The sequence below is a fragment of the Gadus morhua genome, chromosome 16 (genome assembly GCF_902167405.1).
Source record: "Gadus morhua chromosome 16, gadMor3.0, whole genome shotgun sequence".
In the NCBI taxonomy this organism is placed as follows: domain Eukaryota; kingdom Metazoa; phylum Chordata; class Actinopteri; order Gadiformes; family Gadidae; genus Gadus; species Gadus morhua.
The window spans coordinates 29,166,172-29,238,260 of record NC_044063.1 but is presented as its reverse complement, the minus strand read 5'-3'; the positions used below and the strand labels follow the sequence as shown (position 1 = coordinate 29,238,260).

Genomic DNA, 72,089 nt, shown 5'->3' with positions numbered 1-72,089 from the left:
TGGACCTTGCAACACTTTCTTTGCGCTCTCTAGCTCTGGAAACTGCCCCTTCTTAAATTCATCTTCAGATAACACTGTCACATCAGCCCCCGTATCTATCTTGAATAGTGCTGTGTGCTCATTCACATTAAGGTTTATCAGCCAGGGTTCACCCTCTGAGCTGACTGTGCCCAGGAAAGCGATTCCCTCCTCATCTGACTCAGCTGTGTTAACTTTGTTGAGAACCCCTGATCTGCACACCTTTGCATAGTGACCCTTTTTCTGGCACTGGTTACATGCTACATCTCTAGCTGGGCAATGGTTTTTGCTGTGTGCTGGCGTTCTACCACACCACATGCACCGTGTCTGGTTACCTGGCTGTGTGTGATAACTGCTTTTGTCATTTGTTCTAACCTGCATTTTCTGCTGTCTCCCTCTGCCTATGTTGAACTTGTGTTTCGTTTGAACACTGTCCACGTCTGTGGTCTCCGCCTTGAAGTTACTCTTCAACTGGTCCTGTTGCTTTTTCACACTGTCGCTCTGACGCGGGCACGTCACCACTCTCTCCAGCGTCAACTCCGAGACCAAATGAAGTTTTTCCGACTGATTTTTATCGTGCAAGCCTACAACCAGTCTGTCCCGAATAATTTCATCATGCAGCTGCCCATAGCCGCAGTGCTCTGACAAGCAGTGGAGTGAAGTGATAAAACTGTCCACCGTCTCCCCTTGTTCCTGCTGTCTCTGGTTGACTTTGGCACGCTCAAAAATAACATTTCTCCTCACCACGAAATGTCCCTCTAGCTTCTGCTTCACAGTGATGTACTCGCTTGCTACTTTCCCCGTCATACGAAGTGAAGTGACAATGTCTTCCGCGTCATCCCCCATAGTATAGATTAAAGTGTTCACCTGGTTCTCCTCCGACTGAAGCTCCAGACCCGATGCAATCCGAAATCTCTCAAACCTCCGAATCCATTTGGGCCACTCTTCTGGCTTCGTGAAGTCAAACTTGGGTGGCGGAACAATCTGGAATCGCTCCATTTTAGTTTCCAAACTGCTGTTAGTTTCCACATCCTGTGTCCTATGAATCCATTAACACTACATAAACATTGTTTCGGCATTAAAATGTATCTTTTCTAGTTACAAATGTACCTTTTATTTTCTTAAGCTATTGTCTTGTCTTAGGCTTTTCATGCTTATTTGGGGGTATTTGGGGGTATTTAGGGACTATAATAAGGGAAGGCTCTATTTTGTCCAAGAAATAACCAAAATCACATATTTTATGACACAACATGCCTCATTTTTGTTCTGAATCCCCTGCGTCCCAGTTATTGTTTACACCAATCTGAGCTTGTTTACGACCTATGTTCATTTTCTATAACATGCATGCATATATGCTGAATTTAATATGTGAAAATGATTATTTTTTGTGTTATATGAACACAATATTCTAAACAACCCCCAAACATATTGGGATAGGAGCGGGTTGCTGTGATGAGGAACATTAATGTACACAATGTAAGCACAGTACATGTTGCCAATGAGTTTGAGTTCCATGTAAAGTGTAATTTACACAAACCTTAATGAAGATCTCATCTCATCTCCACTTCAAAACCGCTTATCCGGGTTCGCGTCCCGGGGGCAGCAGCTCTAGCAGGGAGCCCCAGACTTCCCTTTCCCGGGCCACATTGACCAGCTCTGATGGGTGAGTATAGGTCAGTGTTAGTACATAATCTCCACCTAGTCCTGGGTCTTCCCCGAGGTCTCCTTCCCATTGGACCTGCCTCAAACACCTCCTTAGGGAGACGCTCAGTGGACATCCTAACCAGATGCCCAAACCACCTCAACTGACTCCCTTCTAAGCAGAGGAGCAGCGGATCTAATCTGAGTTCTACATGGATGGCTGAGCTTTTCACCCTATCCCTAAGGGAGACGCCAGCCACCCTCCTATGCCAGCCACCCAACCTATCTCGGCTGCTTGTTTCCGCAATCTCGTCCTTTCGGTTATCACCCATCCTTCATGACCATAGGTGAGGGTAGGAACGAAGATCGAACGGTAGATCGAGAGCTTTGAGATTGGATGGCCCTGAGGAGTGACCCGCTAACCCCATACTCCCGCAGCACCTCCCACAGTATCTCCCGGGGGACCCGGTCCTAAGCCTCCAGATCCACGAACCCCCATCAGCCTCCAACTTTGCCTCTAACATAGAGGGCATGTTAGTCAGATTCAGGAGTTCCTCAAAGCGTTCCTTCCAGCGTCTGACTACCACCTCAGTTGAGGTCAACAGAGTCCCATCCTTACTGTACACAGCTTGGATGGTTGACGGATGGTTTTCCAGAAACACTTTGGTGCCGGCTGCAGCCCTTCAAGCCTGCAACTGCCTCAGGTCTCCTCCAGGATAACAAACCCCGGATGGCCTCCTTCTTCTGTTGGAAGTCTTCCCTTACCACGGTTTTCGAGGGTTACCGCCCCTTGAGGAACCTAAGACCTTGAGGACACAGCTCACCGCCGCAGCTTCAGCAACGGAGGTTTTGAACACTGACCACTCTGGCTTAATACCCCCAACCTCCACAGAGATGTCTGAAAAGCTCAGCCGTAGGTGTGAGTTGAAAATCCCTAGGACGGGGGCCTCCTCTAGATGTTCCCAATTTACCCCTATCCAGGAGTACTGTACCAGAGCGGAGTCTGTGCGTAGAGGTGAGCCCCACCAGATCTAATTGGTAGCGCTAAACCTCCCTCAAAAGCTCTGGTTCCACTTCACTGCGAAAAACCACTCGGGTATTTTCAACTCTTCACTCATGTGGCAGCGCACTGGACCCCAGCGGGTCTTCCTGCAGGTGGTGGACCCACAGGACGGACAGTGGGTTGGTGCCACGTTGCTTCTTTGGGCTGTGCCCGGCCGGGCTCCGTGGCAAACCCGGCCCCAGGCGCCCCCCGACAAGCCCTCGGTCTGCGCCTTGCTCCACATGGGGCCCCTGGGCTTCCTCCGGGCAGGGTCTCTCCTCCTCTCGCTCGTATATTCATTGGGTTTTGGTGAACCATTCTCAGTCTGGCCCCTCACCTGAGACCACTCTGCCATGGGAGACCCTACCAGGAGCAGACGGTCCCAGACAACATAGCCCTCAGGTTCACAGGGACACGCAAAACTCTCCAACACGATAAGGTGACGGTTCCAGGAATAGGCTAGATGAAGATGTATCACCTTAATAATGTTTTGTTGTAATTAATAAGTTAGTTTTGTAATCAACATACCGCTTTTTTTTATTATTTTTTAAGTCATTCTAGGCTCTCATTGAGGTGTGGGCTTTGTATGACCTGTCAGGGAGGGATTAAATCACTTCTGGTTAGGCTACAACCACCACAATTCTTAAGCTCATTCCCAAGTGTTCTAGACCAGATCACCCACCAATTTCATCACTTCACACACACACGCACACACAATTACAGAGTATACTAGACTCTTCCGTCTTCTCACACACTCAATAATGTGGTTGATAATTTAGATAAATCAGGTAGATTCCATTTTCCATCTTTAGAAATTCAGGAACTATTAATCTTTTTCTCTATCCTTATTCCTATAAATATGAAGCTTGCTAGGATCATTGCACTCAACAACAGAAATTGTCAATAAACACAGCATGAATAATAACCTCTCACACATGAGGGGGTCATTACCTTGACCGCACTTGGGGAGGCGCTGTTCTGTCTGGCGCACCTCAGAATATCTATTTCCTAGCCAGCGGAACCTAGTTTGCGACAAAAAACTGAGAATTTACGGTAGCTCAGCTGCCACACTTAAGAGTCGTTCTCTCTTATATTTAAATTAGTAAATGACTGAAGTGTACTACTACAATCATAAAACCTCATTTGAGTATTGGGAGATTGGGAGAGCCCACTGGGATAGGTGAGAAATCAATACAACCATGATCAATCAAACTCCACAGAACAATGGGCCAAACACTATATATTCATTAAACGATGCATACAAATATTTATACACACAACACAGTCTTTGATAAATAAATCACACCAACCATAAAAACACTCAGAAGCACAAACGCTACCTCACCACCCCCGCCATTAGCAAGCCAAATGAACCGTCCCGGAACAGAAAATAAAGCCCTGGTTCCCATGCGGTACGTGTTCCCCATGGACCAGTTTGCCAAACGGAAAGGAAGAAGGGTAGTTGACCTGTGAGCATTGTGTTGGGACAGACAAATTAATGCATGGTTAACTGCAGGCGCGGACTAGCCATCGGGAGGTTCGGGAGAGTTCCCGAATGGCCGAACGATTTCAGGCCGAGCCGGCCGGCCGTAATTCTTTTAGATTTTTTTTTGTATTATTATTTTTTTTATTATATATTTATATATATTTTTTGTTGTAAAAGATGTAAAAAAAAATTAAAACGTTAAGTAAGCCATGATTTGGGGTGGCCTGCTGCCGGATATTTGCTTATGCCGCGTTTCCACTGCAGGGTGCGGAACGGATCGGATCGCAAAGGTGCGGTAGGGAGGGGGCAGTATAGCCCAGCTCAGTTCCGAGGTCGCGTTTCCACTGCCGACAGTACCCTTTGTGGTAGGCCGGATGTCGATCGCCGCGGCAGCTATGTAAACAACGTCTTCCTCCCCAAGAATGCAGACGAACGTCTCCACCTCCTTGTTCGCCCAAGCAAGCGTTTTACGCGACATGTTAATTCTAAAGAACAATACCTCGAGGCTACTGTTTGTTTGTTTTTATCCCCGCACCACCCGGAAGTGATGATTCTGTCGACCAATCAACGGAGGGGGTGTGTAGCTAGAATTTCCCGGGACCCTTTCAGGCGTCTCGTCTCGTTTTCGGTACCCCAACGGAGGAGTCCCGAGAAAGGGGCCGGAACGGGTACGGCAAAGTCCGGGTCACGCCCACTTTTGGCGGTGGAAACGCGACCCGACCCGCACCTTTGTGATCCGATCCGTTCCGCACCCTGCAGTGGAAACGCGCCATTACAGCGCGAAACGGAGCTCTTGCCTGACGGTGAAACGGGGCCGATGTATTGCTGTCAATTTAGAGGGGGGAGCACCCCCACAGTGTATGGGGGCAAAGCGAGCGGCCAAAGCGAGCGACCGAACGGCCCCTCCCAACTTGGACTGCTCCGCGGTCTGTCATTTCTGATTAGCTCAGCCTGACACACGGCCGGGTCACTTACTTCTCGTTGATCTCACTGAAGTTACACAGAAATACGAAAATGTCAAAAAGGAAAAAAGGTGGTGGAGAGGAAGAAGAATTGGGTGGCGCTCAGAAGTTGAGGTTGAAAAGGAAAAAAAATTTGAGCAAGACACAGCCAAATGTGCTAAATTAACCAACCTTTTCCGTGGAGAAGCCAAGGTTGACGGCGACGCCCCTGTCAGCGAGACCAATGGTGAAGCGGGAACAGGACACAGCGGCATAGCTATGACAGGTGCACTAGCGAGCATGTTTGGCAATATATGTTGACTGAAACTAATTATGGAAGTACCAGAGACGTCGGAGAACTATTCATAATATTGTAATGACCACGGAAGAGGCAGTGAATGAAGTATTGATTAGAGAGCGATTTATTAGATACCACCGCTAATAAACCATTGGAACACTTCAACACCGGTAACCACAGCAACGCACAACAAACCCCGGCCCGCCCCCATCTCCCAAACCCTGTGTATGTGTATGACCATTTTTTTCCACTAAAATAATTGTATCTTGCACTATTTAGATCATTTTCAGCCTTGATTTACCTTTCTAGGCACATGCAATTTCTTATATTTTGTACATGGACAAGATTGCTTAGAAAATATTTCCCAGTGATCTTCACAATATTCTAAACACATGCACATCCCAACATTGAGATGCAGTTGCAATGCACATATCCATGGATAAGGACTAGTTTTTATTATTTTACACCGTGGCAAAATTCTACGCACGCTATTCCCGCGGTCTCATAAAAGGCCTCTCCATCCCAAAGTCCCGGGCCAAATTTTTGTCCCAGTCTATCCCTGGTTAACTGTGTGAATTATGTATCATGTAAATAAAGGAAGTGGATTACATTTCAACGTGTGGTTGTTTTTTGTAGTGTGTGCTATGTATGTTAGGTAAACGGGGCTAAATGGTAGGATCTGGGGAAATGTGACCAACGCTTTTCACAATTGTGTTCACAGAAGACGTTCATGTAATAAATACAGGATGTATGCGTGCATGTTACAGAAAATTAAATAATGGCCATAGGTCGTAAAAAACATCAGATGGATATAAACGATAACCAAATAATACTTTTGGTTATTTCTTAAACTGAATATTGCCTACCCTGATTATAGACCATCAAAACCCACAAATAAGCATGAAAAATGCCACAATGGCATTTACTGACTACCTTATGACAATGAAAGGCACATTTCTAATTAGAACGGTTATCATGTGCATTCAAATCTCAAAACAATTGTAATATTGTATTGTCCAAGGTTTAAATGAATGTCACCCATGTTTGGTTTTCAGCGATAGCAGCGTCCATAGCAACCACCATAGCAACCACCATAGCAACGAAATAAAACATTGGGCTACTTAACCTAATCCCTGGTTCTTTGATAACAGAGGGAGGTGTTTCACTGGGGAATCGCCTAGGCGTGACCTACTACGGAAGCTCCAATTGCCTCACGTCTGTCCCTGACAGGTCGGACTGTGCCACAGGGCTTCGGACTGTGCCACCTACCCTCCTGCAATCATTCTATACCAGTTTCTTTCTGTGTAAATGCAAGGTGGGACGGGTTGGTGAAACACCTCACTCTGTTATCAAAGAACCAGGGATTATGTTAAGTAACCCAAAATTATTTTTTCTAACTTCGCTAGGTGTTTCACTATGGCAGATATAGACCACTCCCATATTGCATGTCTCCCGAAGCCATGCAAATTCAGCCAGGCAGCAAATATCACTCTGAGTCTGGTGAGATCGTCTCAAGCATGGCTTGAGAAACAGAAGGCCCTGAGACGTCCAGCCTATAAAACCTAACAAAGGTGTGAGGCGTAGCCCATCTCACCGCAACCCAAATGTCACACACTGACACTCCTCTGAATAAGGCCCATGAAGTAGCCATACCCCTTGTGGAGTGGGCCCTCAAGCCATGGGGGGGCTCCAAGCCCGTACACCCATAATCAAGAGATATAGCCTCTACAATCCAGTGGGACAGCCTCTGGCCGGACAAAGGCTTGCCCCTATGGGGATTGGCCCAAGACACGAACAGTTGATCCCCTTCCTAAAAGCAGCTGACCGACTCACATACACATGCAGAGCCCGCACTGGACATAATGTATTGAGTCTCTGCTCCTCCGCAGAGGAGAACGAAGGCAGGTGAAATGCCGACAGTTCCACCGTGAGACACCTATTAGCCGACTCAAACACCAAAAGGCACAAAAGCCGGATTGGGCTGAGCGTTTTCCCGCGAGGCGAAGAGATCTACGGCTGCCAAGACGTACCTCTGCCATATTTGTCCCACAACATGTGGATGAAGAGTCCACTCCCCGTACAAGGGGTTCCCTCTGGACACAAGATCTGCTCCTCTGTTCAGGACGCCTGGTACATGTGTTGCCCGAAGGGACAGGAGCCTGGTGCTATTCCACAAGATAATTTCTCAAGCTAACTTGTGTAGTTTCAATGAGGAGTGCCGCCCTGCCGGTTGATGTATGCCACTACAGTGGAATTGTCTGTCTTTACCGAGACAAGGCGGCCCCGGATAAATTGTAGGAAGTGTTTTAGAGCATGGAACACCCAAAGTTCCAGGAGGTTTATGTGAGCCTGAGCTAGATTGTGGCTCCAGGTGCCTTTCACTGATCTGCCCATCATTGTCGTACTCTACCCTGACGAGGACGTGTCCGTTGTCATGGTTACCCTGGACGACACCGCCCCCAGTGGGTAATCCGCTGTCAGAACCGTGCGCAATGACCACGGGCGGAGAGCAGTAACACAGGCTGGTGTTACTTTCACCTTGCAATTCAGATGGCGACGGGGGCACAGACGCAGTGCTGAAAATCTCTCATCATCAGAAGCCCCAAATGTACTACTGATATCACCGAAGCCATAAGATCAAGGAGGCGTAGGCATAATCTGAACGATACGGCCTCTCTCTGCCTGAAGAGGGAGAGACACTGCGTGATCAGTCACACTATCAGTCTCCTCTCTGATAGTGTGATGCGATAAGAGAGAGTCTATGTGGAGAAACAATTATTCTGCACATTGCGCGGGGTCCACACGGCACTTTTCCCAATGTATGCTGAATCCCAGAGTCCTGAGATGGTATACCACCGTAGCAGAATCTCTGAGTGTCTGTTCGCGTGAATTGGAACATCAGATAATCGTCCAGATAAGAGAATATTCTGATGCAGCTGTTTCTTAGCGGTGACAGTGCTGCCTCCACACACCTGCTGAACACTCTCGGGGCCAACGATAGCCTGAATGGGACAACTTGGTATTCGTAAGCCCTGTTCGGAAACGTGAACCGGAGAAATTTCCGGTGCGCGGGATAGATGGCGATGTGAAAATATGCGTCTGAGAGATCGATCGTTAGAAACCAATCCCCTGGACGGATTGAACGACAGAGCACCATGTGTGTTAACATCCTGAACGTGTATTTGCGCAGGTGTCTGTTTAAGAGATCTAATATGGGGCGGAGGGACGAGCTCCCTCTCTTTGGAAGGAGAAAATAACGGGAGTAAAAACCCTGTTGGGCTTGCTCGTTCGGGAGAGCCCTGGGACAGCCCCTGCTGCTTGTTTACGCAGCAGGGACGATATTTCGAGCGGGGCCATGAGATTGCGCTTCAACAACGTCACCCTTTGGAACCGAGGGGAAGAGGTCTGCTCTCACAAGAGTAGCGTGAGCTCTCCCTATGAGAATGAAGGGAAAAGATTTTGGTTTACTTTGTTTTGTTTTGTGCATTTCACCCTTGGCTCTGGGCCCGATTGTGAAAATGCTGGGTTTTTTGTTTCCACGTTAAAAAAGAGAGAAAGTGCTTGGTGACACTTTGAAAAAGCTTGGTGGCAATGTTTCAACTGTTGCCCCTGTCTCAGTTCGCTCTGAATGTGAGGCCAGACCAGAGGTGACACTGAAAATGCTTGGTGGCACTGTTTCAACTGTTGCCCCTGTCTCAGTTCGCTCTGAACGTGAGGCGAGAGAGACTGAGAAAGAGCCCCTGGAGAACTTGAACCTATCCAGGTCCCTGAACCATGAAACTTGGGGCTTTGCTCTACCCTCCAAAGCTTTCTTTTCTTCATGGGAGGGGGAGAGAGAGAAGCTGGGAGTGCTAGGGTGCACGCTTCTTTTTCTCCATCCCTGGGGTGGGGAGAGCGGTTCCTGGCTGCCGCAGCAGCGAAAGAGTGTTTGGCCCATGGCCTTGGGTTCTCTGACCTAGGGTGTTGGTTGGCCTGTGGGCCAGCTGTGTGGGCTGGTCTGTAGGCTCTCTGAGGCCTGCTTCCCCCTTGTTTTCCCCTTGCTGCCGCTGCGGCGGCCGCAAAGCTTGACCTCGCTGGTATGGGTGGGCAGGGAGCCTGTTTTCAGGGAAGGCAGAGATCGAAAGCTTCTCCTTCCTGTTTCCTGAGAGTGCTGGTCTCTCTCATTTTCTCCAGTGCTGGATCAAACAGAGCCTTGGTAGAGGGCAGGGTTGGGTGACCCAGTCTAGCTGACGACCCATTTCCTCTAGGATTTCAGCTTGATATGAAGACAGCAGTGTCATGGCATTGAGTGAGGATACCGATTGTGCCGCATATTTATACATCCGCTGGTAAGTGAAAGCGGTGAGGCATCCATCTTACCAGGCAGAGAGATGCTCGAAGAAGCGGAGAGAGAGCGACGGTTTGGGTGGAGGTGGTAAACCACTGAAGGCTTAGCTGGGGGCTCGGCCAGCCCCAGCTCTCCCATCCCGTGGATCTCAAGCTTCGAGCAGCCCTTGGTTGGAAGCTTGGTTGGACCAGTAGCGGCTCATTTCCTTCATGCAGATGGGAACTGCTGGCAGTACTTGCTTAGAGGGCGGTTGGGCTGGTGGGAGCCTCTTGTCGTCGTACAGGTCTCTCTCTGCCCCTTCAGCATCCGGGGCTGCAGGCCAGTGAATGCCCAATTTAGCAGCAGCCCGTTTGCACACCTCATGCAGGTTACTGTCTACTGGATCCTGGTTGGTAGCCACGTCACTCTAAGTCTCCTTTCAAGAATTTTCTCCTGCATCGATGCACAGTGAGCGCATGAATGAGGGTCCGCTAGCGATGTTTGAGCGTGTCTAATGCTCATACACGCTATGCACATGAGGTGGGGGTCCCGGCCTGATATGGAGGCTCCACATGACGCGGGGCACAGGCGGGATACAGCCTCCTTAGCCTTCGGCTCTCTCAACCCTTTGGTGGGGGTGGCGGACGACGACATAGCGCAGATGGCACTCGCCGTGATGCGTTGGACTGGGTGTTTTGGCTCAGCCAACAAGCTAATGTTAACTGTGCCGTGGTAAGCTCGCCTTGACGCATTAGCTGATATGCTATACCGTAACCAGTGACACCTGTAAGCAAATATAGTGGAAACGGAGAAGCAGCTCGCCTTTAGGCGGACACTGCCTGGAGAACGCTTTCTCACGGGAAGAAAGCGAGAATGATTTGGGAGGGTGAGTCTACTGTAAAAGTGCAAGGGGCGGGGCCCTGTGGCACAGTCCGACCTGTATGTCAAGGACAGACGTTGTGCAATTGGAGCTTCCGTAGTAGGTCATGCCTAGGCGATTCCCCATAGTGAAACACCAGGCGAAGTTAGAAAAAGAACGTTGTATTCTATCAATTTCAGCTGAGACCTGAAAGAACTTTCATGATAACTAATAAACTATACATCATATACATACATAGATACATATCAAGTGAACGAATGTTATGAAAATAAAATACAAATTTCTCGCTAGAAATGTTATCAAAAACCATTTAAGGCGCTAAATGTATACCAGAAAATTGCATTTTTCCCTGAGAATATTCAGCCATTATGTTTATTTTTGCAGACAGAATCTTGACAGTCACGTAATGTGCACGCAGGCCTATAGAAAAGAAGAGGCCAAAAAAACATAGGCATCGCACATGTTTGAGCTGTTATTGTAAAACCACTACGTTTCCACCATGGACCAACTTTTTCGTGTGAGCCTGGGTTTCACACACACACACACACACACACGCACACACACACACACACACACACACACACACACACACACACACACACACACACACACACACACACACACACACACACACACACACACACACACACACACACACATTCACAAACAGACCATACACACAAAGACCACATATACACACACAGACCACACACACTCACACAGACTACACATACACAGACATACAGGGGAAGAGGAAGAGTGGCAAAATACAAGCTCCTGTCTATCTTCATTGCATTTGATTTCATTTTATTTGAAGACTGGCTAACGTGCAGACAAGAATATTCAAAGGACAATACTCACTTTTTGAGAAGACTATTGAAAGAAACCTTCCTCCTCTGGCCAGCCGTCTTATACAGACAGATCATTTCTTCAAATTATACAAATCATAATTTGATTATCAGTGGAAGTATATTTGATTTATGGGTGTCGGAGGAGGGATTCTACCAGTTTTTTCTTATTATTCTGATTATATTATCATATCTGAATCCCACCTTCTCTGATCCAGCCCAGCCTACCAGGAACCCCTCCTTAGCGGGGTCACCCCAGCAGAGGCACCAGGGGTGAAGTTTCTCTCCTGGTGAGGGACTCAGCGACCTGGGGTGTAGCATCTCTCCACAGGCTGTGTAGGAGCGGTCAGTAAATCAACGCGCATTCATCCTTTCGTAGTGTCACAATGCAATCTTTATTGCGTAGCCGTAACAACAATATCAATTAAACTCAACTTAAACAGAAAACTCGCATCATCTCGTAATCCGGTTGAAAATCATTTGCACTTCCGCTCTCTAGCCAAAAACACCCCTGACATCATCATTGCATCATCATCATCATCATCATCATAATCATTTCACGTCAACATGATCAATAGTATTTCATAATAAGTTACTCATAAGAATATGATAAATATGACATGGGTAAAACACAAATCAGTGTAATGGCTTCAACAGGCTGTGAGGGGGCTCAGAGACCAGGGGTGTAGCGTCTCTCCTGGTGATGGGCTCAGAGACCAGGAGTGTAGCGTCTCTCCTGGTGATGGGCTCAGAGACAAGGGGTGTAGCGTCTCTCCACAGCCTGTGAGGGGGCTCAGAGACAAGGGGGGTAGCGTCTCCCCATAGGCTGTGAGGGGAGAACAGTGCTGCTAATGTAGAGCCTTTTATCCTTCATAAAGTGCCCCAAAGTTGACCAGAGGACCGTCAAATAAATCATAGACACGGCGTCACACCTTCACACACGTGCACAAAGACAAAAACACACACACACATGCACACACACACACACACCCCCCCCCCCACACACACACACACACACACACACACACACACACACACACACACACACACACACTGACACACACAAGCTTCACACCCAGATACAAGCACATGCATGCGCACACATGCAAACACGCACACACAAATAAATGGAAGCCCTGCAGGGGGCAAATCATTCACACAGCTGAGGTAGGGCACAGGTGGTGATTGCTGTGTGTGTGTGTGTGTGTGTGTGTGTGTGAGAGAGAGAGGGAGAGGGAGAGGGAGAGAGAGAGAGAGAGAGAGAGAGAGAGAGAGAGAGAGAGAGAGAGAGAGAGTATATGTGTGAGTGTGTGTGGGTCTGTGTGTGTGAGACAGTTCATTGTGTGTGTGTGTGTGTGTGTGTGTGTGTGTGTGTGTGTGTGAGTGAGTGTGTGTTTTAGTGGGCCGATCATCTGCCTGATAGGCAGGAGGTGGCGGGGGGGAAGCAGTGGGGTACAGGGGACACACACACACACACACACACACACACACACACACACACACACACACACACACACACACACACACACACACACACACACACACACACACACACACACACAAATGCACAGTGTCCAGCCCTTCTCCTACTCTATCATATCTAAGAAGAGGCGTCTGTGTCTGGGGGGGTCTCAGAATTACATCGGACCATAGCTCATAGCTCAGCCCCCCATCGATGGGGGGGGGGGACTGTGAGCGTGTTTGTGTGTATGAGAGTTGATGTGGAGTAGTCAGCTTCATTGCATCGACAGCATGGAGAGAGCGAGGGAGAAAGACAAAGAGAGAGAGAGAGAGAGAGTGTCATGGTCCGCCCCTGGATTTCCCATTCACCTGCCTGCCCCCCTGATCTCCCCTAATTAACCCAACCACCTTCACCTGTGATCCCTCTATATAAATCCTCTCTCTCCACTCAGTCTCTGCCAGATCGTCTCTCATACTCACAGACCTTTCCCGCAACTCCTGAACTGTTTCTACAACACTGATCCTACCTGTTTCCGAACCCTCGCCTGTCTGACTACCCGTCTGTTGTCGAGTCCCTGCTGGCCTGTCTGCTTCCCTGTTTCCTGCTCCTCGCCTACCTGTCTGCCCTCCCGTTGCCGACCCCTCGCCTGCTGACCCACCGACGATTCCCTGCCCACCTGTCGGTGACTTTACTGTTTGCTCTCTGCCTGCCCGATCCTGTACCGAATTAAATCCTTGAAACTGTCCTCAACTGTCGTCTGTCCGTGCACTTGGGTTCTGCCTAACCCCCCCAGAGAGAGAGAGAGAGAGATATATCTCATTTGAAGAGATATAATCATCTGGTTTCCTTGATAATGGGGACCCAGAGGGACCTTAACGATGTAAAGTGAACCAGGACAAAATATGGTATTTTTAGAGGCTCTGAAAATTAGACATGAGCCGCACATCCGATGAACTTCATTCATTGTATCGTAGCCCAGTAAAAACTGGAGGAAGTTAATACAGGGCGTGCGGTCTGCTGCCCTGCTGTCTGTGTGAAAGGTGGCGGCCCTGTTGGGTTGGACAAGGTAAAACAACAGAACTGAAAGCAAGCCAGTAAACAGGACCCAGAGCTTCACCCTTCAGGTTGGCATGCAGCTCCGGACCCGGCCTGTGGTTCTACACAACCCTGTTGGCCGGCCCCCCACAGGTAAGGTTCTACACCACACTGTTGGCCGGCCCCCCTGAGGGAGGGTTCTACACCAGACTGTTGTCAGGCCCCCAACAGGGAGAACCCCCCTCGCAGCCTGAGGCGAGGGGTCAACGGCGGAGCTAGGAAGAGACCAGGAAGAGGCAGGCCTCCCCTCACATCCTGGCTGAACCATGTGGAGGCTGAATGCGGAGGCCATGGAGAAGCCAGGGCGAGACAGGCCTCATCCCAGCTTATAAAATGTCAACAAACCCATTGACATCATACAGTATTAGCATGTGTGAGAGCAGAAGAAGAAAAGCTCCACCCAACATGTCCGTCCCTCCTCTCCTAGCCTCCCAGCCTCCATCACCTCAGTGCTGACTTCCTCATGAACAATGGGCTCATTTCAATGGATTGTAAAGATACTCAACTGATTTGCATAATGTTATTAGACGACCATTTGATTTAGCGTGGCTTTTCCCCTTATTTTTATGATTCTGGTTCCCTGAACAGATTAATGTTTTCATAGGGATAATTTAGGGACTATTTAGATTTGAAGATGTATGAAAATAGCCCTTTTGATTTGGCAATTTCACACAGTGCAGCGGCCAAATATAATCAATCAAAGAAATAGGGCGCACTTATTGGAGAATAAGTTTTTGCTTTCTCTGCGTCCCTCGCATCACACACACACACTTATGTTTCTCTCTCTCTCTCTCTCTCTCTCTCTCTCTCTCTCTCTCTCTCTCTCTCTCTCTCTCTCTCTCTCTCTCTCTCTCTCTCTCTCTCTCTCTCTCTCTCTCTCTCTCTCTCTCTCTCTCTCTCTCTCTCTCTCTCTCTCTCTCTCTCTCTCTCTCTCTCTCTCTCTCTCTCTCTCTCTCTCTCTCTCTCTCTCTCTCTCTCTCTCTCCATCCCTCCCTCCCTCCCTCCCTCCCTCCCTCTCCCTCCATCCCTCCCTCTCCCTCCCTCTCCGTCTGTCCCCTCCCCTCCATTAGGCTCGCTCTAGCTCCAGCACCGTGTTGGGCGCCACATTCGGTGTCAGCTGCAGCAGCGGCAGAAGGTGGCACAGCTCACCGTCTGCAGCCGAGCGACCAGCTGCCGTCCGGTTCCCCCGCGGGCTTCGGTTATCCAGACGACTCACCCCAATGCCTAACGCGCATTGTTCTGCCAGATATCCAACCGTCCCTCCCCAGCTGGACCACAGATAGACGGACGGGTGAGGAGTGACCAAGTTTGGAGCTACTGTGGAGACGCGGTCCTCCAGCAACGCGTCGAGACGAATCGAAGGGCAGAACTTCTTCCATGTGAGTTATATCCTCAAACAAACTCATTGATAATGATTCATGTCTGTGATGGACTGAGATTCATGGCCGTGGCATGGGACCGTTACAGAAACGGAAAGAATTTTTAACACATTCATATAGGGAAACGACGTAGTTAAAGCGTCCTTTGGCTGAATTGTTCTTCTCGTTAATTTAGGTGTTACCTGAACGACTGGTTGATCTCATGATCTAATTGATCCGGAGATCACGGGTTGCACCCTGAGACCAATCTTAAATATCATACTAAATGTCTAATGAACTGAACAAAAGTACTGTGTGGGTTTGGATCTCGACTGCTCAAAGAGAAGTAGCTAACGCAGCTGATGGTTTTAAACGAGCGAGTCACTGCAACAATGAGTGACACCACGACTCTAGACCAGGCGACATATCCGAGGAGAAAGAAAGGATCACTGACCATTTGATTTGTAAGTGCATATTCACAATGCAAGAGGCAAGTTTGGAGTTGGCGCAGAAATACAGGCTACTTATACCGTGTCCAACTCTGCGTCCCTGACGCATGTGCGTCTGGCCACGGGCGATAAGGAGGAGGAGGAGGAGCGGCTCTGGACCTCACGGTCAGCCTCCCCGGCCCCCCTGGTCAGAGCGCACCATCATTGGCTGGGCTGGTGTCGTTCCCCGCGCTTCATCATCCACACAGCGACAAAGTGAATTGGATTGTAAATCTGAACCCGACCCTCGGGTGCCTCCTTGTATCGATCCATTGACCCTCCCGGAGATTAATTAAGGCTGGTTATTGGGCGCAGTGTGGGGAGGGTGTGATCTGCTCTGTGCGTAAAAGTGTTGTCTGTGTATTATGGGTCTTGTTGGTGTAACTTTTATCTCTGGTCGATATAGTTATTGGTTCGAAACGAGTGCGAAACGAATAAAAACCCTTGACACCCTGTATGAACAAGGGTTTATTTTAGTTTCTGAAAACGTTCTCATGTTGGTGCGTTCGTCCGGGAATAAAAGAGAACCATACTTTTGTTTATTTATTTGGTATCGTGTCATTAGACGTGCTTTACAACATTTATCCTCATTTCTGGACGTGTGTGTGTGTGTGTGTGTGTGTGTGTGTGTGTGTGTGTGTGTGTGTGTGTGTGTGTGTGTGTGTGTGTGTGTGTGTGTGTGTGTGTGTGTGTGTGTGTGTGTGTGTGTGTGTCACACACGCACGCACGCATGCACACACATACGCGCATGCACACACATACATACACACACGTGTGTGAGTGTGCACACGGCCGTGTCCTCCACGTAGTAAGTGGGCTCCTTTTGCTGTCTGTCCTTCTCTCAATGGAGGCTGAAAATCCCAAACCCATAAATCCTCACCTCGTCATCACTCTATATCATCCTTAATCCATCGCTCCTCTCAAATCCTCATCGCCGTTCACAATAAACCATGAATCAATACAAATAAAGCATGGTTCACATCTTACCCTCTCCCTCCTTTTTATTGCCAGGTGACCGGTGAGAGAGAGACCAAATGGAGGGAGAGGAAGGGAGACATAGAGAGTGGAAGAGAGCAGCACCCCAGTTATCAAACGCCCGCACCCATCCATAGACACTCTTTCGACAGGACCTGAGAAAAGCAAGGGAAGGAGCATTCAAAAGAACACGGCAAGAGGCATCAGACATCCAGTTCAGGCCCCCCCCCCCCCGGCACTGATGCACTCATGGCTCCCCTTTGAGAACACATCTCCTGCACCTTGACAACAGTACCTAGCCCCTCCCCTCATCCGTCGGTTGCCATGGAGAAGACCTACTCCCTGACCGCTCACTACGATGAGTTCCAGGAGATCAAGTATGGCGGGCGCTACAGCAGCGACGTCCTCAGCAACGGCATGACCCTCCACCTGGGGGGCAGCCTGGACCGCCACGTGGCGCGGGGTCGTGGGGGCAGCGGCAGCAGCGGCGCCGGGCGCAACCGAGACCCCTGCAGCGCCCACGGGGGCGGGGGCTCGGGGGCGGGCGGCCTGCCACGCTGGAGCCGGCGGGAGATCTGCCTGCTGTCGGCGCTGGTGTTCGCGGCGGGCATGTGTGTGATCCTGGGCAGCATGCTGGCGCTCAAGTACCTCTCCCTGGAGGCGCAGACCGACCCACTGTGCCGGGTCGACTGCCAGCGGCGGCGCACGCTGCTGCGGGCCGCGCGCTTCGTGCAGGCCAACATCGACCCCACCATCCAGCCCTGCCAGGACTTCTACTCCTTTGCATGCGGCGGCTGGCTGCGGCGGCACGGCATCCCCGAGGACAAGCTGAGCTACGGCATCATCACGGCCATCGGCGAGCACAACGAGGAGAAGCTGCGGCGCCTCCTGCTGGAGCCCGTGAGGCGGCGCGGGGCCGACTCCGCCGAGCGCAAGGTTAAGGACTTCTACCGCTCCTGCATGGACATCCGGGAGATTGACGCCCTGGGCTCTCTGCCCATGAGCCAGGTGATTGACAGCTGCGGGGGATGGGACCTGGTGGCGGCGGCGGCGCCCGGGGGTGCGGGCTGGGAGGACGAGGGCGCCCCCCAGCGGCCCGACTTCAACGAGATGCTGTACCGGACGCAGGGCGTGTTCAGCACCGCAGTGTTCTTCTCCCTCACAGTCAACGTGGACGACAAGAACTCGTCCAGGAACGCCATCCGGGTGAGTAGCAGATCCCCCGATGTTATCCTGTGTTCAGGCCCTTCTGTCCCCCTTTGGAGAGGGACACACAAGATGTTATCCCGTGTTCAAGCCCTCTGTCCCCCTTTGGAGAGGGACACAATACCATCTGTTATCCTGTGTTCAAGCCCTCTGTCCCCCTTTGGAGAGGGACACAATACCATATGTTATCCTGTGTTCAAGCCCTCTGTTCCCCTTTGGAGAGGGACACAATACTCCATTGTTATTTCCTGAACTATCTTTACAATTACAGTTAACACAAGAATTAGGTTTTTCTCTTACGTACTTCAGTCCACTGAACAACCCCCACCTTCATTATGTCCTAACTACAACATGCCATATTTTAAATTTTCTGTGCTTATGTGTGTGTTTGTGTCCGCGTAGATTGATCAAGAGGGACTCACATTACCAGAGAGGAGTCTTTACTTGGGTCAAGATGAGGACAGTGTCAAGGTACTCTCCTCTCTCTTGTTCTCTCTCTCTTCGTCTCTGTTTAACTCTCTATCTCCCTCTCCCTCCTCGGCCCATCTGTCCATGTATCGACCCTCTCATCAGATTAAACCAGAGGCTTCGCTCTGTCATCTCCTGTCTTTGTTGCCCTGTCCTGTTGGCCATATGTCACCCCCCCCACCACCAGCCCCCTCTTACGCCTGTTCTCTGTGATGGAGGCGACTCGGCCATTAAAGTCTGTTAACATCGCTGGATTTACGACTGTTTTCACACACCTGTAGTCGGTTTCCTTGGGGATAACAAAAGTTACATGAAAGTGTTATTTATTGCAGCGATGCAGCCGACAGTGAGTTCCTCTCATTGGTTGTCTTTGCTGGCAGCTTATCCTGGCCATGAATGTGAATGATTGTAAAGTGCTGCCAAACTAATTGCTTGACTTCCTTCACAATTCATTTACAAGCGTGCCACTGGTTAGCGGCATCGCAACACAAACACAAACAAACCAGGCCTCTTGTAATGGAAATCGAGTCCAAGCGCACACTCCAGCTCCTCTGGACATGCTTATTTGGTCGTCACAACACTGGATGCCTTGATTGTTTACACCAACACAACAAGCAGTCAAACCGCAGTGAAGAACGGAGGAAGAATGAGCTGAACAGACCTGGTACCACTGACCACTGAGGCTTGTCTGCCTGCTCTCACTCTCTGCTCTCTCTCTGCTCTCAACCTATGCTCTCACTCGCTGCTCTCACTCTCTGCTCTCTCTCTCTGCTCTCAGATCCTCGCAGCTTACAAGGCCCTGATGGAAAGGCTGCTCAGCATGCTGGGAGCACACAACGCAACGCTTAAGTCCAAGGAAATACTCCAGCTGGAAACACGCCTTGCCAATGTAGGTGGAGTGCGTGTGCGTGTGCGTGTGCGTGTGTGTGTGTGTGTGTGTGTGTGTGTGTTGGGGCTGGGTCAGAAGGAGGGTGGAGAAATTTAAAGTGAATTCTGTGTGTTTTATGCATGTATATGTGTGTGTGTAATCCAGATCACCGTCTCAGAATACGACGACCAGAGGAAAGACATCAGCAACATGTACAACCGAATCACTCTGAGACAACTGCAGCGCAGCGCTCCTGGTGTGAGTACATACACACATGCACACGCATTTACACACATACCCGCATATACACACACACACTTACGTACGTACATACATATATGCATACGCACGCAGACGCACGCACACACGTATACGCATATCCATACACTCGTATACAAACACACAAACACACATAAGCACGTATACACACACACACATACACATATACATACACATATGCATACAGACACGCACATGCACACACATACGCACGTACATACACATATGCATACACACATGCACATACATATGCACGTACATACATACACATACATAAACACACACACACACACACACGCACACGCACACAGTACATACACATACGCACACACACATACACACATACGCATGGACATACACACACACACACACACATAAGTACACACAAACGCGTGTGCGCCGAGCAGCAGTGTGTCTATTGTCTCGTACTGTATTTGTGCGTTTGCCTGAGAGAATGTAAATGCCCCTTTTTTCTGCATGGATTAAGATGTGAACGAAGGCTAGTGAAGCGTTTTAACACAGCGCCACAAGTGACTGTGTGGATCCACAGGGCTAGAAATTCAATGTGCACTGAAGCGACACACACACACACACACACACACACACACACACACACACACACACACACACACACACACACACACACTTCATCTCTATCATTCCAGCTAATACTGGCACACACTGTGTTGGGGAGAGGCAGTCTGGCCCTGTAGGACATGGAGGGAGATAGAGAGAGAGGGATTATGGAGGAGGAGATGAAGAGGGGGTGGGGGGGGGCAGAGGTATGGGGAAAGGACACAGTATGAGTGTGTGTCTGGGCAGGGGGGGGGGACACATTAAAGGCTGGGACCGCAGGTGGTGGAAGGGAGACAATGAGAAGGAACAAAGAAAGACAGAAACAGGGGGGAGGAGGGGGGAAGGAACCGAGAGGAGGAGGAAGGGGAGTTGAGGTGGACTACACTGTAGTCACACCAACGCACACAACCCCGGACCTACACTGTAGTCACACCAACGCACACCCCTGGACCTACACTGTAGTCACGCCAACGCACACCACATGTCCTACCCTGTAGTCACACCTACAAATCACACACCCCTGCATCGCACTTTGTGCAACATAGCATAAATAACACTTTTAAACATCCTGAAATTGGCAAGGCTCAATATACTTTAGCATTTCATATGGTGTGTTGAAAGGAGAGACCGATCTGAACTTCAGTAGGGGATAGAGTTTCTGTATTAAATGTGACATCAAGTCCATGATATTGGACTTCACAAATGATATAAAATATGAATCTAACATTTCCTATAAGTAGCACCAACTCCCATTAAGTCAAGCCCACCGCTGTTTTCTATCTGAATTCTCTCTCTCTCTCTCTCTCTCTCTCTCTCTCTCTCTCTCTCTCTCTCTCAGTTCCATTGGAAGCGTCTGTTGGACCGCATCTTCCGCGACAACTTCTCAGAGGAGGAGGAGATTGTGGTCCTGGCCACTGACTACATGCAGAAGGTCTCTGATATCATCAAGACCACCTCCAAGAGGTAGGCTCAGCACCCAGGGGAGGGGGGTGTGCCGGGGGTAGACAGAAAGAGAGGCGTTAGATGAAAATGTCAGAGGGGTGTGCAGAAAATCCATAAAATAAGACTCATGCATTTTTGAGTTTCTACTTTTTCAAGCATGTGTAAGCGCTTTTGTTTTGAGGTCTTTATTGTATATGTGTGTGTGTTTGTGTGTGCGTGCGTGCGTGTGCATGAGCATCTCGGTGAAGAAGCATGTGTGCGTGAAGGCGTGTGTGGGCTGAATCACTGGCTCAACGTCCAGCTCAACAGCCACTGATTATCATTGATCCCTGTACCTTCTACACTCCTCACACGTAAATGAACACCAACGAACACACACACACACACACACACACACACACACACACACACACAGTACTCACACATGAGCGCACACACACAAAGACACAAACCAACTGGCAAGACATTCTCACTTTCTCGACAGACTCCAAAGTAAGCTGGAGGAGCAGCCACATATCACAGAGTTTGTTGCAGGCACTGACAGCTCTCCAATAGTTGCCTGGCTGTGTGCTAGAGTTTAGATTCTCTGCCCGAGCCCGAGCCCGACCCGACCCAACCCGCGGGCCAGGACGGGCCGATATTTCCCACAACTATCCTCGGGCCGAGTCAGGCCGGGCCTTGTTTTTTTAAATCATTGCTTGATTGGCCTAATCTGAGGAGAAATATATGCCATAAACAGAAATATTATAGGCCTATATATATTAAGCAGAGTAGGCCTTAGTAACAAATGTGTACATAGTTACACAAAGTAAAAAAACACTACACATGTTGCAGCTCACGTGCCTCCTCCACTCGCACGCATCCCATGTATTTAAAAAAATGTAGGGTTGAAATCGGGCTCGGGCTCATAATTACAGTTAATGTGTCGGGTCGGGCTTGATTTTCTGGGCCCGATCGAAGCTCTGCTTTGTGCTGACACACACACACACACACACACACACACACACACACACACACACACACACACACACACACACACACACACACACACACACACACACACACACACACACACACACACTGCCACCAGCCGCACGCTTTGTCTTAACACACCTACTTCACGGCTGGCTGGGTGCCAGAGTGGCTGGTTATTAAACTGAGTGACTGGCTCACTGAACACCTGGCCAACCAGAGGAGCCCTCCCGTCTCCTCATCTACTGCTCTGTGCATTCAGCCCGTTAGCCCGTTTGGAAGAACCCCTCGTCTCACGCTGCTGTGGGTCTCTTGGAACCATGGGTCTCGGGCCCAGGCGTGCCTGTTTTCCCTGACTGCGGCCGGCCCTGTTCCTCTCTGCCTGTGGGCTGGCTCCCGCTCCGTTCCATTTACACCCATGTGCTTCTTAAACGGCTTCTCGGCTCGCTTTATAGGGGGGCTCATCTCCACCAGCAGTCTTCGCCTACTGTTTACCCAGTGAACCCTGCTACCTATTGATTCCTCTGTTACCCAGTCTCCTGTGGGTAACTAGTCTCTGCGCTATACACTGCTCTTCTTTTATTGAGAACTAACATCGTCCAGGCAGGCTGCTGAGGATTAGTCAGCCTCAGCCAACCTCCACTTTCAGATCACAATTTATGGCCGACTTTCATTTGTTTTGGGAAATTGTAGTCTGTATAATTTGCTTTTTAATGTTTTCGCTTTAAATGTTTGTTTCCCACTCTCGACCTCAAGCTCGATCTCTGTTCCTCCCCTCGTTTTTCCCCATCACTGACCATGATTCTCTGTCTGGCTCTGTATTGCTCTCTCTTGCTCTCTCGCTCTCTCTCTATTGTACGTGTATGATTGATCAGAAAGATATGGTACTGTACTGGAGCCGATCATAATGCCAAGAAGATTCCAATGGGATATCTGGTTCCATCATGACTCCAACCGTCTGTATGTGGGGCTGCTGTCGCTATTTGTCTTCCAGACACCAGACAACCAATATTGTGTACAGAATGCCTTCATCCATCACTGGCTTGTTGCATTTTCTTTTATATACCCTATAACTTGCTCCACTGGTCTAACCCATAAATTATCTTCTCTCTCTCTCACTCTCACTCTCACTCTCTTTCATTCTGTCTGTCTGTCTCTCACCCTCTGTGTGTCTGTCTGTCTCTCACCCTCTGTCTGTCTGTCTGTCTGTCTGTCTGTCTGTCTGTCTGTCTGTACGTCTTACCTTCTGTCTGTCTATCTTTATCTCTATCTCTCTTTTTGAGCGAGGCTGTCTAAAGCAAATCCTCACATGAGAATGCTAATGGCAATGCATGGCCATACACATCTCTCTCGCAGTTCGTTTCAGTTTTTGACGAGGTCTGCTTAAATAATCGGAAACTAGACGGTGCACTCTACTGTCTGCACAAACCATTTTGAATCTCTCTCTCTCTCTCTCTCTCTCTCTCTCTCTCTCTCTCTCTCTCTCTCTCTCTCTCTCTCTCTCTCTCTCTCTCTCTCTCTCTCTCTCTCTCTCTCTCTCTCTCTCTCTCTCTCTCTCTCTCTCTCTCTCTCTCTCTCTCTCTGATCGCCCTCTTCATGTTCAAGAGACAGTCTCCTCTGTCTCTCTCCTGGGCCTTGCTGGGATAGTATGAATATACTTGAATTCATTACAGGTGTGTGTGTGTGCTGTATGTGGCGGTTGACAGCTGAGCCTAAGGCCCATTACCTGTAGAAACGCATGGATGCGGGGGACTGTCCCGGGCAGTGTGTTCTCCCTGGCCATTAGCCTCTACTGTGGTAATTAGCCCCACCCCCCACCGAGACACACCTGTCGTCTAATTGTTAGCAGACGAGCACCAGAAGGGGGCGCATCCTGCTGTGCCCATGCCCCCCCCCAAGCCCATCCTAGAACACAGGGAAACAGGGGGGCAAATCTGTCCCGTGAAATTCACCGCTCATGTGGGTAGCGTCATGTGGGTAGCGTCATGTGGGTAGAGTCATGTCGGTAGAGTCTGGTTAAAGTCATTTGGGTAGAGTCATGTGGGAAGTGTCATGTGGGTAGATTCATGTCTGCAGTCATGTGGGTTAAAGTCATGTGGGTAGAGTCATGTGGGTAGCGTCATGTGGGTAGAGTCATGTGGGGGACAGGGATAAGGACCATTATAAACACTCAATGAGGGACAGGCTATAGACCATTATAAACACTCAATGAGGGACAGGGCTATGGATCTTTATAAACAATCAATGAGGGCCTGGGGTTTCAGTGCTGAATGATCTGTGATTATGTTGAGTCGTATCTGCCATAGAACGAGTGCTGGATTTTGAAACTGATCTCCGCAGAACTTTCTTTGAAAAGGAAATGTCATCCCTGTATTATATTTGATGTTTTATCACCCCCAAACATGATATTATAGAGTGAGTTACAACCGTGCTTATTAACTGCTTAAGTTATGATCTTGGCCTCGTTTATCTCTCTGATTACTCCCAAACACACATACACACAAATACACTCACACAGTGACGCATGCATTCACCCAGAAACAAACCACACCCACTCTATTATTTCAGTCTTGTTTTTTTTCTTTTTTGGATTGGAATAGATTAGTGGGCTGGCATGGGGCTGCAGCAGAGCGAGGAGACCCAGGTCCTCTGCTGTTATCCAGAATATGAGCAGGCGACCACGTTGTGGACAGTGACGTTGTCATTTGAGGGGGGAAATTGAAAATATGAAATGAAAATTAAAAGAAAATGCCTGTCCAGTGTGTGTGTGTGTGTGTGTGTTTTTGTTTGTATGCATGTTTGCGCGTGTTCGTGTGAGCGAGTATGTACGTGTGTGTGCGTGAACATGTGTATGGGTGTGTCGGTTTGTGTGTGTTTGTGTGGGTGCCTGTGTATATATGTAAGCGGCAGAGTGTGTGTTTGTGCAAGTGTGTGTGTGTGTGTGTGAGTGTGTGTGTGTGTGTGTGTGTGTCTGGGTGTTGGTGTGCCAGTGTTTGCAAGTGGCAGAGTGTGTGTGTGGTGAGTGTGTGGTGATCCCAGTGTTGATCACCTGATTCAGCCTCATCAGTTAACACAGAGCCTCTGCGCAGTAGCCTGAGCAGACAGTAGCAGCATCTGGTGGATGTTGGTGGGCGCACAGCATGAGGAGCAACAGCCAAGCAAACAGCTTCTGTCACTAGACAGCTCTTGTTAACAATGTACAGGTGTGTGTCTGTGTGTGTGTGTGTGTGTGTGTGTGTGTGTGTGTGTGTGTGTGGGTGTGTGTGTGTGTGTGTGTGCAACCCGGTATCACACGATTTCGTGCTCATGCGCACAAACTTTAATCTATTGAATCGTGTCCCAGACCACGATTGTCCTACTTTTTTCATTCTACACAAAACAAAATGTAAACCAATGCATTTTGAATGGGAGTGTTTTTCAGACGAGAGATATAGAGAGAGTGTGCGCAGACAGTCTAGTGCACCTTCTAGTTATATATATGTCAATATTTCAAATATTGCTTATTTTTTTTAAGCAGAAAACTGAAACGAACATGCTCCACAGAACGCGCGTTTCTCAGACAATTAACGTGCTCCACGAAATAAAGAGAGAGAAGGAAAGAGTGAGAGGGAGGGAGAGAGATAGACCTCAGAATGGTTTGCACAGACAGTACAATTACAATTAGGACATTTAGCAGACGCTTTTATCCAAAGCGACTTACATCTGTTAATACACACATTGACACACAGACGGCAGAGTCAACCATGCAAGGCGACAGCCAGCTTGTCGGGAGCAGTTAGGGTTAAGTGTCTTGCTCAGGGACACATCAACACTCAGGTAGGAGTAGCTGGGGGAACTAGCAAACTTTAGGTTACTAGACAACTGCTCTACCTCTTGAGCTAAGCCGACCACAGTACAGTGAACCCTCTAATTATATATATGTCAATATCTCAGATTTTTTTAAGCAGACCTCCTCAAAAACTGAAACGAACGTGCTCCAAATCACGCACGTTTCTCAGACAAGTAACATGCTCGAGAGAGAGAGAGAGAGAGAGAGAGAGAGAGAGAGAGAGAGAGAGAGAGAGAGAGAGAGAGAGAGAGAGAGAGAGAGAGAGAGAGAGAGAGAGAGAGAGAGAGAGAGAGAGAGAGAGAGAGAGAGAGAGAGAGAGAGAGAGAGAGAGAGATTCAAAATGGTTTGTGCAGACAGTAGAGTGCACCGTCTAGTTTCCGATTATTTAAGCAGACCTCGTCAAAAACTGAAACGAACTGCTCCACAGAACGCGCGTTTCTCAGACATTTAACCTGCTCCACAAGAGAGAGCGAGAAAGAGAGAGAGAGGGAGGGAGAGAGAGAGAGGCTTCAGAATGGTTTGCGCAGACAGTAAAGTGCAGCCTCTAGTTATATATATATCAATATTTCCAATTGTTTTAAGCAGACCTCCTCAAAAACTGAAACGAACATGCTCCACAGAATGCTAATTTCTCAGAACAATTAATGTGCTCCACAAAAACTGAAAAGAACGCGCTCTACAGAACGCGCGTTTCACAGAACAATTAATGTGCTCCACAAAACGAAACGAGAGAGAGCGAGAGAGAAAGAGAGGGAGGGAGGGAGAGAGAGACAGAGAGGGAGGCTTCAGAATGGTTTGCGCAGACAGTACAGTGCACCCTCTAGTTATATACACGTCAATATTTCAGATTTTTTACGCAGACCTCCTCAAAAGCTGAAACGAACGTGCTCCACAGAACGCGCGTTTCTCAGACAATTAACGTGCTCAACGAAACGAGAGAGAGAGAGAGAGAGGGGGAGGGAGAGAGAGAGGAGCTTCAGAATGGTTTGCGCATACAGTACAGTGCACCCTTTAGTTATATATAGGTCTATATTTCTGATTTTTTTTTAAGCAGGCCTTGTCAAAAACTGAAACGAACGTGCGCCACAGAAAGCGCGTTTCACAGAACAATTATCGTGCTCCACAAAACGAAATGAGAGAGAGAGAAAGAGAGGGAGGGAGAGAGAGAGAGAGAGAGGGAGGTTTCAGAATGGTTTGCGCAGATAGTACAGCGCACCCTCTAGTTATACATGTCAATACTTCCAATTTTTTTAAGCAGACCTCCTCAAGAACTGAAACGAACGTGCTCCACACAACAATAAATGCATGAAAGGGTAAACGAGAAAGGATAATGTTAACGGCAAGAAAATAAAGGCGCAATGGTCATAATAATGTAGATATAATTATATTAACATATTTAACCGAATTCGGCCCATAACCTACATGGTCTACTTATAATATTATAACTAGAGCTGTCAAGCGATTAAAATATTTAATCGTGATTAATCGCATTCATGTCATAGTTAACTCTAATTAATCGCGATTAATCGCAAATTATTTTTCTATGCTAAATATCCCTTGATTTTTTTGTCCCATAATTCTTCTCATTTTAATTCTCTTATCAACATGTTGAAGTGCATCGGCTTGCCTTGTGCAAATGATTTTTTATTGATAACAACATTGGTATATACACTAATCAAAACAGGATGATACAAAAAAAGAGCCTATAGTGCAATTAAACGACTGTTTTGAACAAATGTCATTTGAACATAGCAGTCAGGCTACTGCTTCTTTGTTTTGAGCCAAAGAAAAAAAAAAAAAAAAAAGTTTTTTTTTTTTTTTTTAATAAAATAATTGCGTTAATCGCGCGATAAAAAAATTAACGCCGTTAAATTTGGTTTGCGTTAACGCCGTTAATAACGCGTTTAACTGACAGCTCTAATTATAACTAAATCGTTTTATATTTATATATAATATATATTTTAATTAGTGCTGTCAAGCGATTTAAGTATTTAATCGCGATTAATCGCATAAATGTCATCGCTTACTCAAGATTAATCACACATTTTTTTCTCTTCGAAATATCCCTTGAACTCTTGAACAAAACTCTTGCTCAGCAAAGATGGGAAATACTATAACAAGCGTCTTTTAGTATTTAGAAAAGCGCTAAAAAAAACACAGATCAATTATTATCATTATTATTTAAACCAATATGAATATTCCTACCCTATGTAGGCCTATACACATTACCAGGCTATCGAATAAAGCCCACACACACACACACACACACACACACACACACACACACACACACACACACACACACACACACACACACACACACACACACACACACACACACACACACACACACACACACACACGGTGGCGGAGTGGGAGTCGGGGGAATTCCCGTTGGGCCGTTAACGTTTCGGAGCTGTCGGGCTGATTACTGCGGGATAACAATATTGCGTTTATAAAAGTTCCTTGCAGCGCTGTCCGGCCGCCTGAGCTGTGCGCCCGCAACCTCTCACTCTCTCAAAAAACTGTCAACGTCGCAACCAAGTCGATTTTGTCTAGAGGGGAGTAACTGAGCGGCCCCTCCCGAAGTGGTACGCCCAGGTGGGCCTTGAACTGCGATTGGTCAGAAAGACGTAACAGCTAATGACAACATTGAACTCTCGTGCAGCAGGCTCGAACAGAGTGACAAACACACAGACTTTTAAGGAGTTTTTCACCCGCTCCTTTCTTGCCCCAACAAGTGTGTGCAGCGTGCTTGTTGTTTTGTTTCCGGTGTAGCTAGATCCGGTTTGGTGTTGTAGTTTTTCTAACGTGACTAGTTGTTGCTTGACAGCGGACAGCAGGTAAAATAACTACGACGTTTGCCAAGCCAAAAGTGCGTTAATCGCGCGATAAAGAAATTAACGCCATTAAAATTGGTTTGCGTTAATGCCATTTAAGAGATGAGCCCTGTGAAAGGAATATTCATTTAAACAGTAATATATGTAGGCCTATTTGTAATAGTTAATGCCACTTTATTTGTCTGTCGGCATATACAGTCATAATCCTAAAGCTGGTAGTGTCTGATGTTAACCGGGGTATGAATTAGTTACCTTAATTCTAATTTAAGTCTACAGAATACACATTCTGAGACCACAGACGAGGAACCATGGGAGGGCGTTTCCTCTTATCATGACGTGAGCCAGCCGTCTTTGAGGGGCCACTTGTGCGTAAATGAGGAACACATGTAAATGTCCCTGAGAACGCAAGTACTTGTTGACCAAGGAAAGCCAGGTAATATCAAGTGTTTAACATTTGGCTCCATTGTAAATATATTTACCTTATATTCTTGTATAATTCATACTTTAAGGCCCCGTCCATACAAAGCCGATTTTTTGGTGAAACCGCATAAGTCTTGTGCGTTTCGACCGACCGGTCCAGACGAAGCCGGCGAATCCGGTGCCCGAAAGCGCACATTTCTCAAATCTATCCAGACCTATGCCGTTTCGTGTTAGGATTTGTGTGACGACTGAAACGCAAACGATGACGTCATTAGCCCCCCACCAGCTGGGGGACGTCAGAGTTGCGTTGAATTTTCTATTTATTATTTTATTTGTATACTTTTTGTAGCTTTAAATAAAGCCCCTTGATAAATGTAATTACTAACTGTACATTAAAAAGTATTTCTGCTCAATTTAAAAGGTGGAATCTCCTCGTGACTGAATGTTTAATTGTATACAGCGCGCAGGCTTGATGCGCTCCACTTTTTTCTCTGGAGAACCAGCGCCTTGAATATTTACTACAGCGTTTCTACAGCTCGATGCGGTTTTGCAATGACTGTCTTAACGGAGATATTCCTGAACCGAATAAAACGAAACCGGATCGTTTTCGACAGTTACGGCCTGAGTTAACCTTACTTATTATCTAAATGAACTGAGAAATAGACTGATGTCATCGACTACAGAGGGATGTCTTATCTGAGTCTTATCTGTTTGCCGGTCAACTCCGGATCATCTGAGGTGTTGAATAACAGTAGAACATGGTCTAGAGCCTGCCGCTCTTCGCCCCTGTTGGTACATTCCACTCCACTATTATTTCTAACATTTGGCAAATATCCTTTTTAAACCTTCGTTATTTTCTACCACACACGTTCGTTTCAGCTTTTGGGGAGGTCTGCGTAAAAATCGGAAATATGGACATACATATAACTAGAGGGTGCACTCTTCTGTCTGCGCAAACCAATCTGAAGCCACTCTCTCTCTTTCTCTCTCTCTCGTTTAGTTTTGTGGAGCATGTTAATTGTCTGAGAAATGCGCGTTCTGTGGAGCACGTTCATTTCAGTTTTTGAAAAATCGGAAATATTGAAATATACAGTATATAACTAGGGGGTGCACTGTACTGTCTGCTCACACTCTCTCTCTCTGTCTCGTCTGAAAAATGCTCCCATTCAACATTCATTGGTTTACATTTCGTTCTGTGTGGAACAAAATGTAGGACAATCGTGCTCTGGGACATGATTCAATAGATTAACGTTTGTGCGCATGACCACTAAATCGCGTGATACCGTGTTGGTGTGTGTGAGTGTCTAATCGCGTGTATGCGCACGTGTGTACATATGTGAATGCGTGTTGATGTTTAGAGGGGCATCACTAATGTTGAGGGATTCTGTCCCCCCCCCGCCTTCTCCCCAGGGTGCTCCACAACTACATGCTATGGCGCATCGTGGCGGCGCTCAGCGAGCACCTGTCCACCGCCTTCCGGAGCACAATCCACGAGTTCTCCCGTGAGATCGACGGCACAGAGCGGCAGCTCGAGCTGGGCCGGCTGTGTCTGACACAGGCCAATAAGCACTTCGGCATGGCCCTGGGGGCGATGTTCGTCCAGCAGCACTTCTCTTCGCAGAGCAAGGCAAAGGTAGGTCGGGACTCCTGTCCATCGAGGAGCACAGGAAACATGCCTCGTGTTGAGTAAAGCGGCCGCTTTCCCCGAGCAAATGTCTGGATAAAGACGGGTATCGGTGTGTCCATCAGGAGAGGCTGGAAATGAACAACATGATTTATCATACGTTTGCCCATTTGACACCATCTGATTGTTTTTTGTGAGACGATGGATCCATGATGTCTGCCGGAGTAGATTCCTCCTGATGGGGTCTAGACCTGCCGTTGGTGTAATTATGGATATGATCCCCCTGTTGGGGTCTAGACCTGGTGGTGTTGGCCCTATGGAGATGATCCCCCTGATGGGGGATAGACCTTGTGGTGTGACTATGGATATGATTCCCTTGATGGAGTCTAGACCTGGTGGTGGTGGGACTTGGATGGAGGTCCTCGGCCCTTGAACGAGTCACATTGAAAACCACAGCGACGAGCATGAATGAGAAATGGTTATATACCGTGGGTTGGCGCGCAATTCTAATTTTGCTACTGTATAATAGCAGGCCTGTCAGACAAGTTTATTCGGCACACTTGGTCAGTGCGCATGTGCCAAGCAACCTGCATCTTACACACACACACACAGCACGTACAACGCAAGCACCCAGCCACACACGCACGCACGCACGCACATACACACAAACCGCACACATACGTACACGCGCAAGAACACTCATGCACGCACACACACACCACACGTGACAAAGGCAGTGCAGGACGCTGCATACACACACAATGCACACACACGCATGCATACTAGAGATGGGCGATTGGCAGTTGCAGCTAAACCGCGGATTGGGCGGATGCCGTGACAATTTTTTAAACGTTGGTGCGGATGCATGATGCGTTTGTGATGCGGTTGCGGATGAAATAATAGCCCATCCGCGCATCTCATGCATGTGTATGCGTGCATGCACATGCACGTGCAGACACACACCGCACACTAGGGTTGTACGGTATAAACAGTATATAAAGTACACCGGTGCGAATTTGCGCTACAGTATGGATTTTGACGTTACCGTGAGACCGGTGTGACCGGTAGACAGTGCTGTGTGTAATACATTACAAAGTAGGTAACGTGTTAATACAGTAACGTAACTACTTTTTCATGTAAAAAGTAAAGACGAAACGTAGTTCCTTTTCAGTTCGGCGCAACGTCAGTTTTCCTACTTTTTCCTGCCTTCGCAGGCAGTATGCTATTGCTCAAGCATGCAGACTATTGCGTGCTTGCGCAAAAGTCCCTTCACAAGCTCTCATTCAACACCGTACGAGACAGACGCTGGTAGCGTGAAGGTGTCTCTGCATCTCAGACATCACTTCCGCAGGCATTTTCCAAAGCCAGTCCTTAGGACAAAAAAAGCCAGCGATGGAACGAGATAACAAACGCCGTCACTGTTTACCTGTGTAAGGACATGGTTCCCTTACAAAATGTCGATAGAAAGGGCTTTAAAGAGATGATCAAAACACTCGATCCCAGGTACGCGTTACATGCCCGCACAGACTTCAGCCAAATTGAGATGGCCAAACTATACGGCAATAGCCTGGCTAACGCCAGACCTCATCTCAATGTAGATGAGTTCTGCCGTTAGCCAGGCTATTGCCGTCTGGGAACCACACATTCATTTTCTCGTATTTGAGGTGTGGTTTACGATTGCCCAGAGCCGTTTATTGGGCGCTACGAATGTCTATCATATGGTTGTGATGATCAGTGTTACGTTACTTCAAAAAAGTAATTAGTTATAGTTACTCACTACTTGTAAAAAGTAACTGAGTTAGTAACTGCATTACTCTATAATAAAAGTAACTAGTTAACAGGGAAAGTAACTTTGCAACTTTGCTACTGTAAAAAAAAAAAGTAAGTTAGCCTACTACATGTCAAGGATTTTGGATTTGGATTTTTTAAATGGTTGAACTGCCCATTGAAGTTCCTGATATACTTCCAACTGAATTTTAATTTGCTTGGTTGCAAAGGCTGTGGAACATCTGCCGAATACTACAGAAAATGCCAACTTTTCATCGGATTGCTCCGGACCTGCTTTTCTGCTGCTTAATCGAATCAGTTTGGGGTGTGTGTGTGTGTGTGTGTGTGTGTGTGTGTGTGTGTGTGTGTGTGTGTGTGTGTGTGTGTGTGTGTGTGTGTGTGTGTGTGTGTGTGTGTGTGTGTGTGTGTGTGTGTGTGTGTGTGTGGCGAGCGTGTCCTGGCTTTTGTGAAAAACACTGGATCCGATTGGCTACCATGAAACATTACTCTGCCTTAGCCAATCATAATCACTTATCTCGTTGTGAACCCAACCGGTCTCCTCCGGAGCAGTTTGTGTGTGGAGCCAGGGGTGCGTTCGGATTATGCAGTTCAATCAATTAATAGTAACGCACCGCATTTACTACAGTAACGGCAATGCCGTTGTAAAGACGGAAACAGTAATTAGTTAGATTACCCTGTTACTGAAAAAATAACAGCGTTACCTAACGCCGTTCTTTTAAACAGCGTTATTACAAACAATGATTGTAATGCATTCATTGTGTCTACCCTTGAGATAAATATTCATAGTTTTCTTTTATCACAGACACATATATTGGTAGATGTTATTTTCTTTACCTTGACATGTTTCGACGGATATACTTCCGTCTTCATCAAAAGGTCACACGGGTGTATTAGTGTGACGTGTTCTTATCAGCTGAAGTTAACGGAGATGTGATCCACCTGTCAGTTTTTTGACTGGTGAACCACGCCTCCTGCTGTCTTCAGGCTCCGCTTTCTTATTTAAGAAAGAGGAGCCCGAAGACGATGAACAGAGATGAGGGAGCATAATATGCTCTCCCATACCTGGAGTGCCGTCCTGGGGGACAGCAGACTGAAAGCAGGAGGTTTGGTTCACCAGTCAAAAGACTGGTAGATCACATCGCCGTTAACATCAGTTGATAAGAATTCGTCACGCTAATACACCCGTGTGACCTGATGAAGACGGAAGTATATCCGTCGTAACTTGTCAAGGTAAAGAAAATGACATTACCAATATGTGTCTGTGATAAAAGAAAGCTATAATTATGAGTCTGTACGTAGCTCATAGCCAATCAAAGCCTGTTGGTAGGAGGGCAAAGACATCCTTCTTGGTGATGAAATAGTTTTAACGCCAAAAGTTGCTATTCTTTCAAAATAAACTTGAGTTCTAAACTACTTAAAACACTATCTAAGGCTGCATCGAAAGGTAACGCTTCTGCTGCCATTTTTGGATCCGTAAACTACAGTGCCGTGTTCCAATATCCATACTATCCGTACTTACTAGCCTAAGTTTGAGTACGTAGGGCGTTCCGATTTAGATCGGGCGAAAATAAGTGTACTGAAAGGACCCGGATGGTGTACTCAAAACGGTCAGATCGCGAAGTGTGTGGCGATGTAGGACGTTGCCTAGCGACACGCACGAACACGCCCCTTTTCCTCGGACGCCGAACTCGCCATCTCGGTTGAACTCTCATGCTGCGTATTCTCTGCGAACCGACTCGGATCTCAGATCTGACGCCACGCCCACACGCCCGCGTTTTATTATTTCGCTCGGTCTTTGGAGGAAAACATGGACGCCACCCGGAAAGCTGTTGTCGCAGTAGCATTGGCAGAGTACCGGCGCTCCAAAATAGGTAGGCTATATAGGCCGGAGATACGGATGCAGTAAGGTATTGCAGTAATACGAGTGATTGAAATTGCCATTTAAACCACCAAAGCGGTCCAAGCACAATGAAAACAGTTCATACTTCAAGTCATACTGGGCGCAGCCATCTTGAATTCTGTCTCGGAAATTTGCTCGGTCACCACTGAGTTCAATCGAGATGGCGAGTTCGCCGTCCGAGGAAAAGCGGCGTGTTTGTCCGTGTCGCTAGGCAACGTCCTCGGACCTCCGAGACGGATGGATAATAAAACGCAGCATAATACGGCACAGTCCGCGAGCAAGTGGAGAAGAAATCCATACTATTAAACATAAGTGTTTTTCAGAGATGGAAGTAGCTTGAGAAAAGATTTAGCATTTTTTTGTCCGCAGCCTTACCACTATTCTACCTCTTCAGAAGCATTTATATCGGAATTAGAAGATAAAATGAACATACCGAGATATAATACCGTTACCGTCTATGCCTCAAATCATACCATGATATACATTTTAGTATTTACCGTACAGCCCTGCTGCACACACTTGCGCACGGACACAGATGGGAAAGATAACAGCAAGATCGAGATAACAGCCCCGCCGTCGAGACACTCTCCCAGCTGAGACGTTATGTCTATTATAGACTACACTTTTTTGCAAAACTTTATTTATTTTTAAATATTACCCACCTCCTTGAGCCTCCCACAATGTTTTTCGATAGGCCTATTGATATCCCCCCCCTCTCCCCTTCCAACTGTTTTAACGGCCCTGCCGTCGACACACTCTCCCAGCCTTAAAAAGACTTTAAAAATTGCGATAATAATTGTGAGATAATTTCTCACGTCGACACCAAACTACATCAACTGTTAAATTCAAACATCCCGCTAACCGGCATATCAACACACAGGTTACGTGATCTTTAAGAGACAGCGTCCTTATTACGCAGAACGAAAACATTTCGATAACACAGTATGGTGAATTATGTCTATAGAGTCCACCATAAGACTACACGTTGTTGCTCAAACTTAATATTACCTTTCTCCTTGAGCCTCCCAAAATGTCTTGCGATATTAATATCCTCCCTGCCGACTGTTTTACTGTAGTTGTTTTATTTTTCTAATGTTTTGTGTGTAGCTTGGTCACTTGAAAAGATGTTAAATCCCAATGGCGTATTCTTCTAGAAAAAAATAAAATAAACATCTTAAACTGTCACGTCAGGTAGGCAATATAGAATCTGCAATTTTGCCCTCACAACCCCCCTTCTCCCTCTCCCCCTCCCCTACAAAGGCCTGTGCTTTATTTCACTATAGTAAGGAAGGTTGCTGCCTTAGCTGTTAACACTAAGTTTATTTCACTAAGGTGCTTCTGTAAATGAACACAATTTTTAGCTGTTATTATTATTTTCAACTTAGTAGCTGCCATGCATTTTTAAAATGTCAATCTCACTTTGAGCCCTAAATAACAGTTAAAGCTAATTGATTATCTAGTAGTAGTATACTACACTTTCCATTGAACAATTACCCCTGTAACCCATCAATGTACTAATTTTATTATGGAATCAAATGTTTACACACTAGCTGCTTTCAGACATATGTGTAAGTCCTGATATTCTCCTGATGGGCCGGATGTGGGAACAACATATGACATTTGTACCATGATCATCTCCTGAATAATACTACCCAGAGGTAGTATTTTCTCTGTAGGAAATTTAAATTACATTATATGTGAATGAGGAGTAGAAAGTCTGTATTTCTCACACCACTTGAGTGGGTTGTGTTAATGACGCTTCTGCAAGTCATTGAATGGTCCCCTAAATGATGCCTTTTGTACACTGAACGGTTAAAAATATTTAAATATTGGCACTGCTTTTAGGTCATTTGTCGTGAACACTAAAATATAGGTCTCATCATAACCCTAAAAGTACACATCGTACAATAAATTACAATGAATGTCCAAGTGTTATATGTGAAATTAAGCAAAAAAACACGCTCTCTTTCTCCGGTAACGCAGTCGTTCGCGGCGCCTTTCTTAGTAATTTCTTCTATTTGTCTCTCAATCATGCTGTAATCTAATCGATCGATCGATGCTTCGGATTTTGTGGATGCAACGGAATATATGATGCATCATTTTAGCAACATGATGATCGTGATGAGTTCTGTCCGTTCTGCCTCCATTTTGTCTGAGGTCAAACCAAAACAAACTATATTGACAGCGGCCACACTTATCCCGCCTCTTGCAAACTTAAACCCTACGTCATATCCCGCCCCTTGCAAGCCCACCCCCCTAAACCCCCCGCTGATCTCCTGATGTCTGAATGACATCGATGTCTGCATATAAAGAACAGGTGTGAATTACCATCAGGGTCGAATCTCGGAGGACATGTGTGAAAATGGCTTAAAAATTATTATGCTCTCTTCATAATGTAAGGAGAAAATGATTATGCTTGCTTTATTGCGTAATAGGTGAACCAAAATGTTATGCGTTGTAACATTATAGGCAAAATGTTATTATATTATTCACCCAGAAATTTGTTACATTATTGACATGGGGGTTTCCACATGATAGCATGGGTTTAATTATAACTAGAGGTTGAGTTGCGCACACAGAAACTAGAGTCTTGTTTAATGCATGAAGGGTCCCGATTTTTTTGGAGATGAACAGGAGGGGCCTGCAACGACAGAGTGGGATTTGGAAATGTTTGTTCTGCATGATTTGAATTAGCTTGCATCAAAATTCAGATTTAACTATTTGTCTGAACATGGAAAACATTAGCAGTGTCACTCATGCTCTGGCAACAGAAGCTCCTTCTCAGGAGTCTGTGACATCGAAGAACTGGAAGTGTGTTCACCAGTCATTGGTTGATAAAAGGGACTGACTTTATTTTGCAATCTGTCTTCCATAGATGTTGTGTACATTGGTTAATTGTTGGTTGATAAGTCTACCTCCACATTGCTACGTAGGTTTGCAGAATTTTAGAACGATGCTATGCAACATGGTTGCATTGTGTGTGCGAAGGCTTCGGAAAAATCGGGCAGATCATGTTGAGGCCTTGATGCAGAAGAACCCCTGTGTCTCTGCGGCACAGTGAAAGGGTCTGAATGGATGGGCAGAGCCGGGGGTGGAGCAGGCAGCAACCAACGTCTGGAGGCTGCAAGTTGTCAGCATCTCCGTATTTCAGCAACAGCACGTGCATACAAGAAAAACAACAAAAAACACACTATTTTAACCCACATACAAAGCTAGAAGTAGCCCGACACTTCTTTGGTAGTATAATAAGGGTCTTCACTGATTCCCCTAGGATGGAGTTGCAGCAGCGGAGATGGAATGTTTATTTTTCCGCTCGCAATATTTTTTGTGTGGTTGCAAAGCGCACCCTGCAGGGAGGTATCTATGTGTCTGCCAGCACCAGAAGGGTGTACATACAGTACATTTGTGCACAGTAATAAGCAGGGGAAATATGGAGAGATTAAACGTAATACAAGTATAATCTTTAAAACAATTATTTACATTTATTTAACAAACATAACATAACACAAATACTACAACAATCGAAAAGGTCTGTGCCTCCAACCAATGCATATTTCCACTCCCTCCCCTCTCCCCATCACAAAGGTTGTAGTAGGACCATAAAGAGGCCATGCCTCTATTTAACAAGTTTTGGGGCTCTAGAGTCAATAATGGCAACGCTATTGAAATTGTTCCTAAATAAAATATCCTCAAAAATTAGATGATATATTTTTCAAAACTAAAGGTTGTAGTAGGACCATAAAGAGGCCATACATCTATGGAAAGGTTGTGGGGCTCTAGAGTCAATAATGGTACCGCTATTGAAATTTTCAGTTTTGCACTTTGCAGACGGTTCCCTAAACTCACGGCTGAAAGCCGACAGCTCATAGAAGCCAATGCATTTCACCGTTCGCTAAAGACGGCTCGTTTGTTGAAAACAATGTTGTAGCTGGTTCTCTAGGTTACTACATTTAGCTAGAGGTGCCAATTGTTTCGCAACGATGTTTCACTGATGATCTATTGAACCGCAAACTCTGAATCCGCCAATTTATTATCAACTTTATGGGAGTTCCAGATGACGTGACGCATGATTTTTTGTAATGAGGCATAAATGTTAATTTAAATACATTAAACCATCAAATGGCAGTGAAACATATAACAGTATTTTACTTTAAAATTATGATTTTGTAATCAAAATTAGTTTTGTGTTTTTTTTTTAAGGTGAACAAGAAAAATGTCCTACGGTGTGACAGTAACATTGATGATTCATCAAATGTAAATATTAGTTCAATAAAGCAGAGGTGTTTGGAGCAACTTATAAATGCCTTGGCATTATTTTGTATGTATTTATTGAATTAAGTTAATTTTCAAAATGCTATTAAGTACAAAAATAATATTTACAGTAAATTGTTTTGAAACACAAATGCTGTCCTGCGGTGTGACATACGATATTAGACTTTTTTTAACTGGCAGTTACTTGTGCCAGGTTTCCACTAAAGGGTGCGGTACGGTTCGGTTCGCCTCAGTCCGGTAGGGAGGGGGCGGTATAGCCCAGCTCAGTTCAGAGGTTGCGTTTCCACCGCCGACAGTACCCTTTATGGTAGGCCGGATGTTGATCGCCGCGGCAGCTACGTAAACATCGTAAACAACGTCTTCCTCCCCAAGAATGCAGAGGTACGTCTCCACCTCCTTGTTCGCCCAAGCAAGCGTTTTACGCAACATGTTCATTGTAAAGAATAATACCTCAAGGCTAGGGCTGTAAAGATACACCAACTAACGATTCGGTTTGTATCACGATTTTTGACCCACGGTTCGATACATCCCATGATTTTTCTAATTTAAAAAGCATTCTATTTAAACAAAACTTATATAAAAATTAACTTAATGTAACATTTAATAACAAATAATTTGGAACACTGAACAGATTTGAACAGAAAGAATACTATTAAAGTATAGCTAAATTAATGAATAAATAACCAAAGATTGCAGTTGTAGGATGCTTGCAGGTAGGCAAATACCCTCAACTAGTTTGGTTGGTTTAGTCAAATATATATATTTATATAGCGCTTTTCTCACACTCAAAGCACTTCTTATCAGGCTATGTAGCTTAAATAATGACATAATCAGGCCGTATAGAATGCAAGATGTTTAATAGCCTAAATTTCAATAGATGGGGAAAAAACATGAACGTCATGAACGTCGCAATAACGAGGCATAGCGTTACTGTGCGTTCACACCAAACACGAAATTCAAAACTTTGCGTTTTCGCCGAAGTTTTGTCGCGCCACACATCATAATCTGTCGCTGTGCAAGTTTTGTCGAATTTGTCGCGCCACAACAAGATAACCACCATTGCATTTTTTTACCTTTTGTGGAAGAGGGAGAGACGTCGGAGGACCCGACGCACTATATTCATAATATTGTAATGACCACGGAAGAGGCAGTGAATGAAGTATTGAATAGACAGAGATTTATTAGATAGGCCTACCTAATAAACCGTTGGAAAACACAAGACCGGAAACATAGCAAAGCCGGTAAACAAACCCCGAGAAGCCCAATTATTATATTATATATAGAGCTCCGGGAGTCGGAAACGGCAACATTCACTTTCTCCTCCATGCTGTAGTTCACCCCGGACTGCACTGCACTGAGTTTGACGGTTGAACGCTGATTGGCTGTTACATTACACATGTGTCTCAGTGGCCACGCTGTTGAACGCTGATTGGCTGTCATCACGCGAAATTCGCGTCAAAGTTCAAGAATTTGAACTCGAGCAAATTTTTCGCGCAACAAATTCTCGTGAGCGCGCTCGCCTGTGCACGGCAAAAGTGTGGCGCAACAAATCAAAACTTATCGCCGGTTTTCTCTCGCGAAAAATTCGCCCGATACGCGTCTCTACGTTCACTTTGTATTTGATCTTGTCGCCCCGTCGCGTTTGGTGTGAACGCATGGTTACAAATAGCGTATGTGTGTGCGCGAGAATGGCAGTGTGCATATGGTTGTGTGTGAGTGACGTCAGCGAGTGAGTGGACGAGTGAGGAGAGCGAGCCGTGGCGTGTGTGTAGAGTGAAGAAGCGAACGAGTCCGGTAGAATAAAGGACCCATCCTGCAAATAATCGGTGGCCGCTTCATTCCGACCTATAAGCAGACCAACTGCCGGTCAAATCACACAAAACAATAGAGACAGGGATCACACAGGCATTTTTTTTCGCGCTTGGCCCCCTCTGGATAAATGTCGTTCATATCGCATATGAGGACTTCGACGGCTGTGGAGAAGTGCAATCCTCCGTAGCCACGGAGAGCTGTCATCACAGAGAGGGCATCTCGTTGCATACTTACGGCATCGATAAGAGGGGGCGGTGTCATCAGACTATTATTTAGACAAATTATTAGCAAATTTTAATCTGACAATTTGACCGGAGAGTTAGAAAGGGCGTATCGCGCTTCTGCCTTCTCACGAGTGTCGCGATTTCGGTTTTGATACGCGTATCGTTACAGCCCTATTCGAGACTACTGTTTGTTTGTTTTTATCACCACGTCGCCCGGAAGTGACGATTCTGTTGACCAATCAACGGAGGGGGTGTGTAGCTCGAATTTTCCGGCACCCTTTCAGGCGTCTCAGTACCCCAACGGAGGAGTACTGAAGACGAGGGCAAAACGAGTACGGCTCAGTCCGGGTCATGCCCACTTTTGATGGGCGTGACCCGGAAAATGTCTGTCCTTTAACTCTGATGTTTACTCAACATCAAACACCGCTTATTTACGAGAAATAGTTAAAAATACACTTGCCAACGTTCAACACAGTATACATACATTTGTTCCCATCAACAATAACATTTAAACTGGGAAAACGTAAATCAGATCACCGCACTTTGGGATGTGCGATGGCTTGCAGGGCAAAGCCCTCCCGAAAAGTCCCCAATTCTCGGGCAGCTCCAGGCAATCACGTAGGACAGCGTCCTTCCTCGCAATAATCACACGGAGGGCCTCTTTGAACCGACGTTCAGACTCCCAGGCAACCACGCAGGACAGCGTCCTCCCTCGTAACAATCACACAGAGCGACTATTTTCCCCGTCGACTCCACTGACGTCCAGACTGACTCCACTACGAAACGCTCAAGACACTCCCCTCCCCGCCCGTTTTCTCTTAAAGGCGCAGTCTATATTTGTACCCGTTACAGTACCAGCATGAAAGCATGCGCCTGCTGATTGACTCTTTGGTTTGTAAAGGCATGATTTCAACCAAAAGTCTGTCTAATCTTCTTTCTTCCTTTACTTGTAACACAGAGGAACAAGAATGTCACACCTGGTGGTATTATATGTCCCCTTTAAATCATTTCTACCTCCTATTTTAAATATTGGCTGATTTGTCATTATGGTCTGATCATTTTTTCTATAAGTGATGCCTCCAGAATGTCATATTTCTCTACAAAAGTATGATAAATTTCACCATAATGTTCATAGAGTGTCTCGGGGTGCACTCACACTAGGCCATCTGGCCGTGGCCGTTGGCCGTTTTCACACCTAACTGTGTTCAAATGGCCCCATTGTTCTCTGGCCTGCACTCACACTAGGCCATCTGGCCATGGCCGTTGGCCGTCGCAACTGTGGCCTGGCCACGGTAGGCTCTTGTACATACGTCATCACGTCGTAAGTAACACGTCATCACCAAGCGTCCGCTGCATGGACCATAATAAAGTCTGCCGCCAGTCAGAGTTCTAACAACAATGGACAACAACACAGAGAACACAGTTCGCACTTTTCTGAGTCTGTTGCTTATTTGGATATATGTTTACCGTTTAATGGAAAAGAAGGCTCGTCGCATTTATTATGTCCGTGTTCGTCGCATGGATTATACGTCATCCAGCTCAGGTTGCGTAGCCGTGCGTGTGCGCGTGTCGGCTCATTAGCATCTGTACCGTTGCGGCCCGTACCGTAGCAGCACACCACTCCCAAGTGGCCAAATTGGCCTGGCCTGGCCAGACTGGCCACACTCACACTGGCAGATTTGAGCACGGTTAGGTGTGAAAACGGCCACGGCCAGATGGCCTAGTGCACCCTCATTCCGTCCTGTGGTGAGACGGCACGTCCTCTGGTGTGACATAACTTCAAACACTATTAAATAGCTTTTACTATGTTAACTAGCTTTAATATTAAAGTTCATTTAAAAAAAATTCAGAATATAACTATCAAAAGAAAAAAATCAACATTTTCAATTTTTTTCTCATTTTACACAATATTTCCACGGGAGCAAGTGATAAAAGATGGCACAAGTAAGGAATAGAATCAATAGAATAGAACAGCTGGGGAAAAAATACATATGCAGAATTGTAATGATCATTCCTTAAGAATACTTCTTAGGCATAAAACATACCTGATTTATATTTCAAATCAATTATATTTAAATATTTGAATTTTATTGTTATGTCATGTCACACCGCAGGACATGTTTTGTCTGGAGCTGTGAGAAAAGCTTCATAAATTACATAATGAGAAAGAAAATCTGCTAACCTCTAGCATTTTCAAAAACTACAGTATTTGAACATTACAAATTCATACAATTCTCAAGAAATGTAGAACTTTGTTTTAAAAAATGCTGTTTCACCCCCATTTGTCATCTACACGGCAATGCTTTACTCACAGGTGTGTGAATTGACCTGGATATGAAGCGTAGGTAGCGCAAAATAATAACATTAGTTTTTTAAAGGGCTAAGACGGACCTCTCCTCTCCTCTCCTCTTATATGCTTTACTCACAAGTGTGTGAATCAGTGGAGGCTTCTCCATTGAGGAGAGGGAGGGAGATCCTCCCTAACATTGTTGAGAATAAAAAATGTAGATTGCCCAGACTAGTGTAATGAATTAATGCCCTTAAATATGAGTACTTTAATGCCTTTGAATAAATAGTGTTTGTTTCCCTGGGTAAAGGGACATTAGCCCCTTATCGCCTATTGACAATTACTTCAGGGAGGAAGGTCCTCCCTAAGCCTCCGTTGACTCCCATTCATTTCCCCGAAAGTACTGGCGGCCGGTGAATAACATGGGTTTCAATGGGAGAGAGGAGGAAAGTCCTCCTCTGAGTGGGTGTGACCTTAAAGGCCTACGTGCAGGTTAACCGGAAGTTTTGATGAATGGGTACATAAAGCACTCGAAGCACTGGGTATCATTTATAAAATGTCTCCAAAATAGTGTTAAAGTCCAGTTTTTGTCGTTTTTGGCAGTAACGGGTGTTTTCTAACGCCATTCAGCGTTGACGTCAAGTTTGGGAGACGTGGTGGAAGGTAGCCTCAGCCTAGTACTAGAACTAGTGCATCTAAGAGATGGCAAGAACCACAACCACAACATGTATGATGGCCCACAGCAGTATAATTTCGAACCTGTCAGACGTGAGAGGGCGAATGAGGAATTGCCGAGAACCGATGGCGGTCAAAGCCAATTAAATGCATGGTCAGAGGAGATTGAGTGGAGAGTTACTATCATTTAGCAACCAGCAATGAGCGCTGGAGCTAGTCAATGAACAGCAGTACATACATTAACAACACTTTTATTTATTTTTACTGTCAGTGAATAGTAGGGCCATATGAAATCCGTTTTATTTTTTTCCAAATTCCGTTTTATTTTTTTCCAAATTCCGTTTTTTCCTTTTTAATTTTCATTAATTCCGTTTTTACACGTTCTGATGACAAAAATCATCAGAACGAGTGTCAAATAAGTGCGAACGAATACAATTTAATCAGATAGAAGACTCCATTTATTAAAACATCACAACATTGCACTGTTTTTAGTGCTTCAAATAAAAACATGACATAAATATTAAAGTGCTTATAAACTCTTTTTTTATAAACTCAAATTGTTGTTTGAAGGGGCGTGCCCTGGCTATGGCGTTCATTGTTTTTCATATGGATTTTGGACTTCAAGTGGTCATCGCACGTATCTTTGCATATCTTTGCATGTTATATGTGCTGAAGAACAGGAACCTGCTGGAAATCAGTTATTTTACTAAGACAGGCCCGTTTTAAATTGTAACTTTGTTACTTTTAATACTTTCCTGCTTAATAAAATAATAATAAAAAAAAAAAATCTGTTGATTCCGTTTTTATTGTCCAATTCCGTGATTCCGTCCGCGTTTTCGTTATCGCGGATTTCATAGGGCCCTAGAATAGCACAGAGTGAAAGTCAACGTTTTCTTTATATCTAGTGATAGCGATTATGTCGTAAGTACCGGTAAACTTAGTCAGTAGATCTAGAAATCGAAGGCATAATGCCAGCTATGGGCTAACTTAGCCTATCGAACAGCAATCAGTGCACTTGCAAATGAGTGCCTGCAAGTATAACCGATCGTGGTGGGACATTATTTAACCATCAATCTACCGCAAATACGACCAGAAAGATGTACATTGAACACATACACAAAGCACACCGTCCAACCCGGCGGATGCTGACAGACAGCCCACAACAAGCCAAACATCACCACGGCGGTTGTGCTCTCTCTCTCTCACTCTCGCACGCCCGTACTACACAATCACGCCAACTTATCCAACTCCAAGGCTTGGCTGCTTCACTAAGACCACAACTAACCACAAGGCCTTCATAACCATGCAGTATGCCGAATCCGAAAAGGACACACGCACAGTCGCACACACTCATCTTATGCAAAACAATCTGTTTTATCATCAACATTTGTTTGCTCGTAATGACCTTGCCGAAGGTTACCCACGTCCTAAGCAATTGTGATCTGATTCTGGTTGGTGCTCCAGCTAGTATGCAGATTGCAGCTAGTAGCAGCTACATACAGTGCAATTGCTATGCCAATGTGGTTATAGTTTTTTTGTCTGATTGAGATATCTGACATTAGACTTGGAGCCTGGTAGGCCTATCCTGACATAAATATGTTCTTGCATAACCTGTGTGATTATCTTAAACTGTAGGGAATTTTATTTGCGGGCAATTTGCTTATGATGTTGTAACGAGTGAAGTCTACATTGGTCCTTCGCGAGTGTTTACTGGTGGTCAAGATTTGGCAGATGCAATTCTCTGGGCGCTTGTTTTTTGTTTGTTTTTCTAATGCAGCATAACATATGCTACCAGCAGTCCTAGCTCGTCTTCAAAAGGCTGATGCTCAGTACCTCGTTTCATTTCGTACCCCCTTTACAGTCTGTCAAGATAAGTGTTAAATTGCCAACACTGTTCTTTGTCCTGTGTGTATTAGTATTACATATCCCGAGCCAATACCCTGGTGTTTCCAACGCCGTTTTGCAAGACAAGCCAAAACACAAACTGTGGTTTTCAACTTTTATTGTTTGAATAGGATTTTCAACACCTGACAATACACTGTAGAGCATATTGTATTGCAGCATTGAATGGATGAATAGCTTACATAAGGGTACCCAGCACTTTTCAAACCACATTCAAGCTTATGGTTATTGTCCCCATCACTTCTAAAAACAAACTGACGCCCTTGTTCTCAACATGACGTCTTTCTTGGGTTAGGCGCACATGGCTAATTTGCATACGTGCACAGGATTGGCTGGCTCCGCAAGGCAAATAATAGAACATATTTAATTATCTTTCTATCTGTCTATCTATCTATCAACGCATGGGTCTAGTTTTAATGTGATGTATTTTGTGTATGTCCAGTCAGACTTGTTGTCTCCCTTGTTTTGTGTGGTCTTGTAGGCTATACTGTGTGAGCCGAATCACCTAAATGATTTCCAGACGTGTAGTTTGGTATTAATAAAGACTTGACTAGGCTATTTATCTATCTAGTTTATTATCAGTCATCAAATTGCGCCATTTTAGGAGGTTCACGTGTAGCTTATACTAACTAAATATAAAATCTATGTATTTATCTATGTATCTGTATAATCTGCTGAACACTCTTAATAGTCTCTACTCTCAAGGGTCTCAATGCGGCTTTGGTCAGTGTCTCCCCAACGTGACGTCATGCAATGCATTCTGGGGGAAATGAGAATCAATAGCAAACCGCTAAAATAGTACCTACTTTTTCATATAACATTCTGTTTTGTGATACCTAACAACATTAAATACAATAAATAACAGCTTAAATCTTAAATACCAACAAGCAAATTGCACAAATTAGTTCGAAAATAAACCCTGCAACACGGCCTTTAAAGGTCCCATGACATGAAAATCTCACTTTATGAGGTTTTCTAACATAAATATGAGTTCCCCTAGCCTTCCTATGGTCGCCCAGTGTTTAAAACTTGCGTTTGGTGTAAAACGAGCACTAGCTGTTCTGCTCGCCTTTGAAAAAACGGAGGCTCAAGTGCGCTGATTTGGAATGTCTGTATTTAGGACGTCACCAAGAATCTCAGCTCCTCCCCTTACTCTGCCTGGCCCTCCCAGAGACGTTGGCCCGCCAATGAGACTCGACCGTGCGAGCGCCACATGTGTGTGTGTGAATACACACACTGTAACGCAAGTGTTTCTTGTCGGTTCTTTGACGTGTCTTATATTTCCCCAACGAGACTGTTGTGGGGGTTATCTGAGCCATGGTTGAGAAGGAATTGGGGGAAAGGAACTTTGGCTTTGACTCGCTGAAGTACATGAACTGCGACATGCCGCCGGTTGCCGCGAGGCACCATCGCCCGGCAGCGGGCAGCCGGCAGCGTGCGGTTCAGTCGACTTCAGGTTGATGTGAAAGTGGAAGAACCAGAGACGTCGCAGAACCCGACAAAGTCGTTTGTGATTCATAATATCGTCTGGAGGCGCACACAGCTTTTGGCCGTGATAATATGTATTATATGATATAGATATCTATGTATTATATGATATTATTTAGATATAGAGCTCCAGGACTATAACGCAAGTGTTGTACACTTCCTTGTTATTTGGATAACCGTTCTGCTTTTGGTGTAATGGCGCATAACACGTCGGACTCTCGTCTCTGGTATTTCTACGAGACTCGTATTGGGGGTTATCTCAGCCAAGGTTGAGAATGAATTGGGAAGGAACTTTGGCTTTGACTCCCTCAAGAACATGAACCACGACAAGGAGGAGAAAGGGATCGTTGCCGGGCAGCGCTTAGGCACCTCCGCCTCCGGCGGTGGTCCCTCAGCGGGGCTCAAGCGGGAGACATTCGCCGCCAAGTATCCCTTTCTCCTCCATGTCGTGGTTCATGTTCTTGAGGGAGTCAAAGCCAAAGTTCCTTTCCCCCAATTCCTTCTCAACCATGGCTCAGATAACCCCCACAACAGTCTCGTTGTGGAAATACAAGACACGTCAAAGAACCGACAAGAAACACTTGCGTTACAATGTCTACTTCACATTGATGTGGACGTGGAAGAACCAGGAACGTCGGAGAACCCAACGCGGTCGTTTGAGATTCATAATATCGGCTCACACAGCTTTTGGCCGTGATAATATATATTATATGATATAGATATCTATGTAGGCTATATGATAATATTTAGGTATAGAGCTTCAGGACTCACGTGTGTTCTAGAATATTTACAGAACACGGCTAAAGGCTGTGTGCGCCTCGCCATTGCAATACATCCACTGTAAACAGAGCACATGGTACCGTGGCTGCAAGCTGCTCAGGGCCACACCCCCACCCTCCTCCTTGACCCGCCTCGCTCCTCCTCATTTGCATTATAGCTACAGACACCAAACCAGCGCATTTGGGGGAAGCTCAATGTGCGACTGGCTCGGAGTGGCTGTAACTCTGCACCATGGCTGAATTTCGGGAACGTCTTTGAATACTGTGATAGTTGCCCATTAATACCTATGTTAAAGAATACATAAAATAGCATGTCATGGGACCTTTAAGCCGTAACACAGTTTAAATCACAACAACCCGTTGCTTCCGGACCCTCCCTCACGTTGTCCCCCCCCCCTTCTCGCGAGACAATCCCCCATTAACCTCCACTAATAACATTAGTGCATAACCCAACACATGAGAACATTTGTATTGCTGCTGAACGCATAATAACAGAACCACATTAACCCAGCTCGTTACAGTATCATGCGTTACTTGTTTAGTTTGCGTGTGTTCAAACAGATGGAGGCACACACGTGCGCCTGCATTCATTCATTCTTTTAACACTCACTCGCGGTAAAACTATGTTTTCTCACAATCAAATACTCATCAATCCTAAAAGTAATGGATTGTGTGCACAATGTCTGTCAAGAAAATATGTGTTTGCTGTACAGTGTTTGCAGACGCATTGATTTAAAGACAAATTATTACCGCTGTATCAGCTGTTCTTTCCCAAATTATTTAACCAACGTTATCATTTATCGTAAAATGAGATTTTGTTTTGGAAGGCTGGGATATAGCCTACTTTGCTCGAGTGTATTATTGTTATTATCATTTTAACGTCTGGCATAGCCTACTACAGTGTTCATTCATGCAGCCCCTATGGAAAAAAAATATTTCCACATCATCATAATATCAATATTCAATTAGGCAAGTAGTTTGCATGTATGTAATGTGTATAGCTTACTGTTGTGTAAGCTTATGTTGCAGTTCCGAGCTGCCATGGTACGTCAAAATAGCAACACCAACTTCGCTATCCGCTAGTGCACTTAGACCAGGTATTTGTCGGTCAGTTGCGCAACTGCTTTATCGATCTGTAAGATAGCACCATGTATCATTTGCGCCGGAATACGCCTCTGCTTTTCGCCGACCATCTCTCAGGGCGCAAGTTTAGTGGCGCAGGTTTGTGCGGGGGAAAATCAGCTTTTCTATTGTCTCTGATACACATAACAAACTGTGTGTGAAATACGCCCTCGCTTATGATCCAGCATAAGGCCAAAGCGGCCTCAGCTCCTCCCCCTTGAACCACCCCCCTGACTGGCTGGGTCTTCGCACCTCCCACAGCCATTCTGGAGATGAAAGAATGAATGATGCATCATCAGTGACTCACTCATTGTTACCAGGAATCGTCATACTAATCACACACTCAACCACCTATTGGCCAGCAATACTAAAATTCTTTGAACAGGGATGCAAGTTAATTAACTCGACATTTTATGGTGTATGAAGGCAGACAGTGTGTTTGGATTTTCTTTAGTTTGAAGACATGGGAGTATTGAGTTGTTGACGTTACCATGTGATCATTTTAGAAATGTTAAGATCTATCAACTCAACAAAACCATTCTCGACAGAGATGAATTGACAGGCAGGCAGTCCGACAGGCATGCAGTTAGATAATTCTCTATCAAAAACTCTATCTGTGTCTCCTCTGCTTGGCTGCTCCCCCAAATCTCTACTTTGCTATTCAACTGTGTCATCGGGGTGATTCCTGCGGGCCCTATCCCCATCTCTCACTCTCTCTTCTTAAGCCTCCTCTGTCTTCCCATGGCCACCCCTTCTCACTCTCCGAGTAGAGTCAACCAAGGGACTACAGCATGTCCACTTGGCTTCGAGGTGACCTCCTCCCCCCTTGTACACTTACATTACGGAGCTAGTGAACCCAAACTCATATGAACGTCAACATAGTAATCTATGCCATTTTACATCTGAGTGCCTTGTACACACGTCACAACCAAGAGGTGGTGTGGACGCGTGGAACTCCAGGCAGCGGTTGACTGCGTTGTCTGCGAGAAAGTTGAGGTTTTCCCTTATCGTGTAACGTCACGGTGTGTGTGTATGGTTAAGCTCCGTCTGAGCAGCATTTTATTTAATGTCTGCATCTGAGTGAGGATTAGGCTTCCTGGACACTTATAGTTTAATGCTGTGGTGTTTGGCACATTTCATATACAACATCATTCATTATCAACGCTCATACACAATGGGACGAAAAAAGTTTAACTACGGTTCTGTGGGTCGTAACCATGGGGATAACATGCCCCCTCTTCTAAAACCACTTCCTAAAACCATAAAAAAAAAAATTCAATCTATAGTGTTTGAATTTTCAGCTGACGCAGTGGGTTCACTTGCTCTTTAAGTGTTAAATACTCTTTTATATGCAAAAGATGGAGTATTTTCAGTTTCACAAATGCACACACATGCATGTCTCCCGTCTGGTATAATGGACAAGCAGAGGCCCCTGTTATATGACTATGGTATTATCTGTCACCATGCTCATGTTATATCTGGAGCTGGGAGTTTGTGAATAGAAAAATGTCTGCACGCTTACGGTTGGGTTAAACAAGGTGATATAGACTGTAGTATAGACAAGACATGTCAAGTTGCTACTCGTTCCACTATCACCAGCATGTCTCTAGAACATCACAGTTGTGATCACGGTAGACCTATATCACATTCAAACTTGGATTATTGAAGCTGTCGTTCTGCATTATAATTAAATGATAAATCTGCAAGCCTTTTGCGCATGAACATAGGAATTGCAGAATCCAGCTGCTTGTTAATGGGTTGAGGTGATAAGCCATATCACCTAAACCCACCCTCCTACCCACCACACCCCTACCCACCCTAACCCACCCCCCCAGGTCCAGGAGCTGGTGGAGGACATCAAACACTCACTGGATCTCCGGCTGCAGGAGCTGGACTGGATGGACGAGACCACCAAGGAGGCAGCCAGAGCAAAGGTAGCATGCAGAGCTTCACCAAGGAGGCAGCCAGAGCCAAGGTAGCATGCAGAGCTCCACCAAGGAGGCATCCAGAGCCAAGGTAGCATGCAGAGCTTCACCTTAAAGGAAGCCCCCAATGCTACAGTATCTGTATCAGGGCTCAAAGGGCCCCAGCTATCAGTGACATTGAGGGATGGCCTAATCCATATCTCCCGTCTGGATGCAGCCTGGTTAGGCAGCTACACGCTGAAGATCACTGCTCTAATATTTTTACAATCTCAAATCCTTAATCCTTTTAGAGAGCCGGGCTGAATATAAAGTGGCCCACTGTAATCCTATTACTGGGGCTGGCCTGATTAGTGTGTGTGTGTGTGTGTGTGTGTGTGTGTGTGTGTGTGTGTGTGTGTGTGTGTGTGTGTGTGTGTGTGTGTGTGTGTGTGTGTGTGTGTGTGTGTGTGTGTGTGTGTGTGTGTGTGGTCTCCAGGCTGTTGGGGGCGGGGGGAGGGGGGGGTACAGGGTCAGTCCCTGCTGTGTTTAAAGGTCGCATCCAATCACAGGTTTGTACTTGTTGCTGTTGACATGAATTCATTTGAATGGGTGAATATGTCTTGACTTGATTCCCATCCATGTCTCTCTGTCTCTCTCCCCCGTCCCCTCCACTTTGTTTATCATCCCCTCCTCCTCACCCCCTGTCTCCTGCAGCTCCAGCATATGATGGTGATGACGGGATATCCAGATTTCCTGCTTAAACCAGAGCTCATCGACCAGGAGTACGGGGTGAGAGAACAATGGGCATCCTACCTTCCTTCTCCTCCGTCACTTTATTTGTCATACACCACCCCCTAAAAGCCCCACATGTTTATTCTAATCCCCTCCCTCTGCTCCCCCCTTCCCTGCTTGTACCTTCCTTAAAGGGCAACTTCACCCATTTCACATAAGCTTTGTATTTTTAGAACCCCCCGCATATTTTTGGATGGTCTAGCATCATTCCCTTATTTTCTGGAGAGACTGGAGAGATCCGTATAGATCTCCAACACTTCCTGTTTTTAATGACGCAATATGACGATTTTTGCGTACAAGAAAACAGGAAGTGTAAGAGGGGATGATTCTCGTAAGACTACAACCACTAGTCCCACCCCCCTCTAGGGGGTGGGACCCACTGACGCTACAGACCTATTAGAGCAGTGCCAGTGGGTGGGACTTCACCAGCAGAAACTAACATCCACAGCGTCTGAAGCTAAGATAACAGAGGCTGTTGATAAAACTGAAGTACATTGGCGGAGGGTACTGGATCTGACATAGAAGTTCACCATTTCGAAAGAAATACAAATGAGGACTACCGTATTTTCCGCACTATAAGGCACACCGGATTATAAGGCGCACCTTTGATGAATGGCCTATTTTAGAACTGTTTTCATGTATAGGGCGCACCGGATTATAAAGGCGCATAGAATAGAAGATACTGCAGTCAAACGTTTGACTGGGGTTGCGTTATGCATCGACTAGACCGAGCTGTGCTAAAGGGAATGTCCACAAAACAGTCAGATAAAGTCAAACTTTATTAAGCGTTCTGACAACTCCAGTCACTCCCATGGTAACGATGTTCAAACGTTAATGTGCATATTAACAATATCTCATCAATATCTGATCAATATCAATATCTCTTAACAATAAGCTCACTTTTTCAGTTCATTCCCCGTCTACGAATCCCTCGAATTCTTGTGTGTCCGAATTGAACAGTTGGGCGAGTACGGCATCCAACATGCCCGGATCCCTCTCGTCATTATCCGAGTCAGTGTCGCTGCTGTTGCCTGGCAGTTCAGTGATTATTCCTGCCTTCGTGAAAGCTTAGACCACAGTTGAGACTGTTATATCAGCCCAGGCATCCACGATCCATTGGCAGATAGTGGCGTAAGTCGCCTGGCGCTGTCTCCCCGTCTTGGTCACGTGTGTTCGCCTTCTTGGCCCCGTCCACACGAAGCACATTTTTTGGGTGAAACCGCATAAATAAACGCTTTTGGTGGACACGGGCTACGGCCACACCAAACGCGTGTAACGTGCCTAACTTGAAGCTTGATCATTGTGTGTCACAAAAATGGTTCAACGCGCCAACGCGCCTGTGGCTGCGCTGGATTTAGGAGTCTGAGGTAGGAAACCCAAACGCCGCGGTATTTGGGTGCATGATAGAGTTTAGATCGGGTTAGATCAAATAGATTAAATAAATAACAATAATCGGGTTAAATAACTTCACATGGTGTGTCTGGTGTGTTTCCAGCATTCGTAGTGTTGATCAGCAGATAGTCCGCAAAGACGTTGAGGTTGCTTAGCAACCAGAGACGCTGTCCATGCAAGTGAATGGAGCGTTCCCTCTTCGTCATAACTATCAAACCAAACATCCTTCACATTCAATGAGCGAACATTATGAAATTAAAATGCACATTTCTCGTTAAAAATGTTTACATAAACGCATTTAATTGCGTAACTATGGTACTATTTCCACCCAGAATAAAGAAAGATGTCGGCCGTATGCTTCTGTGCAAGCGTCACTACTCTCTGCCAGTGACGTCGGGTCAAGCTCCACTCTGATTTGTTCCATTAGTAGATGGAACAAGTAGGTGTCCGATAGGCGGAGATGATCAGCGGGAGTGGCCGCCAGCGAAGCTGTGCATGGTGGGAGTTGTTGTATTCAATCCACAAGCGCCAAAAAGTCACTTTCTGCCTTTTCTTGGTCAAGACTGCACCAAATTAGAATTTTATTTTATTATTCCACTACATATAGGATCCAATTTCAATACATATTCATGCCTCCACCGGTGAAATGCTCCTTTAATCTTCTTCTTGTTCTACTTCTGGTGTTTGTTGCGCCGCAGTTTGAGGTGGATGAGAAGAGCTACTTCAAGAACATCCTCAACAGCATCAACTTCAACATCAAGATGTCTGTTAAGAAAATTCACAAGGAGGTGGACAAGACTGCGTGAGTCTCTCTCTCTCTCTCTCTCTCTCTCTCTCTCTCTCTCTCTCTCTCTCAGTAGACACATAAATACGAGTTGCAAAGTCCAGTCAATCATTTTAATAGAAGTCCTCCCCCTCACTGCTGCCGAGGTGTGTTACTGCATTATTTTTGATAAATAAACCAAAAGAAACAGAAATAAAGCCCAAACGTCTGCAGCACCATCTCTCTGATCCCCTTTAACAAGGGCATCTCTGGCCTGCGTACCGGATCGATGGGGCTTACTGGGGATTATCACACAGGATGTGCACTGCTATTTTCGATAGATATTTGGTCCATTTACACAGGGAAAGTGGGACCCTGGGACCACAGACGGTGACTCTGTTTAGAGCAGGAGGATTAGAACATACTTGGTAATACTTCAGAGTCTGCTCGGGCCTTCAGTCGCTTCTGAATGAAGGCGATACCAGATCCAAATCTCCAGGGGGGATTTGGATATTGGGATAGCGCCTGTGTGTGTTTGTTTTTCCACATTTCTACACTACTAAATCCCCTTTCTATGCTGTGTGTTAATCCATGCTCTTCATCACTGTGAATCTGTCCCCCCCCCAGCTGGCTCCTGCCCCCCCAGGCCCTGAATGCCTACTACCTCCCCAACAAGAACCAGATGGGTGAGTAGTGGCTCTACCCTCTGAAGGGCTGGTCCTCTCTCTGATCTCCCTGCATGCACATGCACTCACTCACTCACTCACTCACTCACTCACTCACTCACTCACTCACTCACTCACTCACTCACTCACTCACTCACTCACTCACTCACTCACTCACACATGGAAGGTCAAAAGGGTCTAAACTACGCCTCATTATAGACATGAATTCTTTCAAATCGACGTTAAGCACGCCGTTTGAATGTTCGTAGCGTTATTTTATGGCGCTTCTCCTCAATGACGTAAGAGATGCTTTTCAACACTTTGATAACACTCCAATGAGCTTCTCCTCTTGACTCTCTCAGCCAGTAAGAATGATACTCTCTCAGCCAATCAAAGAGTGTCCAGAACACTGTCTTCTACACTGCCGTGGAGTTGTGGAAAAGTGAACCACTAAAACGGGATTAATGTACAACGACCAAAAATACTGAAAGCCTAACACCGTGTTTGAGGTAGCTGTAAATTAATTCATATCAACAGGGAGGCGTGGTTTGAACCCTTGAGGCCTTCCATGCACAAATGCAAACAAACAAATTGAGCCACTTGTGTGTGGCTCAATTTGTTTGTGTGCATTTGTGAAAGTGTGTGCGTGTCTCTGTACCCACGTGCTAGCATGCATGATGTGTGCGTGAACCCAGAGATACGCACACACACTCAAATCCATTTCTGGAGACGGTAACCTCACCCATTATCATTCTGCTCCATGGGCCGACCCTGCATTACTCCTAGTGCAACTACACCCAGTCGGTGTTTGACGAGTCCATCCCTCTGACTTTACAAAATATAATAACTCCCAAACCCACACACAGACCAACCGTTCCTCAAATGCCATGGGGGAGATCACAGGGCCGCACCCGCACAGCGAGACGGGCCCTCCGTCAGAAGCAGGCGAACTGACGCATTCACTAGAGTGACAGAGGAGGCCGCCAATGAAGTTCTCAGACACTTGTTTCCAACTAAAACACAAAACCGTCAACGGCCCGATTACATTTAGTACACTAATGGGAGAGTGATGTCAACCTTATCGTACTCTCCACCATTTCATCAGTTTCCCCCCGGCCGCCTTAGCCTTCCCCGCAGGTAGAACTGAGACGTCATCCCCCCCCCCCTCCCACGACCTGCCCCCCTTGGTCGCCCTGCTGGGTTTAATCTCTTGGAGAAAAGAAATCAATGGCGAGTAGGAGAGTTTACGGTAAAGGACAAAGAGAGCCGGACACACACACGCACACGCACACGCACAGGCACAGGCACAGACACAGACACAGACACAGACACACACATAGACGGACGGACGGACGGACGGACGGACGGACAGACAGACATCTACAAGTACAGACTTAGACGCGCACACACTACGGCTGGCCCCTAATACTCAGAATGAACATTTGTGAGCTTTGTGTTGGAACATTAAAACTTATTGTAATCCTTTACTGTCCGGTGTGAGAAGCCAGCTGTTGGAAAATGGTGCTCGACATAGGAGAAAGGCTGCCATGAGCAGCTGGTGGCTTTTAATAATTAATGGATTCAGCCGCTATTTCAATGTTTAAACCAGGACAAAATATATCAAAAAGCTTGAATAATAACAGGTTTGTAATGAATTGAACAGATAGTGATGTTTGTTCCTTCGTAACGTCCGTCCTCCAGGAAGCGTGTTTCCTCTCCTTGGTCAATAGCGTGATCACTTATGTGTGTTTCATCTCACTCTGCACTATCTACAACCCTTATTTCTGCTTGGTGATCATCAGAAGCCGATGAGGGATCCAAAGCCAAATCTCCAACCAGCTGTTCCTATGTGATATTGTTGTTTTGAAATTTGCAGGATGAAATAATAACAATTTTTTTTAACAAATTGAACCGTTTAAGAATATTAAGTAGAAAAGGATAGAAACGCAATTCTGCAGACGGCGCACTGGGCTGGCCTAGTTCATTTATCAGGGATATGCACTGTGAAGTATTAGGAAAAAACAGTTGAATGAAAATGACGATTATCCACCGCTTGAAATGATGTACCTGGGACCGCCCTAACACACACTAATAATCCACTTTCTATAGTGACCAATGGTCCCCCTCAATGCTTCTCCCTTGACTCTTTCCTCCTGCCACCTGGAGTTATTGATTATCATTGTTTCACATGGTCTCTCTCTTTCTCTTTCTTCTCTCTCGCTCTCTCTCAGTCTTTCCTGCAGGAATCCTCCAGCCGACTCTCTATGACCCTGAGTTCCCACAGTAAGTGAAGCTCTTCCCTGTCCTCACTTGTCTTCTCTACACCTCTCTTCCTTTCTCTTCATCTCTTCTCTCGTCTTCCTTTCATCTTTCCTCCCTGCATCTATCTCCTCGGCTGAGAGGGGGGGGCTGAGGGGTGGAGGGGAGGGGGGCTGAGGGGTGTGTCAGGGTGGAGGGGGGGGGGGCTGAGGGGTGGGGTGGGGTGGAGGGGGGTATGGGGGCCTCCGAGTGATTAAGGCGTCAGCCACTGTCAGGTTGCCTCACACAGAGCCCCGTTAGTACACCTGATTAAATCCAATCAACTCCCCACCAAGAGCTCAATAACTAAAAGCTTAACTTAATGGAAGTGTTATGGAGAGAGGCGTCTCCCACAAACAAACAGCTCCCCTCTCACTGTCACGTTACTGGCTGCTGTGTCATCTGTGTTATTGTGCTGGAGTGAATTAACTCACTGTATAAATGTATACTTACATTACACATTCAGAGGTATTTTATGACTTGAACCCTCATTGGCAACTGAACCTGCAAAATAACAAGACTTCGCCAATCTCAAACTACAGTAGAAAGTTAAAAAAAAACATCAATCCACCCTTTTTCCAACACTGAAAAGTTCCCAAATTAAATCCACATGAGTTCATGCATTTATAAATCAGATAGTTTCTTGTTGATCCACTGTCAACCAGGTTGTAATTGAGTGGTCTATTGAAATACTACTGTATTACATTTGGCCTCTTAATATAAACACATCGTATTTATAAAGATTTAGATATGCTTTGTGCTAACCCTATATGCATTTATTAAAGTGATTCATATTAATATAGAGGGTGTAGCTCTGTGGTTATTATAGTGAATCATATTCATATAGAGGGTGTAGCTCTGTGTTTAAATAATGAATTATATTCCTATAGAGGGTTTAGCTCTGTTTATTATAGTGAATCATATTCATATAGAGGGTGTAGCTCTGTATGTATTATAGTGAATCATATTCATATAGAGGTTATAGCTCTATGTGGTTATTATAGTGATTTGTATTCGTATAGAGGGTAGAGCTCTATGTGGGTAGTAGTGAACCCTTTTCATATACAGGCTATATCTCAGTGTGGTTATTACGGTGAATCACATTCATTTAGAGCAGGGGTCAGCAACCTTTTCAACATGCAGTGCCAGTTATACATTTTCTCGTTAATGAGTGTGCCTTAAGCAACAATTTACTAAATATTAAGCTGAACTATGACACAGCAACCAAAAACATTTCCAGAAGCCCTGGAATTGTATTATTTCCATATAGTCCACAATCATGCATCAACATTTAAAAAAAAAAAATATATATATATATATTTGCAACATGGGCTTACAAATTATAATTACATATGTCCAATCTTAAGACACCACTTTCAGAAACTCATTCAGAAAATTATTTGCACTGTGAGAAATGTAAAAAACAAAATATATGAGAATGTTGGAACCATCCACATCAATGTCTTTAAGACATGTACAGCTTTGCAAAACCATGACAAGGCGATGCATACAGGCCACTATACAAGTGCAAAAAAAATCGGTACTAATGATTATGCTGCCGCTTTGTGCTTCAATATTTTTTATAAAAAATAAAATTATTATTATTTATTTTTTTGTGCCAATTATTATGCTGCCACCTGCCAGTGGTGGCACGCATGTCTAGGGTTGCCTACCCCTGATATAGAGGGTGTAGCTCTGGTCAGTGTAGTGAATCATATTCATATAGAGGGTGTAGCTCTGTGTTGTGTGGTAGGTATAGTGAATCAAATTCATATAGAGGGTGAAGCTCTATGTGGGTAGAATAGTGAATCTTATTCATATAGAGGGTGTAGCACTGTGCTTGCCAATACAATGAGGGCCTGACTTTTCTATGGCAGCCTGGACTTGTGGAGTTTGGCTCCCATACGTCTTAAGAGCTGGCGGAGCATGAGGATGAGGTTGACAACAGCTACCCTAGAGAACAAATTTGGAGAGCACTTTTTTATTTGCTTAGTATTCCCCTTTGTCCTAATGAGAACAAGGGGGGGGGGGGGGGGGCACACACACCAGACACAGTACCCACAAGGGAACAAACCACGCACACACCACAGAATACAGGAAAAACAAACAGTATCACACCACACACACACACATGCAGCCACACACACACTGAGGTCCATTGCTGTGCAGTCAGTTAGCCATAACTCCTGAGCTCATGCCCCCACACAGGAGCTGTTCATCGTCCGTGAGCCGCCCTCATCACCACCAGCAGATGATTAGAGCTGGCGGAGCGAGGACTCAATGTTAGCCCACGCTCCTGTGTCTTCATTAGCTCTGATCAGGACTTCATTTCAACCCCCGCTCATGCACACTGCTAATTATTAATGAGCTTTATTAGTCCCTGGGATTCTACACCTGTGTGTGTGTGTGTGTGTGTGTGTGTGTGTGTGTGTGTGTGTGTGTGTGTGTGTGTGTGTGTGTGTGTGTGTGTGTGTGTGTGTGTGTGTGTGTGTGTACTTGCATGCGTCCGTGAATGCATGCGTGGTTGGGTGCATGTATGTGGCAAAAAGCATTTACCTGTGCTTAAGATATTACTGCATTCATTTCTCTCTCTCTCTCTCTCTCTCTCTCTCTCTCTCTCTCTCTCTCTCTCTCTCTCTCTCTCTCTCTCTCTCTCTCTCTCTCTCTCTCTCTCTCTCCAAATGTCTCTCTCTCTCTCTCCAAATGTCTCTCTCTCTCTCTCTCTCTCTCTCCAAATGTCTCTCTCTCTCACCTGTGCTTGCCTCACCATCACCCGTCTGCAGTTAAGCTTCAATCAGTTTAGTTTGGAGGGCATGGCGGTCGCGCCAGACTATCAACTAGCTGTCCCAAAGTCATTTTCAGCCCTTGCCGTTGTGAGTTAATCCCAGTGCTCTGTCCATTACCTCCAATATCTTCATTGTCCACATGGATAACCCCCTCTAAACTGAGTGAAGTGTCCCCAGTCTGAAGACCTCTCCACTGAGTAAAGTGTCCCCAGTCTTAAGACCTCTCCTCTCTCCTCTGAGTGAAGTGTCCCCAATCTGAGGACCTCTGAGTGAAGTGTCCCCAGTCTGAAGACCTCTCTCTTCTGAGTGAGATTTCCCCAGTCTGAAGACCTCTCTCTCTTCTGAGTGAGATTTCCCCAGTCTGAAGACCTCTCCTCTCTCCTCAAGGTCCCTGAACTACGGGGGTATTGGCGCCATCATAGGCCACGAGCTGACTCACGGCTACGACGACTGGGGTAAGACCTCTACTCCCCACCATGTAATGCAAGAATGCTTCAGGCCTTAAGTCAGAGATCTGCAACCACAGAGGATGTATTACATCCTGCCTGTTGCTGTAGTTCTGGTTCAGTCTATTATGAGGGCATTAGAGTCACTGGCATTTCTTACAAGTATTGCCAGGATGTTAATTATACCAAAGTTAAATGTGTTGCTCTGTCCAACTATCAATCTTTAATTCATTGTATGTGAAAAAGAGACCTTAATCTAAAGCATTAGATGTACCATTCCACCGCACATTTTACCTTGTACCTTACAGTCATCCACCCACTAGTATTAGTGTATTTCAGCTGCTTATTTTGGAGGGAAGGATGAAAACTGAGATGGCCTGAAGACCAATAGCATAAGAAGCAGGCAGTGTTTGGTGAGGAGCAACATGGCAGGCAGGAGTCCGTGCCATGAAGGGCCCTAACCATGCCCCAGCCTTTGACCCCCTCAGTCATGCAATGGTTCATGTCCCCAGGGGGCCAATACGATCGCCACGGCAACCTCAAGCAGTGGTGGACGCAGGACTCCTACAGAAAATTCCAGAAGAAAGCTGAGTGTATTGTGAAGCTCTACGATAATTTCACTGTCTACAACCAGAGGGTGCGCATGTCGGAAACACTAATACACACACAAACATACTCACTTATACTCACACACTCATACAATCACACGCACACATACACATTCAATGCCTACAGCCAGTGGGTGGGCATGTCGGAATCACTAACACACACATTTTTTGTTTGTTCATGTAGTTTGTGTGAAACAGGTTTAATTTAATTTATTTGTGCTTTATAAGACAAATTCCTACAACTCAGTTAGTTTTTGTTTGTTAATCTCTTGCAAACTTGACATAAAAATAAAGTCAGTGTACTTTCCAGTTCAGTCACTTTGTTTTTTTTGTTTGTTGTTGCCAGAAAACGGAAGAGCCAGGTTCCTCTTGACTAATCAAAGCTTCACCTGAGAAAAGGAGTCCCTTGTGTTCATTTGGTCCATGTGTTGGAGGCTCAGACCTTTTCATCTCTCTTCTTAGGTGAATGGTCGTTTGACGCTGGGGGAGAACATTGCAGACATGGGAGGCCTAAAGCTTTCCTATTACGTGAGTCATACCACCTGCATGTTTTGTGGGAACACAACCGGGCCATCACCTTTTGGAAGTGATCATTGATACCATCCGGAAATAATATTCATCCAGTCGCTCTATCACTATCGCTGTTCATCACACCATCTGCTGTGCCCACCTTAATGTCTCAATCACCAGGCCTATCAGAAGTGGGTGAGGGAGCATGGCCCAGAGAGACCCCTCCCTGGGCTCAAGTACACCCATGAGCAGCTCCTGTTCATCGCCTTCGCCCAGGTACCTCCAGCCGTCAACACCACAGCACCACAACACTCACTTACCTGAGGCCCAAATGCCACGTTTCCACCGAGTAGTGTGGGACAGTGTGGTACGGTTAGGTACGGTTAGGTGCGGCTCAGAAGGGGAAAGCTCAGTCATGGCTTGTGTTTCCAGCCCCGACAGTACCCTAAAGGAAGGGCGGGGTTTAAGCTGGATGGCGATAGTCGCAGCAGCTACGTAAGCATTGTGACATCATAGCAGAGCAACGCAGTGTATCCTGCTAATAAATTCAATGAAAAAGCAGAACGTGACACATTAAACAAGAGCAACAATGTAGGACGTCCAAGAAGGACGACAAACTTTTGCACGACATTCTCTTCAATAAACAAAGCTTTCGCCGTTGTCCAGAAATACCTTGCGGGTACTGTGTTTGTTTGTCATTATCTCCCTGTTGCACGGAAGTGACCATTCTGTTAACCAAACAACGGATGGCTTGTGTAGCTCTACCTTTTCGGCACCCTTTCAGACTGCTTGGTACCCCAAGAGAGAAGTACCGAAAAATAGGTACGGCTCAGCGCGGCTCAGGGCACTTAATGCCGGACCATACCCAACTTTTGGCGGTGGAGACGCAAACCGTGCCGCACTTTACCGCACCACACTGTAAGGCACCGCTCGTTGGAAACGAGCCATAAGAGTACAACTCATTTACCTGATGCTCTGAGAGTGTGTGTGTGTGTGTGTGTGTGTGTGTGTGTGTGTGTGTGTGTGTGTGTGTGTGTGTGTGTGTGTGTGTGTGTGTGTGTGTGTGTGTGTGTGTGTGTGTGTGTGTGTTTGTCATAATCAATGTTTATATGTGGTCAGAATTGGTGCATGAAGCGAAGGTCCCAGTCCATCTACCTGCAGCTTCTGACCGACAAACACGCCCCCGAGCACTACAGGTACACATCTTATTACTTGACTTAAATTGACTTAATAAATACAAAAGATTACAGAGCACATAAATTATAGATGTAAACAGATGGAATAATAACAGGGGCCAAGGTATTACAACGATATCAAACTATTTTGGGCCAACAACTTTTTTTCGAGTCGCCACCACACGTCATAGTACCACCTCATCACAGCCTACTGGGTCTAGAGACCAAACCAGTACCACCTCATCACCACCCACTGGGTCTACAGACCAAACCAGTACCACCTCATTACTGCCAACTCAGTCTTCAGACCAAATCAGTACGGCCTCATCATTGCCCACTGGATCTACAGACCAAACAAGTACAGCCTCATCACGCCAACTGTGTCTACAGACCAAATCAGGACCGCCTCATGAATGCCCACTGGGTCTACAGGGCAAACCAGTACTGCCTCATCACCGCCCACTGGGTCTAGAGACCAAACCAGTACCGCCTCATCACCGCCCATTGGGTCTACAGATCAAACTAGTACCGCCTCATCACCGCCCACTGGGTCTACAGACCGAACCAGTACCAACTCGTCACTGCCCACTGGGTCTACAGACTGAACCAGTACCACCTCATCACCGCCCACTGGGTCTACAGACCAAACCAGTACCACCCCGTCACCGGCCACTGGGTCTACAGACCAAACCAGTACTGCCTCATCGCCGCCTACTCAGTCTACAGCACAAACATGGACCAAAAAATCAGATACAGGGTTCAAGACAAAAAATATATTTTAATTTTGATCATTAAAATGTTAAACTTTTAAAACTTCTCAAACAAACACTATTATTAACAAATATGTAAACAAAAGCACTAATAAAGCTGCATAACATAACTTTTGCGATAAAACAGGAGGATAAGAGGAAACGATAAATCACCAAAGACCACTTTGTGCTGTGTTTTTCATTGACCTGTTTGATATGTCCTGTTTGCAATGAACATTAAGCAATAAGATAAAGAAGCAATATCTTGCCATCAAAGGTTATAGTGCATGTTTGAAACAATTATTCACAAAGTCAGACATTCCTAGTCACATCATATATTTTTTCGATTCAAAAGCATGAAAATGTTCTATGTTCAGTAGTCTTTGTTAATACTGTTAGTATTTGGCTCACTGTAAAGCTTTGGGCCTTAGTGAAGCAAAATGTGCAAAAAAAAAACATAGAAGACAAATAAACCTGAAATTATTTGACCTACATTTAATTAGTGACAAGGTACTGTTACATTCAACAATCTTACTTATATGTTATAGCAGGCCTGTCGGACAAGTTACTCCTCCACACTTCGTCAAGTGTGCATGTGCCAAGCAGCTCACACACAGCACGCACACACACACCGCACACACGCACACAAACACACACCACATACACACACATGCACACATCATGCACGCACCCACACACACACACTCACAGACACACAGGTGACACACTTGCAGTTGAGACGTTGTCTATAGACACTTTTTTGCTAAACTTTATTTATTAGGTGAGTTTTCTTTCTCTCTTTCTTTCTTTATTATTCTATACAAACGTTGGGACCTATCTCCTTCCTCAAATTTTCACCTAGAGACTCCATTCAAATTTTTAAAATGTTCAGAATAGCTTGGAATCACGCGCTTCTTTTCAGAATTTTTAAATATTTCATACTTTAAGATATTCTACTTTTAAATATTTCTTTTTTTAACATGGGAGTCAATGGGAGGACGGCAGAGCCGTCCTCTGGTACTTCACCTATTTAAGACGTAACTAAATAAATTTTCAACCGTTTATCTTCGTTCAAACCATTTAACAATTCTACATACATGGATCTTCAATAATATGTAAACGGAATTTCGATAGCATTTAAACTTTATTCAAAATCACAGTTTTAGTTTCATACCGGCTTAGTTTTCAGCTGTTTTCATTGAAGACGTCTGCCCATTCTAACACTCCTACTTCTTAAGACATCGTAACTCAATAATTTTTCAACCGTTTACCTTCGTTCCACCCATTTAACAAATCTACATCCTTGTATCTTCAAAAAAATCCAAACGGAATTACGTTATCATTTAAACTTTATTCAGAATCACAGTTTTAGTTTCATACCGGTGTGAGTACCAGATGTGTTCGGCTGCCAGATCGGCTCGGGGGTCCTAGATGCGCAATAATGACGCACTTCCTGTAAACAATGTCATTAAATGCGCATGCGCGTCACTCAGTAGCCGGTGTGTCAGCGCTTTTCCGCTCTTATGTCAGTGTGTGTGCCCGTGTGTGTATCCAAACACATACACTGCAATTCACATACACACATACAGCTGAATGTGATAACACATTATATACATTCTTATAGGCCTACCTTGACATTTTTGCTATTTTACAGATGTTTTTTAAATTATAGAGCAAAGATACCCCTAGTGGAAACAAGGAAAAAAAAAATATTGTTATTAGTTGTATAGGCAAGGATACAATTCATTGAACATCTGGAAAATCATAAAAAAAAATCAATTTTCAAGGAATAGGATGAATATCTAATGTGAACACATTCATGAATTCATCCTCAATTCACCATGGGAACTAAACATGCCGTTTTTTATGGATTTACATTTAGCTGTTCCTCAGTTGTATCAATGTATTGTCTTACTTATTCTGTTTTGTATGAGCAAATAAAATCTCAATCATATGACTGTCCAAGGTCTTCATTTTTCAGTTAATAGAAACTAGAAAATACTGTCTTAATATCTAACTTTAACAATGCCGATCCTTACTTTAACATACGTGAAAATAAAAATATGCATTCATCAGTGCTTTTAGACGTGTTTCAAATGGCTTTGTGAGAGAACGGGCTCCGTTCAATGAAATCACAACCAAAACTGATTGAGCACCGTTTATAAACAACCCTTCCGGGTTTTGTCCGTTGGCTTGTGTCGATACGTCAAGTGTCGATACGTCATCTGTAAATGCAGGACCCCGAGCCGATCTGGCAGCCGAACACATCTGGTACTCACACCGGCTTCGTTTTCAGTTGGTCTCATTGATTTACGTTGACGCTAGCACGTGAGGACGTTCAGCAGTGTTGCCAGATTGGGCTTCTTTTGGAGGAAGTTCAGGCAGTGTTGCCAGATTGGGCTGTTTTTCGCACTCTATTGGGCTACTTTTAATCACGCATCGACTCGCTATTCTCTTAAAGACACGCACGCACGCACGCACACACACAAGCAGTGCAGGGAAATACATTTGACCTTTCAGATTCTTCAGTTCAATTCATTTTACATTTCTGCATTTTTAGCAATTCTTTGCGCATTTCATTCAGCTGTCAATTTATTTGTTTCCAACCATTTACATTTTCTTAAATGGTGTGCATGTTCACATTGTTTACTCCATTTAGACGTACCCGTCTACTTAACTTTTGTTCAAATCCATTCACTTGATTTAAGGCATTTAACGTTTCTTTATGTCTTAATCTATGTGGCTTTATTAAAAAATATTTTCAACCTCACTTTGTACTACAGCACTCAACACATTTTATGCAGGAAATGCATTTTCTATTTTTTAATTATTACTCCCCTCCTTGAGCATCCCGCAATGTCTTGTGATATTGATATCCCCCCCCCTCCCATGTTCCGTATGTTTTAACGGCCCCGCCGTCAACAAACTCTCCCAGGTAAGACGTTCTGTCTATAGACTGTAGAAATTGCGCTAAAATAAGTGAAAAGACTATTTCTCACATCAACAACGCAACAGCGTTGTTGACGTGAAAATTCTAACATTGTGATAATAAATTCTAACATCTCGCTGACCGGCATATTAACAAACAAGTCACGTGATCTTAAAGAGACAGCGTCCCTATAACACAGAACAAAAGCATGTCAATAACACAGTATGTTGAATTATGTCTATAGAGTCCAGCACAGGACTTCACTTTAAATGTCAATGCACTTATCAGCCCTGAATAACAGTAAAAACTATTTAATAATTAATTTGCATGCATGGTATACTACACTTTCCATTGAAAAATTACCCCTGTTAATTACAACTACAGGTTGAGCGTGTGCAATGCATGGGCGAAAACACTAGTTCAAATAATAATAAAGAGAGAGACCACACATCCTATAGGTTATGTGTAATCATTGAACTATTTTGGTCGTTTAGTGTGTGGAAATCAGTTAACTTCTGTTAAATTCTGTTGAATGGATGTTTGCCGCTGGTCAAATTTCAGTTACAGAGTAAAAGATAGAACATGTTGTTTAGGTCGTAGGAGGGATCAGAGCTGACCAGAGCCCATCATACTCAGAATCGGCCACTGGACGACCTTTAACCCCTAACCATTGACCTCTTCCCCCTCTCTCTCTCAGAGTGATCGGCAGCGTGTCCCAGTTCGACGAGTTCTCCCGCGTGTTCCACTGTCCCAAAGGATCCCCCATGCACCCTGCGGAGAAGTGCTCCGTGTGGTGACCCCCCCCCCCCCCACCACCACCACCAACCCCCCAACAACCCCACCAACCCCAACACCTCCTCATACAGCATGCTCTGTTGGCTCAGTGGCTCCTCCTCTGTGTTTGTGTCTCAGTCATGGTTCATCATCTCAGTAAAACACAGGCTGGCCCATGTGGCCAGGGGCGGTAGGCGTGTTCTAGATTTGTGTCCATGGCTACAGTAACCAACCCCCCCCCTCCCGACTTCCTGGGTAAACGTGACTATGTGTTATGTGTGTATGTTATACATGTCATTTGATCACATATATTTATAGATTAACATTTTTTTGAAATCATCTATTTTTCTATTTTAAGAATCCAATATCAATATATATCTGTTGTTATTCTGTAACGTCCTAATTCCTGCGGGCTCCACTGGCAGCAGGAAATTGCCCACCTCCACATCAAACATCATAGTTTCACATCGGAGATGTGATCGGAACGGGACGGTGAACAATTCCTCCAGCGTTGATATCGTTGTGACATTAGGTGGCCTTTGATAACTGTGATTTCTAATTGAAAAGGATTGAGGTGACAGCAAATGTAACGAGCACCTCCTGCACGCCTTGTTTGTGTATCTGTACCTCTTCTATTTTGTAATAAGTGGTTATTTTTTTGCCACAGTGACATGTGTCTGGGGAGGGAATGAAGAGAAGTATTTATCACAACCTTGCCATGCGTTAGTAAAAAGTACCTTCATCTGCATTCTTCACATGCGTCTGTCTGTACATCTTTTGGGAGTGTACTTCATTGAAAACTATTTTTTGTGTGTGTCCATCTCTGCTGAACATGAAACCACAGAAAAAGGTTTGTACATTATCTATGAAGGTAGAGTACCTAGGAAATGTCCCTATGTTCATTCCACGCATTACTCTCCTTCACCCAGATATTTTAGGTAACAGAGTCTTCTGTAGTACTAGACAACCAGCTCTCCTCTCCCTTACTCCATCTTTTCAATTCCCAAACAGATCAATTTTGGGTTAATATTGGATCACTCAGTACATGAGGCAACTACAGGTGTAAAGAGAGAATATAATGCTTCAGGGACCAGATGATGCAACTGGCTGTTTGCATTCTTTCTTTTTTGCATTAGGTGGGTCTAAAATAGTTAAAAGGCCGTTGTTTATTTGACCACGAATGCACATTATAACATGGTGTATGATGAGATGTCTGGCTGAATTACATGTAATTGAACTTGAAAGCAAGTTGGCGCAGTTGTCTAACCAAGTTCAAACCTTCTGCCAATCCCAGAATGTTATTACCAGAAGGTTATTACCACTCCCACTGCCTCTGCCCTCCTTTACCAGCCTTGCATCACTGTTGCTTAATGCCTTCACCAGGCTCCCAAAACAGCCGCCACGCTGCTCATGGGTCATTTCAGAAGGAGAGCCGACTGACCAGCCTACTGGGCGCCGTTCAACCAGTTTCCTCTTCCTTCCCAACATCACACAAATAGTCTGGCACAATTCAACGAGAAATCACAATTATGTAAATCAGGCATACATTCAAAATGCATTTGTCTAGCTTACGTCAGTTCAGTGATAGCAATTATGCATTCCTAGCACATTGCCGTCTAGCCAAACAATTCCTGGCCTTTGCATTTTACCCAGAACATCAATAGCCAACACAGAGCCAATTGAACGTCCAGCCCCCTCCACACACACACGCACACACAGACTCAAGACCGAATACACATGCAGACTCAAACCCAATGCACACAAGCTATGACAAAGAGCTCACAAGGGTAAAGCATTAAGCCAGTGCTTTCTGAGCAGCTCTTTGAACAAAGCTCCCTATTGGGGCTTCAGTGCTTGATGAGATAATGATTGGATCTTGGGGAGTCGCTGCATCTGCATGGCAATCTCTTTGGACTGAGAAAGGTATCCCATGTTTCCTGTAGTTTTTCAACTGCATTTGCACAACTAGCAGAAACATAATGCAAAAAAGGGAAGGTCAGGGTGTAGGCCTTGCTGCTCTGATGTCTATTCCTCCAGCAGTCGGCTGTGTTCTGCCGGGACTATGCAACCTGATTGTTAGGAGCCAATCTATGTTCAGACCAACAGAGCAGTCTGTTTTCTTCCTCTCTGTTGAAACAGCTCACAGTGCTGAACCAGCGGTCCATTGTTTGACGGGTTTGGGAAGATCTCTGCAGTAGACCAAGCATACAGCCGGTCACATGCCCTCAGGTCACATGTCCTCAGGTCCTCAGGACACAGGTCCCATGTCCTTGATTCCTTGCAATTAATGGCAATGATTCTGAAAATCGTCTGTCAAGTGCCTGGTGGGAACGATAGCCTTGGGAAGCATTGAAATTACTTTTTATTTTATTTTTACTCTCAATGCAACAGCCAGTCTGAAACATTTATTACCCAGCGACTAATGTGTAGATTGATATTGCCAACATTATATGTGATAAAGGTCAGACACAGGCTGGTATTCAGTCAATCTCACAACACCATGCATCACTCCCAGAAGGTCAATTCCAAAGATGACTTGGGAATCAAACAAGTGTCTGATTCACAAGCCGTCTTTGGAATCGGCTTATACAACAGTTCATGCACTCAATAAATAAATAAATAAAACTAATATTTATAGGAATGAGGTGGAGAAGTATAAAATATATTAGCCATAAGGGATTGACATTTGCTGACTATATTTATCAGCCATTTATAAGTAATAATGTCTGCACGCTGCGGAATACAATGCCGTCATATGCGCCTTCTGGTGGCCATGCATGCTTTTCCAGTGTTGTACAGTGTAAAGACAGACAATTTCCTCTCTTGCATCCAATTTTTTAATAGGCCTATCTCACAACTTCCTGGTTCGGCGTTCGATTTTGCCTTCACCGGGTAAAGGGACTTCCGGTCGAGTAGTCCATGATATTTAACAATGGCGCTGTCAAAAAACAAAAGCTTCTGTTGTGTACCTCTATGCGCCAATTCAAAACAAAATCAACTGTATTTACATTTCCACGACTTCCCAAGTAATGCAGACCAAAGACAGCAGTGGGTCAGGGCGATCAGACGGGATGAAGGAGTTAATTTTGTCATTCAGAAGGGGAGTACATGGTCTGTAGTCGGCATTTCTCAGTGGCTAATATGAAGACGGGAGTGCTAGGCTGAATACTGGAGCTGTTCCCAGTCGTTTTGACTGGAACAGCTACACCACAGCCCTGAAGAAAACACCTGTGTATGAACGGTTGTCAGCTCGAAAAGCTGAAGGAGAGGACAAAACACATACGGACCGGAGAGGTACCGGAGAACATGACTACGCGACACGCCCCCCTGCCGGTAAGTAGACGGGTGCAAACTAGCTGTTATTTATGTTCAACACTTGTTGGGCTGTTCTATACTTTTGCCAAACATGGCATGGTAACGTTAAAACATTCAATCAACATCAGACTTACTGTTAAACTGGGGTTGCATATTAATGAAGACTGATTTGTCATCTTTTTTTGTAGGCGCACTGGGTGATGCCCTGGAGTATATAATAATAATAATAATAATAATAATAAATTTTATTTATAATGCACTTTATATTCAAGAATCTCAAAGTGCTTCAGAGAAAAAAATACCAAAAAACTATTAAAAAGGGGGAACCTCAAAGAAAGTTTAGCTAAATGCTCTTTTAAAGAGATGGGTTTTGAGGTTCCGTTTAAAAAGAGCTGTAGTCTGTGGAGCCCTCAGGTGGTCAGGGAGGGCGTTCCATAGTCTAGGGGCAGCAGCAGAAAAGGCCCGATCACCCATGGTGCACAGCTTCGTATGTCGGGTTTGGAGGGTGTGAGTGGATCCTGAACGGAGTGTACGTGAGTTTGTCGGCGGGGTGAGGAGTTCCTGAAGGTAGAGGGGGGCAAGTCCGTGAAGGCACTAGTGGGTGAGGAGGGAGACCTTGTACTCAATTCTGAGTGAGACAGGGAGCCAGTGCAGTGATTTCAGGATGGGGGTGGTGTGGTCATGCTTGCGCACCCTCATCAGGACCCTGGCAGCACTGTTTTGAATGTATTGGAGCCTCTGGATGCTCTTGCCAGGGATCCCAATGAGGAGTGCATTGCAGTAGTCCAACCTGGAGGAGACAAAGGCATGGACGAGCTTCTCTGCATCAGCCAGGGTGAGTGATTGGCGGAGTTTGGCGATGTTCCTGAGGTGGTATAAAGCTGTCTTACAGAGGTGTTTGATGTGGGTGTCAAAATTAAGTTGTGGGTCCATTTTAACACCGAGGTTGGTGACGGATGTGGAAAGGGGGATGTTTTTGCCAGAGAAGGTGATATTGGTGATGGTGGGGGAGCGGAGCTGATGTGGCGTGCCAACAAGGATGGCTTCCGTTTTATGGCTGTTAAGTTGTAGGAAGTTGAGCTTCATCCACGCCTCTATCTCCTCCAGGCAGGTGGTCAGTGTGGATGTTGGCAGAGGGGCAGAAGAAGTGGGGGTTGTCCTGATGTAGAGCTGTGTATCATCAGCATAGCAGTGGTAAGACAAGCCATGCCTGCTAATGACACTACCCAGGGGGAGCATGTACAGTGAGAACAGTGTGGGGCCCAACACCGAGCCCTGGGGGACACCGCAGGTGACGTTGTTGGTGTGTGATTTTGCTTTGCCCAGGGCAACGTGCTCAGTTCTGTCAGTGAGGTACGAGGTGAACCAGTTCTTTACATTTCCTGATAGTCCAATGGTGTATTGCAGGCGGTGAAGGAGAATATTGTGGTCAACCGTATCAAATGCAGCTGTTAAGTCCAGGAGGATGAGGAGAGATGGGGAGCCGGTGTCTGCTGCCATCAGGAGGTCATTTGTGACCCTGACCAAGGCTGTTTCTGTACTGTGGCCATAGCGGAAACCAGACTGGAATTTTTCAAACAAGTGATGTTGTATGAGGTGATCCTGGAGTTGTGCTGCAACTGTTTTTTCCAGAACTTTTGACAGAAATGGGAGATTTGAGATGGGCCTGTAGTTGGAGAGGACTTCTGGATCAAGGGTAGGTTTTTTTAATGTTGGTCTGATGACAGCAGTTTTTAATGCAGATGGGATATGGCCGGCCAGGAGGGAGTGGTTAATGATATTGGTGATGAGTGGAGAGACAGCAGAGATGTTGGCCTTCAGCAGAGCTGTAGGGAAGGGGTCTAGTGCACAGGTGGATGGCTTCATTTTCCT

The 72,089-nt window shown here is 45.6% G+C and overlaps 1 protein-coding gene across 1 annotated transcript; it reads left to right on the top strand.

Moving 5' to 3' along the window:
* The first annotated feature begins 15,088 nt into the window (after positions 1 to 15,088).
* ecel1 (endothelin converting enzyme-like 1) lies at positions 15,089 to 67,657 on the top strand. Its single transcript, XM_030381229.1, has 18 exons — positions 15,089 to 15,396; positions 16,875 to 18,044; positions 18,447 to 18,515; positions 19,291 to 19,401; positions 19,546 to 19,638; positions 21,074 to 21,198; positions 30,649 to 30,871; positions 50,947 to 51,045; positions 51,730 to 51,804; positions 53,898 to 54,001; positions 54,590 to 54,648; positions 56,859 to 56,910; positions 60,099 to 60,166; positions 60,670 to 60,794; positions 61,228 to 61,293; positions 61,456 to 61,551; positions 62,395 to 62,471; positions 66,826 to 67,657. The coding sequence occupies exons 2-18, from the start codon at positions 17,163 to 17,165 to the stop codon at positions 66,923 to 66,925; spliced, it is 2,424 nt and encodes an 807-aa protein (XP_030237089.1). The 5' UTR covers positions 15,089 to 15,396; positions 16,875 to 17,162; the 3' UTR covers positions 66,926 to 67,657.
* Positions 67,658 to 72,089: the final 4,432 nt, after the last annotated feature.

Excerpts from the sequence above, each read along its gene's own strand:
- ecel1 (XM_030381229.1), top strand. The coding sequence starts at position 17,163 with ATGGAGAAGACCTACTCCCTGACCGCTCACTACGATGAGTTCCAGGAG. Across the intron at positions 54,002-54,589 it reads AAGGAGGTGGACAAGACTGC|CTGGCTCCTGCCCCCCCAGG; the intron begins GTGAGTCTCTCT and ends TCCCCCCCCCAG. Across the intron at positions 60,795-61,227 it reads TCACTGTCTACAACCAGAGG|GTGAATGGTCGTTTGACGCT; the intron begins GTGCGCATGTCG and ends CTCTCTTCTTAG.